The 72,089-nt window shown below is 35.6% G+C and overlaps 1 protein-coding gene across 1 annotated transcript; it reads left to right on the plus strand.

Annotated features, from left to right (window-relative positions):
• The first annotated feature begins 5,052 nt into the window (after positions 1-5,052).
• On the plus strand, positions 5,053-51,917 carry LOC137401585 (neurogenic locus notch homolog protein 1-like). Its single transcript, XM_068088014.1, has 33 exons — positions 5,053-5,069; positions 5,309-5,454; positions 6,269-6,513; positions 7,538-7,660; positions 9,480-9,563; positions 10,434-10,600; positions 12,524-12,632; positions 13,779-13,960; positions 15,465-15,600; positions 17,360-17,478; positions 18,167-18,284; positions 20,583-20,816; positions 23,300-23,410; positions 24,410-24,631; positions 27,742-27,920; positions 28,122-28,257; positions 29,433-29,645; positions 30,688-30,841; positions 32,320-32,492; positions 33,101-33,226; positions 35,296-35,508; positions 35,729-35,862; positions 36,581-36,713; positions 39,193-39,417; positions 40,996-41,153; positions 41,743-41,950; positions 43,584-43,727; positions 44,243-44,415; positions 45,272-45,467; positions 46,888-46,974; positions 47,227-47,295; positions 49,160-49,393; positions 51,566-51,917. Exons 2-33 carry the CDS (start codon positions 5,333-5,335, stop codon positions 51,763-51,765), a joined length of 5,127 nt encoding a protein of 1,708 aa, XP_067944115.1. The 5' UTR covers positions 5,053-5,069; positions 5,309-5,332; the 3' UTR covers positions 51,766-51,917.
• Positions 51,918-72,089: the final 20,172 nt, after the last annotated feature.

Here is a 72,089-nt window from a genome sequence, read left to right on the forward strand (position 1 = left end):
GTATATTACAGTAGCTAGTTGTATATTACAGTAGCTAGTTGTATATTACAGTAGCTAGTTGTATATTACAGTAGCTAGTTGTATATTACAGTTGCCAGTTGTATATTACAGCAGCTAGTTGTATATTACAGTTGCTAGTTGTATATTACAGTTGCCAGTTGTATATTACAGTTGCTAGTTGTATATTACAGTAGCTAGTTGTATATTACAGGTACCAGTTGTATATTACAGTTGCCAGTTGTATATTACAGTAGCTAGTTGTATATTACAGTAGCTAGTTGTATATTACAGTTGCCAGTTGTATATTACAGCTACCAGTTGTATATTACAGTTGCCAGTTGTATATTACAGTAGCTAGTTGTATATTACAGTAGCTAGTTGTATATTACAGTAGCTAGTTGTATATTACAGTAGCTAGTTGTATATTACAGTAGCTAGTTGTATATTACAGTTGCTAGTTGTATATTACAGTTGCCAGTTGTATATTACAGTTGCTAGTTGTATATTACAGTTGCTAGTTGTATATTACAGTAGCTAGTTGTATATTACAGTAGCTAGTTGTATATTACAGTAGCTAGTTGTATATTACAGTTGCTAGTTGTATATTACAGTTGCTAGTTGTATATTACAGTAGCTAGTTGTATATTACAGTTGCTAGTTGTATATTACAGTTGCCAGTTGTATATTACAGTTGCTAGTTGTATATTACAGTTGCTAGTTGTATATTACAGTAGCTAGTTGTATATTACAGTAGCTAGTTGTATATTACAGTAGCTAGTTGTATATTACAGTAGCTAGTTGTATATTACAGTAGCTAGTTGTATATTACAGTAGCTAGTTGTATATTACAGTAGCTAGTTGTATATTACAGTAGCCAGTTGTATATTACAGTAGCCAGTTGTATATTACAGTAGCTAGTTGTATATTACAGTTGCTAGTTGTATATTACAGTAGCTAGTTGTATATTACAGTAGCTAGTTGTATATTACAGTAGCTAGTTGTATATTACAGTAGCCAGTTGTATATTACAGTAGCCAGTTGTATATTACAGTAGCCAGTTGTATATTACAGTAGCTAGTTGTATATTACAGTTGCTAGTTGTATATTACAGTAGCTAGTTGTATATTACAGTAGCTGGTTGTATATTACAGTAGCTAGTTGTATATTACAGTAGCTAGTTGTATATTACAGTAGCTAGTTGTATATTACAGTAGCCAGTTGTATATTACAGTAGCCAGTTGTATATTACAGTAGCTAGTTGTATATTACAGTTGCTAGTTGTATATTACAGTAGCTAGTTGTATATTACAGTAGCTAGTTGTATATTACAGTAGCTAGTTGTATATTACAGTAGCCAGTTGTATATTACAGTAGCCAGTTGTATATTACAGTAGCCAGTTGTATATTACAGTTGCCAGTTGTATATTACAGTAGCTAGTTGTATATTACAGTAGCTAGTTGTATATTACAGTAGCTAGTTGTATATTACAGTAGCTAGTTGTATATTACAGTAGCCAGTTGTATATTACAGTAGCCAGTTGTATATTACAGTAGCCAGTTGTATATTACAGTAGCTAGTTGTATATTACAGTTGCTAGTTGTATATTACAGTAGCTAGTTGTATATTACAGTAGCTAGTTGTATATTACAGTAGCCAGTTGTATATTACAGCTACCAGTTGTATATTACAGTTGCCAGTTGTATATTACAGTAGCTAGTTGTATATTACAGTAGCTAGTTGTATATTACAGTAGCTAGTTGTATATTACAGTAGCTAGTTGTATATTACAGTAGCTAGTTGTATATTACAGTAGCTAGTTGTATATTACAGTTGCCAGTTGTATATTACAGTAGCTAGTTGTATATTACAGTTGCTAGTTGTATATTACAGTTGCCAGTTGTATATTACAGTTGCTAGTTGTATATTACAGTAGCTAGTTGTATATTACAGGTACCAGTTGTATATTACAGTTGCCAGTTGTATATTACAGTAGCTAGTTGTATATTACAGTAGCTAGTTGTATATTACAGTTGCCAGTTGTATATTACAGCTACCAGTTGTATATTACAGTTGCCAGTTGTATATTACAGTAGCTAGTTGTATATTACAGTAGCTAGTTGTATATTACAGTAGCTAGTTGTATATTACAGTAGCTAGTTGTATATTACAGTAGCTAGTTGTATATTACAGTTGCTAGTTGTATATTACAGTTGCCAGTTGTATATTACAGTTGCTAGTTGTATATTACAGTTGCTAGTTGTATATTACAGTAGCTAGTTGTATATTACAGTAGCTAGTTGTATATTACAGTAGCTAGTTGTATATTACAGTTGCTAGTTGTATATTACAGTTGCTAGTTGTATATTACAGTAGCTAGTTGTATATTACAGTTGCCAGTTGTATATTACAGCTACCAGTTGTATATTACAGTTGCCAGTTGTATATTACAGTAGCTAGTTGTATATTACAGTAGCTAGTTGTATATTACAGTAGCTAGTTGTATATTACAGTAGCTAGTTGTATATTACAGTAGCTAGTTGTATATTACAGTTGCTAGTTGTATATTACAGTTGCCAGTTGTATATTACAGTTGCTAGTTGTATATTACAGTTGCTAGTTGTATATTACAGTAGCTAGTTGTATATTACAGTAGCTAGTTGTATATTACAGTAGCTAGTTGTATATTACAGTAGCTAGTTGTATATTACAGTAGCTAGTTGTATATTACAGTAGCTAGTTGTATATTACAGTAGCTAGTTGTATATTACAGTAGCCAGTTGTATATTACAGTAGCCAGTTGTATATTACAGTAGCTAGTTGTATATTACAGTTGCTAGTTGTATATTACAGTAGCTAGTTGTATATTACAGTAGCTAGTTGTATATTACAGTAGCTAGTTGTATATTACAGTAGCCAGTTGTATATTACAGTAGCCAGTTGTATATTACAGTAGCCAGTTGTATATTACAGTAGCTAGTTGTATATTACAGTTGCTAGTTGTATATTACAGTAGCTAGTTGTATATTACAGTAGCTGGTTGTATATTACAGTAGCTAGTTGTATATTACAGTAGCCAGTTGTATATTACAGTAGCCAGTTGTATATTACAGTAGCCAGTTGTATATTACAGTAGCTAGTTGTATATTACAGTAGCTAGTTGTATATTACAGTAGCCAGTTGTATATTACAGTAGCCAGTTGTATATTACAGTAGCCAGTTGTATATTACAGTAGCTAGTTGTATATTACAGTTGCTAGTTGTATATTACAGTAGCTAGTTGTATATTACAGTAGCTGGTTGTATATTACAGTAGCTAGTTGTATATTACAGTAGCCAATTGCAGTATGAAACCAAACTGTGCTCCTGCATAAAAGAAAACTTTGCAGTTCAAATAACCAGTCCCTCTCAAGTGTCTCTCAAGTCCCTCTCAAGTGTCTCTCAAGTTCGTGAAATAACATTGTAAGAGAGACTTATGTTTGAAACAATCTCAATTAGTTTATCATACTAGTATGGGAAAAATTTTGTAATACATAGTTCTTTCTAGAAAGCCTGCGACTACATGATGGTCTTCTTAAATGCTGACCTCATCGCTCACTTTTGTCTCTGCTGCCTTTTTAGTAAAGTATCTGATAGATATGCTCCCCACACGTTGAATGGAGCTGTTTATGTTCAGTTTTACATACAACCTGTTGCAGGTGTTAAAATAGGATTCAAGCCTCACTTACCTGAAAAAAAAATTTTGTAGTTTGTTACGGAAAGATAAAGTGTCCATCTCACATGGTGTGTGTCTCTAGTAGATGTCTCCTCAGATGTTCCTCAGGCTGTGGAAAGGGTGCCATATGCAAACAGGGTGTGTGTGAGAGACTCTGTTTTGTAAGTACCAAAGTACTTGCTGAGATAGGCACTTGGTAACTTTTTTTGACTATGAAACAAAGTATTAGCCTTTTTAGTATTATTATTATTAAATGTGTTTCATAAACCTTAATTTTAGAAAATATGAAAAGTGTAAGTGTTGAAAGCTGTGTTGTTTTCTGACTTATCATGGATTACAGTTGTTATAATAGTAGCTTATCATGGATAACAGTTGGCGTAATAATGATAGTCTTTGTCTCTTTTCTTTAGGCTGAAGAAGAATGTCCTCAGGGGATGAGATGTTGGGACGGATCCTGTACAGCAGCCTGCAAACAAGACAGGACCAGATGTGGGACTGGAAGGAAGTGCATCGGTGACCTATGCTACGAGTTTCCTTTTCCCAGCAGTAAACAATGTGATCTTACTTACATAGCCCAAGAACAACTCTGTCTTCCTACCTGCGTGGCAGGTCTGTTACCTGTGTGTTTTTGCCTGCTTATGCATGATGTAGCAACTGTTTAAAATGCCCAAGTGTAGCAATTTTTGACATGTGAGATTGACTTGGGTGAAATCTGGGAAGATTCAGTAAGTTAAATATTGTTGAGTGGAAACATCTATCCTTGTGCTAGCACCTTACATAGCTGTCAATCTTGAGAGCCTTACCTTTGATGGGATAAGTGAAAGATAAACATCGGAGTTGAGCAAACATTGTCGAAACATTTATACTACATATAATATATGTATATATAATAAATATAATACTATGATAATTAATATGTGGTGAGTAAAAGAGAGTCATCGGAGTTAAACAACCATATTACATGTAATCTTTATATATAGTTCAGCTAGTACTGTACATGTATACATAATACATATATTACTGCATCTGCATGTTCCATAGATATTCTTGCTATTTTACTGTGTAACCCTAAAATGATCATTAAAAATTAAAGGTTTGTCTTTATTGGAAGTGAATTGCATGCCAGAGTAACTCTTCATGTGACACCACAGTAGCATTAACATGGTACCTACAGATGAGGAGTGTGACGAGATGTGTCTCGCTGGATTCTGTTCTCACCGCTGTTCAGCTAATTACCCGTGCACCACTGGAAGGGCCTGTGTTGGTGGTAGATGCATCATGCTTTGCGACAGAGCGAGGAAGTGTGCAGGTGCTAGCCAATCCTGTGTTGGAGGTTTTTGTCTGCCAATTTGTCAGGTAACCTAAGCAATTAGTACTTCATGTTTGAGGATATATGGAAATGCCTTGAAACTTAGGAGGCTAGATTATCAATACATTGTTAAGACTCTGTCAAGATTCTGTTGACTCACTGTTGAGACTATGTCAAGACTTTGTTTGTACTCTGTTACAGACTCTGTCGACACTTAGCTAACACTCTGTTGAGACTCTGCTAACACTTCATTGACCCTCTGTTGAAACTCTGTATTTTGTTTCAGTCGGACTACAACTGCCCAGAGCTGATGGTCTGTGCTAAAGGAGTCTGTACAGTTCAGTGTGAGACTGACTGGGAGTGTGGAGATGAACTCAAGTGTATCGGAAGCTTGTGCACCGCTGATTGTGTCAACAGAAACTGTACAAATGGGTAGGATTGTAGTGTAAATTATGTACATTGTGAATCAATGCGCAATGTTGGCTATGTACAGTGCCCAATATATACATTGCTTGCTATGCACAGCTTACAATATGTACAGTGTAGACTATTTACATTGTACAATATATCTAGTGCTTGTTACATACTGACTGGGAGTGTGGCGATGAACTCAAGTGTATCGGAAGCTTGTGTACTGCTGATTGTGTCAACAGAAACTGTACAACTGGGTAGGATTGTATTGTACATTATGTACAATGTGAATCAATGTGTAATACAGTGTGCAATATATACATTGCTTGCTGTGCGCAGTTTACAATATGTACAGTGTAGACTATCTACATTGTACAATATATACAGTGCTTGTTACATATAGTTTACAATAGACAAAACGTGCAACACATATCTACACAGCCTACTTTTAACAAAACTAAAGTATAAAACACATTGTACACCATGTAATTACCATATGAAAAATGTACAACACATAGTCTGTGCAATGTACAAAAAATACATTATGCACCATGCATAGTAAGTACGATATGCAAGTTTACAATAGATAAAGTGCAGACTATACAAAAATTAAATGTACTCTTCGTGCAGTAAGTGTGGTATACAAGTTGTGCAACCCTGCCGAAAGATAAGTTGGTATCTACTCATTTGGTCTTGTATATATACATTTATATATTGATGCACTGCAGCTGTATTCTCAAATTCATTATAATTACTTCATCATAATATTTTGCCAGCCATAAAACTATTTATCATCACTAGTCGTAGGTAAACAAATGTAACGCCGTACTTGTAGCTACACCTGCAAGCGTGATACATTGGCCTGCCACTTGGAATGTACAGACAACTCCGAATGTGCTTCACATCAGTCTTGTGACTCTAGCCTTGGAACCTGTGTTAGTGTGCAAGGGGAGTCGTGTGATGTACACGGAGACTGTGACTCTTCATTCAGATGCCATCCTGAATTCTATTGCTCTCCAGTTACATCTACCTGTAGTCTCTTTGATAAGTCGAGTCTTCCATGCAACGCCCGGACATGTGGTGAGTTGCTGTGCTATGTCTGAAGTACTAGAAGTGGTTTCCGAAAAACTATTGTAGATGTAGCGGAGTTTTTTTTATTCTGCTTAGTATGTCATGTGCGAGTTGTTTTAATCTCTGTATATAAAATGTATGTATATGTATGTATATGTAAATCTTTATTGCCCGTTTAATGCTCACTGTTCATGAAGCATTCGAGCACTTCATAGTCAGGAAGCAATCAAAATTATTGTACAATGATATTTACATCTGTATACAAACAGCTCCGAGACCAGAACACTTTCTTGTTTAGGAGCTAGGCCGTTTACAGGTATTTCTCAACAAGTCAACTTTGATTGGTCAACGAACACTCTTTGCTTTGTTTGTAGATAAGAAATCCTATGTTTGTAAGTGAGAAATAATTTGTTTGTAGATATGAATTTTTTTTTTAGAATCTGCGAAGCAAAATATAATTTTAAGAACCCTAAAAATTGAAGTAAAATTAGATTTCAAATCAAACCAGTTGGCAGGCCTTGGTTAGTGGCTGATGGGGACTGCTGTCATTTCTGACAGCATTTCTGACAGCAGTCCATCTTAATCACTTTCCGTGTGCCAATTTCCAGTTGTCAAAAGATTTCATTTTTTTTACAAATATACCATAACCCGGATAAAAAGAACCTGGGTTTGAACTTTCAAGTATCTTAGTCTCTTTAATGTGATACAGGATTCTTAACTCAGGTCACCTGTTTACTAGCAAGAAACATAAGCTCATTGGTCAAACCTTGCTTTCTTCCCGTCAGATATGTAATATGTTGTGGCAGGCCAAGCTACACGTAAGTTTCAGAAAAAGACGAACGGATTTTGTATTTTTCCATTCTGCAAACATGTATAGTTAGTAGTTTTTGTGAAGTCGTCTTATCTGCTAATTTCTTTGTGTGACATTTGTCTTCTTTTGATTTTTAGCCTTGCGCCTTTTTGCTGTTTCATAGAAATGTAACTATTTAGTCACCGCCCTTTCTTATAAAATCTAATCTTTTTTATACTAAAGGTGTTAGTGAAGTGTGCAATGGAGAAGGCTTCTGTCAGAACAGAATTATTTCTGGCCAAAACAATGGAGATGTACCGTGTCTTAATGGAAACAGTTTTAATGTTGACAATCCTTCTAATGAAAGTAAGTGTTTTAGTAGCAGAAGTAACTTGAAACAAAAGGGTGACCGTATTCACCTTTTTCTGGGCATAAAATTAAATTTAAGTTTACTTCTGTTGGCTCAGATCGTAGGAACTGATATTTCTGCTTTTTAGCTGCCATCTCAAGAACAATTTGTAGCTTGAGTTTTTTTCATTTTAAGTAAACTGATGTTATGAACCTTTTGAACTATTTTATGTTCAAATGTAAACTAGAGCTTATTTTATGGCAACCAAATGAAACATTGGCTGAAATGACTCAGCTAAAGACCCAACAACTAGTGGAACACCAATGTTTTAGTCAGCAGCCACAGCTTGAAGGTAGTACATAGCTGTTCATATATAACCTCTAGCTATCTATTCATAGCATCTAGCTGTCCATACATAGTGTGTGACCCTCATTTTGTAGTCATTCAAAATCGGCTTGTGCCACAATTATTGGTTCAAAAAATATGCTGGCTTTGATCTTTTGCCTAATCCATGATAACAAGGATAAAACATATTTATAAAGCTGTCAGCAGATATTTCAGCTTTGTTTAGTACAAATTATTTCAAGTTTTACATCATGGCATTTCATGGAAGAGTTTAATCACATTTTTCAGCGAGTGGTAAATAAATGAAGTTTCAGCGAAAGTTAGGTAATGGTATTTCAAGTAAAAGTTAAGTCAGCGAGAGTTAAATCATGGTATTTCCAGTGAGAGTTAAATCATGGTATTTTCAGTGAGAGTTAAGTCATGGTATTTCCAGCGAGAGTTAAATCATGGTATTTCCAGTGAGAGTTAAATCATGGTATTTTCAGTGAGAGTTAAGTCATGGTATTTCCAGTGAGAGTTAAATCATGGTATTTCTAGTGAGAGTTAAGCCATGGTATTTTCAGTGAGAGTTAAGTCATGGTATTTTTAGTAAGATGCACCAATAAAGTTGTCAATAGGTGAAAGCATGCATGGAGTCATTTCCCCCTTTTTAATCCTACTACAAATGCATACATTAAGAATGCAGGCCATAGCTCTTTGTGATTGAGGATAGTATTAATAGACAAGAGATGTTTGATAGCGAGACATCCATAGTTGTATTGGTAGTATGACTTGTGTTAGCTCATGGAATGTACGCCCTACAAAAGCATTAGATAAAAGATAGAAAGCTGAGTAATTATACATACCCATAGATGATACATTACCCATAACATATACCTTTCCTATTAGTCAGCTGAATATTTGGCTAATGACTGCATACCTGCGTAACATACCTGCGCAAATTGTTCCTGATTACGGAAAAGTTGTCATTTTGTAATCAGTTTTACAAACTTGTCTGAACTTATTTGCTCCCAGACCTTAGTTCCTTTTGTGGCGACCAAGGTAGTCATCATATTGGTCATCCTTTAGTGACTAATATGGAGACACCATAATCATCTTTGTGGTGTTACAAAATTTTATTTCAGGATACAACAGTTTTTGATTGAGCTTATTTTTAGACATTTCGCTTTGAATTTTCTGAATTTTTCAATACTGTAAATCCTTTAATTAAACGCTATTTTAACCCTTCCTCTATAGTGGCGGTCAAATAGAGGTGGCGTTTAAATAGAGGTTTTACGGTACTTTTTTTATTTTGTCAAGTAGTGTCAAAATCCAGCACGTTTCCACGACTACTTATTCTATTGTTCATTTCCTGACAGATATCAGCTGATACAAACATTAAAACTATGGCATAGTTTGAAGTTAGCGTGTATTTACAACAGATTCTAACAGTCTATACGACAACTACTGATCACGGTGTACATGAGAATTAATTGTTTGTACTGTATCTAGGTTGCTGGAGTGATGAAGAGTGTTCAGATGCTGGTGAGTTCTGTATAGCAAACACCTGCTATTTAGTGACAAACATCACTGAAGGTAAGATTAGCTGACATCATCTTTTCATGTACTTGTGTTAGCATGCCTCTGTATATCATTAATTCATTAACTTGCCAAAAGTAAAAACTAACAGTTTTGGCACTTGAAACCAATATGAGTATGCCAGGTCACATGGACCGATTTACACTATTATTTATTAAAAAGAACAAGTAAGGGTTTCTGTGGTTATTTCATTTCTGTCTTGCTTAAGTAAAAAAATTAAATTACCTGCTTTAACACTAAAAAAGAAAGAACCCAATTTATTGGTCAATTTTATAAAAACGCTGATCACACCTTTAATCACTTCTTGACACCTGTCATCATTTTCGTACTCCAGTTTATATAATCTATGACTATTCCACTGGCTCTCCTCGAAAATATCCTACACTGTGTACACATATATTTACCTAGTTTATGTAAGACTGGTACTGTTTGTTTCTCTCTCTCACTTTAACAATGCATATCTTATTTAATATAATATATGATAGTGCAATAGAAGACCATATAATATGATAAAGCATAATATATTATAAAGCAATACATTATGAAGCATAATATTAATTAAAAAAACGCAATTATGAAAAACTGATGCTGCGATAAACATTTAAGCTCTGAACAGACAACTTCTAATTCCCAAATATCATAGTCCTGGTCAAGCATAAACCAACATACAAATGGAGGTCTGTAGGCCATTTAAGACTGTCATAGATTTATTTCAGTTCATTCTATGAGTTGATTCTTCAATATTTAGGACTATTAATGCAATTTCTTGTCTGTCTTAACTCATTTGATCATAATAACTCGTGTTATTCATCGTAAGCCTTTCATGTTTTATCTTACTAAAAGGATTGGCTAATTGCTACCTTGTAGTATATGGAGGATGTTCAGTCAGTCCACACCCTCAGCGTGCAGTCGCATCAGATGGTGTGATTACAATAACATGTGAGTCAGACTCGTGGTGTGCGGAAGAACAAATCTGCGTGCACTGTACTTGTTCTACCACATGTAATATTAACCTGCACTGCTCTAGTAACCAGGTAAGACTCGCTTCTCTCCAGACATGTAAACACCATGGAAACAGAAATCAGACTTACTAGATATGTCAATATTTGGGTTAGGTAATCGACATTCTAACGATCAAGAAGCTTTTTGTTTTAGACAAAAGCTTTTCTAAATTTTGCTGAGAGTATCGATACCAGGTTTATCACAGGATTTTCCATTTTGCCTAAAGAGTTTGATAGTTAAGTTTTAGGTATACTATTAAATCTTTGTGTGAATTCGTTCTGGAATCCGCTTCATATGTAGAAAAAAGTTGCAATATATATATTATAGTAATTTATATTATCCCACGACCAAACGAGCTGATGCGAAGTTTGGGAATTTTTATGATAAATGCATGTGCACATAACTTACGAAAATTATTCATCAACAATGAGACGAACCCTTGTAATAAAATTTCATCAACAAATTTAACCATCGTTTTGTAGATTAGTTAAAGCATAATAACGATACAAAACAAATATAGGCCTATTTAAATATGTTACCAAGTATTTGTATATTCTCGAAAATCCCTTAAAACTTACTCATCTGATCGGATTATACACAAATAGACAGATTTATTAGGACGAAAATCGTCACAAAACGCTTGAAAAGCTTGGTTTAATAAAAGTTAAGACCGGAAATTGAAACGGCGGGCGACAGAGAATAGAACGATTAAGTCGTGTGCATTTCGCGAAAAAATAACGTGCACATTTCACCAGTCTATGGCATTGTTTACTTGTAATCGGATTTATTCGAAGGTTTCTGTAATAAACGTAGACCGTTTGAGGCGTTGACCGATTTATAGGTACGAAATTGTGGTACACAGTTTATCAGCCTATGTTTTTTTGTCCAATCACCGAAGGTTTCATTTTTTAAAACGTTAGCCAAAATTCTTTACAACTTATGTACAAGCTAAGGCCGAACTACAACGCCCCTTTATGACGAGAACATTTTTTATTTTGCTGCAGTTTGCATGAAACTTTCAGACATGTGAATGCTCATACTCACTTTCTTTTAGATCGCTATCAAAACCATTCTACATTCAACGCAACCAACTTTCAAACTGTATAGTACACAGTAGCTTGCCATTTTACTTCTAATTTTGCATTTCCGAGTCATAATAAACATATTTCTTTATTGTTGTTGAATTACATACATTACAGTAGATTAGGCCTACAGCTTTATAACACTTTTATAACAGCTTTTATTTTGCTGCAGTTTGCAGAAATCTTCCAGACGCGTGAACGCTCATAGGTTTTCTATTATTGCTGTATTACTATATTACCAATATCGGTTATTCTAATAATATCAGTGCATTTTACTTCTAATATTGGCCAGTAGTGCATTTCTCCTATTGCAGGGGAGAGATTATAATAGACATAATATTTTCCTTTCATTATTGCTGTTTGTCATGACCAAACACTTTTTAAATAAATTTTCTAAAAATCTATATAAATACCACAACTTCTCGATATTGTTAGCTATGATGTTTTAAATGTAAACAAAATTGTGCATTGGTTTTCTATTATTACTATATTAATAATATTGATTATTCTAAAAATATCAGTGCATTTTACTTCTGTTTGCCAATATTGCATTTCTCCTATTGCAGGGGAAAAATATAAACATTTTTTCCTTTCATTATTGCTGTTTGTTGTATATAATAACACCCACACCCAGTACATTACAGCTACCATTGCAGTTATCCTATTGCGCTGCAGTGCCATTTGACTGCTAATATTGCATTTCTCAACCATCAGTACCCTTTCTTTTTTTCTAATATCACTTTGATCGTGGGCTGTATGACAGTGTAATTTCTAGTTTATAATTAAAATACTTCTGAGTTATGTGAATGTCCGATGGCTTCTCAATCTCGCGTGGAGTGTGAGATGGATTATCTCAGATCATACTGTTTTTAGACTTGCTTTGGTGGAGTCTGCATGGAGAAATGTAGTGCTACAAGTTCCTGTACCTCATCTGTTGATGATTGCATTGATGGAATCTGTAGAGATACTTGCGCTGATGATGGTAGGTTATATACAGTAGCTGTAGAGGTACTTGTACTTATGATGGTAGGTTATATACATTACCTGTAGAAATACTTGTACTTATGATGGTAGGTTATATGCAGTAGCTGTAAAGATACTTGTACTTATGATGGTATGTTATATACAGTAGCTGTAGAGATACTTGTACTTATGATGGTATGTTATATACAGTAGCTGTAGAGGTACTTGTACTTATGATGGTAGGTTATATACAGTAGCTGTAGAGATACTTGTAATTATGATGGTAGGTTAGATACAGTAGCTGTAGAGATACTTGTACTTATGATGGTATGTTATATTTATTAGCTGTAGAGATCCTTTTACTTATGATGGTAGGTTATATACAGTAGCTGTAGAGGCACTTGTACTTATGATAGTAGGTTATATACAGTAGCTGTAGAGATACTTTTACTTATGATGGTAGGTTATATACAGTAGCTGTAGAGATACTTTTACTTATGATAGTAGGTTATATACAGTAGCTGTAGAGGCACTTGTACTTATGGTAGTAGGTTATATACAGTAGCTGTAGAGATACTTTTACTTATGATGGTAGGTTATATACAGTAGCTGTAGAGATACTTTTACTTATGATAGTAGGTTATATACAGTAGCTGTAGAGGTACTTGTACTTATGATAGTAGGTTATATACAGTAGCTGTAGAGATACTTTTACTTATGATAGTAGGTTATATACAGTAGCTGTAGAGGTACTTGTACTTATGATAGTAGGTTATATACAGTAGCTGTAGAGATACTTTTACTTATGATGGTAGGTTATATACAGTAGCTGTAGAGATACTTTTACTTATGATAGTAGGTTATATACAGTAGCTGTAGAGGTACTTGTACTTATGATAGTAGGTTATATACAGTAGCTGTAGAGATACTTGTTCTTATGATAGTAGGTTATATACAGTAGCTGTAGAGATGCTTGTACTTATGATGGTATGTTATATACAGTAGCTGTAGAGATACTTTTACTTATGATAGTAGGTTATATACAGTAGCTGTAGAGATGCTTGTACTTATGATGGTATGTTATATACAGTAGCTGTAGAGATGCTTGTACTTATGATGGTATGTTATATACAGCAATTGTAGAGATTTCTTATTACTTTTTCAGACGCTGTCATCGGTTATGGAGCTTGTGCAGGTGGCATCGTTAGCCTCATTTGTGACTCACAGAACTGGTGCCCCTTTGGATATGTTTGTGAAAACTTCCTTTGTGAAAAGCTGTGTGAGGAAGACAGCGACTGTGGCAGCAGCCAGATGTGTACCCTCTCGTTGTGTCGAGGCGCTTGTGATGTGAGTTGTTAAGATTTTGTCTAACATATATTGGGAGACATGTATGATGAGTTCAATTCATTCAAATGTCAAATGATATTGTTCAAGTTCTACCATTCAGCAAGTAGGAATCAGGTAAGTGATATTGATTTGGTGGTGCAAATTCTACTGGTCATCAACCCTTTTCGTCCCATTTTCACATTTCTGCGTATTTGCAATAGCAATAGCTCAGAATTGATGAGACTTTACTGGAGATGAGCATAATGTTTACAAACCTGGTGTGTTTACAGTAGAAATATATTTAGATTGTCTATGACACAGTTTTTTGGCAGTTGGGACATGTAATATTGTACAATATTATGGCAATATTTGCCGTAATGTTGACAATAATGTTGGCAATAATGTTGGCCAATAATGTTGGCTAATAATGTTGGCCAATAATGTTGGCCAATAGTGGCAAAATAACACACGCGTGTTATTTTGCCATTATCCATTTCTTTTATCACTAATAATTACATATTCGTTAATGAGTATTTAATTATTAGTGGTAAAAGAAACGAATTATGGCAAAATAACACACATTTACTTGCAATCTTGTGGTTGCTTTTTAAATATATATCAAGACTTTCAAAACATCGTGACAGTTCCCTTAGCCCATGTTCCAACACACTATAAACTTTTGTACATCTATAAAATACTAAAAGGAAACACTAGATTGCTTGGTAATTGCTTTTTCACCAATCGATAAAACGATGTCTTGCAAAAGTCAATTGTGTGAAACCAGTTGTTTCTACAAACAAGACCTAGGTATTTCTATGGGGTTTATGTGCAACGCTTTTACCATGTCTGTTTGTTTAAATTTGAAACATTTCTTTGTCGAAGCACTCATTGGTTTAATTTAGAAGTTTCTATTATCGATTATCATATTTTGATGAAACAAATTTATTTGTTTTATATTTACATTACGTTGTCTATATTATATAACACTGCAGTAATTTATTTTATTTTTTCCAAAACTGCTTTAAACGTTATTTTAACACTTGCAAAATAAAACAGCTTTAATGCAATATAAACTGGAGCACAAAAAATAGTATTATTATTTCAAAAAACAAGCTTTTTGGTATTTGGCGTTATCTGGTTTGCTATGAGATCACCCGAGACAGATAATAGATAGATCATATAATAACAGAGTAAGACCTAAAACAAAATGCCGTGTTTTTGAGTAATAAAAATGCAGCACCATAGCACTTGGTGCTACGAAAATGCGGCAGTCAAACAGTTAAAATGCTTGCATAGTCAGGCTTTCAGGTCTTTGCTTCCTTCCAGAGTCTAGTCAGCTGGTTATGAGCTCCTTAATTATGCGAATAGCCGTGAAATACACATTCTTATGTTAGAGTGATCTTGCCTGATGTTGTCTCATATTAGTACAAGTTCACACATCTTTTGCTCACACGTATACAGAGGCGTTGGATTGACTATCTGAAACATTTGAACTAGTATCTCCGTCAGCGTGTACATGTTGCAGAATGAAGAGAGCATCAGGTGTGCAAACGGTACGGAAGTTGGCAGGTGCTACACAACAGCTGATTGTGGAGAGAACTTTGTATGCAGTTATGGAGTTTGTAGCCCTCCGTGTACCTGTACTAGGTCTAGCTGTAGAGGTTAGTAACTCGGCGAGTAGGCTATTAGTTTACAGAAGAGCTCCAGGATATGTTAATAAGAGTTGTCTAATCTAGGTACTGACAACTTCAAATTACACTGCCATTGCATCTGCGCTTCATTTTGGTTTTGCATCGTTTATCACTGGAAGTGAGATTTCTTTTTTGATTCCTTGAAGACAGTGTTTATCAGTCAGGTCACATTGATATAACAGCTATGTTTGTATCTAAAAGTCCTTCAGTAGATGAACGTGTTATTTTCCTTGACCATGTGGTTGACCACATGGTTGACCACATGGTTGACCACGCTGTCCAGCAGATTATTAAACGTTCTAGCTAATAAATGATGGACAATTATACTAGCAACAAACAAAAGTTGACCAATTAAGCAGTTTTACTGTAAACTTAGCCTAGCGCAGTGGGCTCCCTGGTTACGGCATCCCTGCCTTCAAGGTTGACTTGCAACAAAATTTAGCTATTTAGTATCAAAAGATTCTCCATGTCTTACTCTGCTGTGTTGTAGGCGCAAAATATGTGGAAATGTGATTGCAAGCTCTTAAAAGCTCAAAAACGAAAAACCGCCATAGATTGGAATCAGTTTATTTCTTTGACGTTGCCATTACATTTGGTTGTTTAGTCACGTGATGTTCTCATGCGAAGTGAAAGGCCAACAAAAGACTCAATATAAAACTTCCCATAGCACTAGTTTATGACAAACACTTCAGGTTTTACCGAAGACCCTGTATCAAATATTGATGCTCGCTACTTTACAGTTTTGTTTCGACTTGGTCTAATTGTCTAGTCATAATCTGATCATGTGACCCAATACTTCGCAAATAATTTCTGCAGCAATTTTCAATTATCACAGGTGACCAACAGTCTCGTCTTGATTATCAGACAATGATATGTACTCCTTCGAGCTAAGGTTAAAAAATTAAATGAATTTATACAGTAAGTTGTAAGATATCAGTGCTGAAAGTGACAGCATTACAATTACTATGAAATAAACGCGTAAGAGCAATAGACATGTTTTGTTGAATGCGTGAAATATATTTGTAAAAATATTTCGATGAATGAGGTTGCGTAAAAGTGTAAACAGAAGCCATCGTGTTCAACTTCTTCCCATTTGAGCCGATTTGAAAAAAGATTCTAATTTACGGGCGTTCTCTGATGGCTGCGATTAACTGTTCGTTTTTGAGCATTTAGGAGCTTGTAATCACATTTCCACATATTTTGCACCTACAACACAGCAGAGTAAGACATAGTGAATCTTTTGATTCCAAATGACTGTAATGTGAATTTTGTTGCAAGTGAACCTTTAAGGTTTCTTTACCGTTCAATGTGAAACACACAAGGTGAAGTTTTTTGGTCTCACACCACCGCATTTTTCTCATCATATTGCATTAGCAATTGTCCATTATATGGCTAAATATGCAAGAATCTGATTTCAAGAACAGCATCGCTCCATTTTTCTTGTCGAATTGGTTTGAAAATTTTTTTAATAAGGTCTGCTAAAAGTATTAGTGAAAGTGAAGCCAAAAACTTTCAAGCTGGAAACGAATTAGCAATAAAGAATGAGATGATTGAATAATATATAAAAGTTTGTATATAAAATTTTGATGTTCTTACTGATGAGCATTTGTATTAGATAATTGCTATAGGTTCCTATTCCCCTCCATATAACATTTTCACCTTATGATTCCAGCACCAGAACGTATTAATGTCATAAGAGGAGTTCACTGTATTTAGACTGTATTTATAGGTCCACCATGTGATGAAGAGACGGGGTGGTACTGTGACCCAGACTCTCTCGGATGCATCCATGACTCTGTAGTTAATATCACCGATGATGGCTCGCACATCTTAAATACAAACTGCTCAGTGAGTTAACTCCAGTGCTGTTATAATTCTTCTTATAGGAGTCCAAATATATGTGTACAAACTGTAGGTAATAAAATAAAGGGACATTTGCATTAATCTAGTCCAAGTGTTTTTGTTCGACACAGAGCTATGAATAGTGTGACTGAAGCTGTTTGCTTTATAGCTTTTTGGGTTTAGCTACGCTTTTTATTTCCCATTTGCCTATTGCATTATTTGTACGCAGTTATCCCTTTAGATCATTTATACGAAGTAAAGATTTTATGGGGCATATATAAACTGGGTAAGTAATGTGTGTAAGTAATGGGTGTAAGTAATGTGTGTAGGTATTGTGTGCAAGTAAATATGCTATAGATTGTATATATGTTTTATGTATATATAAATTATGTATGTATTATATATATATATATATATATAATACATACATAATATATAATAATTATATATATATATAATAAATAATTTATATTTATTTATATTTAATTTAAATATATAATATATATATATATAATATATATATATATATATATACGTAGTGAGGTTGACAACTCACAATCAAAATTTGACAAATAACCAATAGTGTTTCAAGCCAACCTTGATTGACCAATGGTCGTTGGTGTTGGTATACTGACCCCTTTTATTGGAGTTGAACTCTCTTCTGTAAAAATGTCTGCTAATATGCATATTTTAGTTGGATGAGGACTGTAACCACTACAACCTCTACTGTAACCAAAAGACTGGCACATGTCACTTTCTCAGTAAACCTGAAGGAGAGGTCAGGTGTACTGTTACGGATATCTCCAAGTGTGGTAAGTTTTTGCATAATTGTGTTTGTCATCAATGTTGTTATCAGCAGCAGAAATTGAAAATCCCCAGTCAAGTAAATTTAAAGAAAAACATTAAGTTGGATTTCAATTTTATGAAGTTTATATTTATTTATTTATTATTTATACTATATTTATGAAGTTCTGAACATCATCTGTCAGCTAATAAGTTTACAATTTTTATGTTTTAATTTTTATGTTCATCATGTGACAATCAGTATTGATATCCAATCAGTATTGATATCCAATCAGTATTGATATCCAATCAGTATTGATATCCAATCAGTATTGATATCCAATCAGTATTGATATCCAATCAGTATTGATATCCAATCAGTATTGATATCCAATCAGTATTGATATCGAATTTGCCTTTCCACTTTCAACTAATAATACATGAATATTCAAGTGTTGGACCAATCGGAGGTGTCTCATTTGTTCTCAATATTTAGTAGATGCTCCAACAATATAAGCCATTCCCAATACATTTACATTATAGGGATTTTATGTTATACAAATTGTAAAATGCGTGTCAATAGCCTCAATAGCCATTATAAGTTTTTCCAAATTCACTCCTTTTGCCATTTAGAATGCAAAAAATGAAAATTAATATTTTAAATCAATGATAGTAAAGTAACTGCGTTATTATTGGTTTGTATCGACAACTTTATCACTTTCTTTGATTTAGGCTCCATTATCACAGTAGTTTTAGGCTCCATTATCACAGTAGTTTTAGGCTCCATTATCCAGTAGTTTTAGGCTCCATTATCACAGTAGTTTTAGGCTCCATTATCACAGTAGTTTTAGGCTCCATTATCACAGTAGTTTTAGGCTCCATTATCACAGTAGTTTTAGGCTCCATTATCACAGTAGTTTTAGGCTCCATTATCACAGTAGTTTTAGGCTCCATTATCACAGTAGTTTTAGGCTCCATTATCACAGTAGTTTTAGGCTCCATTATCACAGTAGTTTTAGGCTCCATTATCACAGTAGTTTTAGGCTCCATTATCACAGTAGTTTTAGGCTCCATTATCACAGTAGTTTTAGGCTCCACTATCACAGTAGTTTTAGGCTCCATTATCACAGTAGTTTTAGGCTCCATTATCCAGTAGTTTTAGGCTCCATTATCACAGTAGTTTTAGGCTCCACTATCACAGTAGTTTTAGGCTCCATTATCACAGTAGTTTTAGGCTCCATTATCACAGTAGTTTTAGGCTCCATTATCACAGTAGTTTTAGGCTCCATTATCACAGTAGTTTTAGGCTCCATTATCCAGTAGTTTTAGGCTCCATTATCACAGTAGTTTTAGGCTCCATTATCACAGTAGTTTTAGGCTCCATTATCCAGTAGTTTTAGGCTCCATTATCACAGTAGTTTTAGGCTCCATTATCACAGTAGTTTTAGGCTCCACTATCACAGTAGTTTTAGGCTCCATTATCACAGTAGTTTTAGGCTCCATTATCCAGTAGTTTTAGATTAAATTAAGGAGACACGCATTCAGTTTAAATTGATACTTTTCACTTTCTCCACAGCAAAATTTCTGCTACAAAAAGAAAACAATGCTGTACGTGTCAAAATGACATAAAAACAATATAAGAGATATCACCAAACATAAATTTTTTTCTAAGTATGACAAGAGAGACGGCAGCTGTTAAGGCTGACAATTATAGGGCTCTCTTTGTTTATATTGAGTCTGAGAACTCGCGCTGACTTGACACTTTACGTTGTATAGAATTTTTTACGTAATACGAACCAAAAACTTTACATAAATCTTTTACTTTCAGTGAAATTTATGTTATAAGAGGTTTACATTCTAGAAGAGTAATATTGATCGTTTGCTAGGAATATATGGTATAATTTGCTCAAGCTTACACTAGATGAAGTTTAAACTAACTTAATATGTATTTTTACTAATTATACTTCTTATTTTCAATTATTATTACTGTTTTTTGCTTTCTCGTACAAAACTGGAGTGTTTCATGATAGTTTGAAAGTTGGAAATTTTATACATTACTGTGTATGTCAAATATTTGCTAGAATCTTACGATGTCGACAAATTTGTCTGTGAAAGTGATTGTAAGGAACAGTTATTAAAACAACCTTGTTTCGTGAATACTCCTGAAGACCAATGTACACAACTTATATTTTTACATACTGCAGGAATGCGAGCCTTAGGTAGCTTCTCTCATATTTGTCATAGAAAAAATCATTCAGAATTTATTCTAAACTGTTGATTTTAGTAATGTTTTAATGTTTGCTGTCATATAATTATTTTCTCTGCAGGTTTTAATGGAGAATGCTTGAATGGCAGATGTGACTGCGTAAGAAATGGAGCAGATGAGTGTGTGGCCTCTGAACCACCTGTCAGTTGTCAGTCAGACAGATACCTGTCTTGTCCTGCCAACTTGAAGTGTCATGAAATGCATGATCTCTGTGCGTGTCCTCTTGGCACAATACTGTTGGGTAGTGAGTGCATAGAAATGACTGGAAAAGATGGAAGTGGGCCTCATTTTACACGTAGGTATTGATTTCATCTGGTGCCAATTAGTAAATTTAAACAATTCAGATTGGACCATTGTCTCGTGTGATTATTACACTGGTCCTTAAACTGGAATGTTATATGTTGTTATAGCGCTTTTCAATTATTTTCTGTCACACCCCTCCCCCTCTTTTTCAAGGAAAAAAAGAACATCTTGCTCCCTACCCTGCAGCTATAAACACTCATTTGTATATTAAATTTTAATAAGTATGCATCTTTATAACGCTGTAACCTTATTAATGTTAAAGAGAAAAAAGAAATATGTATCAGCCTACAACAAAGAATAACTTTAATGACTGTAACAGGATACATTTACAGCGTATCTGAAGTTGAAAAAAATAAGATACTGAGATAATAAAATGAAACCCTTAATTACCGTACTCTTCGGACTATAAAACGCACCCCTATATAAGCCACATCTGCTTTATTTTCCAAAAAACGATAATAAAACAATACATGGGCCGCACCTTTGTATAGGCCGCAGAACTCAGGACAGTGCTTTTTAATACGGCAGCAACCTTGCTGTTTAAAACGAAACAGTGCCTAACGGCACGATTTTGTATTAACCGATGCTTTTTAACCTAGTGTCTAACGGAACAGTACCGTTAAGCATTGTTTTGTATTTGTTTTCACCGCTAGAGGCGCACTAACCGGAGATTCTGGTTGATGCACCCTAGCAGTGAAAGAAAAAGCGACAGAATAGCCGCACCCTTATATAAGCCGCATGGCTCAAATCGTCAGAAAAAAGTAGCGGCTAATAGTCCGAAAAGTGCGGTAAGCTCTAAATGTTTTTGTCAAACTACATGGCGCTAAAAAATAAGCTACGCTTCACATTCTACCTGTGCCCTTGGCGCACATGCTCAGAGCAAACAAAACCTCTACACCAGATCAAATGCTCCCCTGTGCACACTCTGACAATGAGAGAGCGACTTCCTCTTAGTGTAGTGAAGGTGCAATCGCACTTTATGATATGACAGTCAAAATATCAAACTAAAAAGACAAAAACGCTATGTTCGCTGAAGTCAAACCAGCGCCCCATGACAGAGCCTCACCCCACAAGAGAGTTCACCTAAAGAGTGCTGCCTTAAAGCACTCAGGGTAGAGTTCTGCTGTAAAGCCCTCAGTCTAAAGTTCTGGCCCAAAGCCCTTAGGCCAGAGTGCTGTCCTAAAGCCCTCAGGCTAGAGTACTGTCCTAAAGCCCTCAGGATAGAGCTCTGTTCTGAAGCCCTCAGGCTAGAGTGTTGTCCTAAAGCCTTCAGAATAGAGTTCTGTCCTAAAGGCCTCAAGCTAGAGTGCTGTCCTGAAGCCTTCAGGCTAGAGTGCTGTCCTAAAGCCCTCAGGATAGAGTTCTGTTCTAAAGGCCTCAAGCTAGAGTGCTGTCCTAAAGCCCTCAGGATAGAGTTCTGTTCTGAAGCCCTCAGGCTAGAGTGTTGTCCTAAAGCCTTCAGGATAGAGTTCTGTCCTAAAGGCCTCAAGCTAGAGTGCTGTCCTGAAGCCTTCAGGCTAGAGTGCTGTCCTAAAGCCCTCAGGATAGAGTTCTGTTCTAAAGGCCTCAAGCTAGAGTGCTGTCCTAAAGCCCTCAGGATAGAGTTCTGTTCTGAAGCCCTCAGGCTACAGTGTTGTCCTAAAGCCTTCAGGATAGAGTTCTGTCCTAAAGGCCTCAAGCTAGAGTGCTGTCCTCAAGCTATAAGGCTAGATCACTGTTTCAAAACTCAATCGAAAAGCTTTCTCATGGCATAACATGGTAACAGCCTATGTGTAGTTGTCTTGCTACTCCTTGTCAACTCCCAATAGATTAGGAATTGTTAAAGTAATTACCTATAATCCTATCAGAGGTTATGAAAAGGTTAAGGCTCCTGTTAAAACTAAAAACCTAGAGTAGATTCATTAGATTAAGAGTTGATCTCGTCTTAATCTTTATAAACGTTAATCTTGTCAAAAGTTAAATTTTGATCTTTTGTCATAGTTAAATTTTGATCTTTTGTCAAAAGCGTTCACAGAAAAGTTACCAACTCTGCTAGGTAGTGGTGTATGTCTCTGTCCTTCCTAACCACAGTTCACTCAGATAACAGTCTGGTCATTTGTAGCCCCAGAACCAGAACAGTAATATACACGTTCCGTTGTAGGGTGCGGCATGCATTCCCAATGTTCTGCCAACTCTTGCTTGTCTATTCTTCCAATGGATTAGGGATTGCTAAAGAAAAGGTTAAGGCTCTTGTGAAATTAAAAACTTAGAGTAGATTCACTAGATTAAGAGTCAATCTCGTCTTAAAATTTATAAACTTTAATCTCTTGTCAAAGTTAAATTTTGATCTCTTCTCAAAAGCTTCTACAGAAAAGTTACCAACTCTGCTAGGTAGTGGTGTATGTCTCTGTCCTTCCTAACCACAGCTCACTCAGATAACAGTCTGGTCATTTGTAGCCCCAGAACCAGAACAGTAATATACACGTTCCGTTGTAGGGTGCGGCATGCATTCCCAATGTTCTGCCAACTCATCGTGTGTGTCAGGAAACTGCTACCCTCACTGTACTGATGTCTGTACGGAATATCCGAGTTTCTCGTGTATTGAAGGTATAAAATGATAGCAGTGAAATTGAAGTTTGTTATTTGCCATTTTGCGTTAAGCCGTTAAGTTCGATACATCTCATGATTTCGCCTTTTGCCATCATTCTATGTAGAATGGTTATTTCTGATTTTTAGGGATTTTTTTTATTGTATTGGCTAAAACTGGCTAAAACAGACCTAATCTGCTAAAATTATGAATTGTCCGTTCATTCTACAAAAAAGTTATTATTGTTGCATGCTAGACTGGTGAAGGGGTCTGGAGTCAAACATTCCCTGCTTGTAGCCACTAATCAGTTCAATGGTGACCATAATGGGACCATTTTATAAGTACCAACCTTTACACAGCAGACGTATTTAGGCAGCAGACGTATTTAGACAGCAGACGTATTTAGACAGCAGACGTATTTAAACAGCAGACGTATTTAGACAGCAGACGTATTTAGACAGCAGACGTATTTAGACAGCAGACGTATTTAGACAGCAGACGTATTTAGACAGCAGACATATTTAGGCAGCAGACATATTTAGACAGCAGACCTATTTAAACAGCAGACGTATTTAGACAGCAGACAGACAAAAAGCAGGTGGTGGTTCGCATAAAATCTAGTTTATTTTCTTTTTTGCGCGCAGAAATACCTGCATTTCCCGTTACTGTTCCCACTGCAAGTATTAAAAGTTCGTTTTCGCAGCCTTCATGCAAGTCATTATGCAGTATATGTCAATCGTCCAGCATTTTGGGAACAAAAAACTATTTGAATATAATAGTTAACAGTGAAACCTTACACTTTTTTCTGCGCTGCTGTCATTTTTTCCGGTCCATTCCAGCATTGGATGTTTAAAGAAAGCACAAAATAATAGGAAGCATTATTTTATTTTCTCAATTTCCTTCCTTGGAAGTAGAAACCAGAATGATTGTTTCTTTTGATCACCACAGACTTTTGTGAAAGTTACAAACCTTTACAGTGTTTCAAATTTTTGTATTTGTTTCTTTCGACTATAATTTAGGTCTCTGCGCCCTTGGTTGCTCCATGGATTCAGATTGTGATGTCCACCAGTTTTGTGAAGCCAATAGCAAGGCTTGTTCTATCAGATGCACCAATCACAGCGAGTGTGCCAGAGGGCAGTACTGCGAAGGCGGGCAATGCCTTCTGTCTTGTATCGAAGGATATGAATGTGCGGAGGGCAGTGTATGCAGAAGACACATCTGTGTGCGAACCTGCACTCTAGGTATGCTCACTCTATACCACTGTGTCATGACTCTAGGTATGCTCACTCTATACCACTGTGTCATGACTCTAGGTATGCTCACTCTATACCACTGTGTCATGACTCTAGATATGCTCACTCTATACCACTGTGTCATGACTCTAGGTATTCTCACTCTATACCACTGTGTCATGACTCTAGCTATGCTCAATCTATACCACTGTGTCATGACTCTAGGTATGCCTACTCTATACCAATGTGTCATGACTCTAGGTATGCTCACTCTATACCACTGTGTCATGACTCTAGGTATGCTCACTCTATACCACTGTGTCATGACTCTAGGTATGCTCACTTTATACCACTGTGTCATGACTCTAGGTATGCTCACTCTATACCACTGTATCATGACTCTAGGTATGCTCACTCTATACCACTGTGTCATGACTCTAGGTATGCTCACTTTATACCACTGTGTCATGACTCTAGGTATGCTCACTCTATACCACTGTATCATGACTCTAGGTATGCTCACTCTATACCACTGTGTCATGACTCTAGCTATGCTCAATCTATACCACTGTGTCATGACTCTAGGTATGCCTACTCTATACCACTGTGTCATGACTCTAGGTATGCTCACTCTATACCACTGTGTCATGACTCTAGGTATGCTCACTCTATACCACTGTGTCATGACTCTAGGTATGCTCACTTTATACCACTGTGTCATGGCTCTAGGTATGCTCACTCTATACCACTGTGTCATGACTCTAGGTATGCTCACTTTATACCACTGTATCATGACTCTAGGTATGCTCACTCTATACCACTGGGTCATGACTCTAGGTATGCTCACTCTATACCACTGTGTCATGACTGTACGAGCATTTCTTCTCTTAAAGTCGGTGTGCGAATATTTACTATATATGCATAATATATACTATATCAATATAATATAATATATATAGTATATAATATATATAGTATATGCATTTATATATATACTATATATATAGTATAAATTTATATATAGTATATATACTTATATATATATATACTATATATATAGTATAAATTTATATATAGTATATATACTTATATATATACTATACATGTATATATAAATCTCAAAGTTTGACTTTGAGATCTATATATTTATATACAAGTATCTATATATAATTTATATATATTTATATATATACTATATATCTATATATATATTTCTCAAAGTATGTCTGTGTGTATGTCGTATGCTTGTCTGCATTCCGGCTATAGCTATTGTTAGAATAACTGCAGCTGGACAACTATGCTGATGCAATGTCATGGAGTACCATCATTAGAAGCCTAGCAGCCTACTGCAATTTTCCATTGGAATGTGCCAGGCTAATTGCTTGAACGTTACAGTTGTTTGACAAAGTTTTAAAACCTTTACAGTTGTTTACATTTTTCTCTTATTTAATTTAAACTACACAAAACACTTCTCTCATGATATGTAGTTTGAAAAATAAGAATGAGAAATGTTGTTATATGTTAAATACAAATCAATTTTCTGTCCAGACATTTTTTATTACCCGGGCAACGCTGGGTAGCACAGCTAGTAAATATATAAATCTCAAAGTCTGTCTGTCATTTATCTGTCTAGTTATCTCTTTTGCTACAGTAAGTACTGACAGTAAGCCGATGTATTGGCTCATCACTAGGGTTTCACTTGTTCTTTTTATTATGACACACAATAGCTAGACCAGATTAATTCTCTCTCCAATGAAACAATCATGTTGCCAATCATGTGCAACCAATAGAAAATTCTTTGGTTGAACAATTCTATTTCTAATTATTTTTCAAAACGGAAAAATGAGATCATTATCGTCGTGGCAATAAGAAACACACCGCGTTTGTTTAACGCAAAGTAAGCGTCAAAGATTTTGTGAGTTTGCGCAAGAAACCGTCAGAAAGATTGTGAGTGTGAGATTCACTAAACAATTTTATACTTGCCTTGTAGAACATTTTGTTCTGAATAAGGTGCATTTTACAGTGAAACGATATATGTTTTAATTCTCAAGATAATGCTTAAATATTAGCAGTATATCGGTTTTTCGAAAATCGTTTTGAATTCGGGCAGAAAAATCATTCGCTCAGAATTTAATGCGGTAGAGTTACAGCAATAAAGTTTTAGCGATGAAAAATCGCCGTCATATGAACTCCCGACATTCAAACTGCTACATTCTACTACTAGCGCGTGTTACCACTAGGCAAAGCCTTTCTTAACATTTGTGCTTTTTATCTATACTTATTGCGATTGCACGCGCTAAATATGCTTGTTTTATTATTAATTAATATTCCCTTTTGACTTTGTTTTTGTAGAAAGCTTTTAAATGATTTTTTGCCATCGCTCATTACCTACATATGTTTTTACTTTGCAATTTTAAAATGCGCCGATTCAATTTCAAATGTGCTGTTATAACCCTATTTCTGGTTGTTCTTAAGGCCTGATCGGTAAAATTGAAAAGGCTAAATATTTGTTACATGGACAATTATATTATCTTGAGTAGTAATAGCCTCTACATTCTCTCTTCATTCAGTCAGACATAGTATTAGACAAAGACCGTTCGATATTTCATATTTTATGGTTGTATAAGTATCGAGAGATACCAGTGTCGTTGTATTCAAAGCTTTGATAGATAGCTTCTGCTGCAACAGCAACTTTTTATACACACAGTTCTATATACTAATTGTCAGTAATTCAACATATTCATGATTTTGATTTTGTTTTCTCAGTTCGTATCAATTGTATTATTGCCAATTAATTTTTCATTGTAATTGTAGCAAAACAGACTTTATTTAGCCATTACTTAATAATCATTTCACATTTGCATTTAAACACCTTTACAGTTGTTTTATTTTTCTCTTAATTTATTTGAACTGCACAAAACACTTTTATCATGATATGAAGTTTGAAAGTTAGAATGTTAACAGTTGTATATGTAAAATAAAAATATATTTTCTGTGCAAAGACTTTTATTACTCAGGCAACACATAGCATTCATCTAGTTTGGTGGAATTAAAGTCTTTGCACAAAAAATATATCGTACTATTGCCATTGTCAGTAAAAATTCTTTACTATTCTGCAGACCATGAGTGTCCTCAAGCCTGTGTTCAGGGAATCTGTGGGCTCTCTTGCAAGTCGTCCGTAGACTGTGCTCCTGGAGAGAGTTGTCAAATGGGTCTGTGTTTAGATTCTTGCACTCAAGATGATTCTTGTGCTCCAACCCAAGTCTGTATCCAAGGCTACTGTTCAAAGAAATGCAAGGTGAGTAGATGATAGTAATAGACATCAGTATTTACTCTCCCTAAGTGCATTACTATGTTAGTACCATAGGTGAATAGACATCAATATTGACTCTCTCCAAGTGCATTACTATGCTAGTGCCATAGACGAATAGACATCAATATCCCATAATGGCTTAAACAATAAAATTCATTAGTATGTTTTATAACTATATCTCCATAGGCTTATGCTGATGGCTGCCGAGAAGAATGTGCAGACAACTCTCAGTGCGCAGAGAACCTGCAGTGCCATGAAGGAGTCTGTGCTGGTCAGTGCTCTGTAGACACCGACTGTGGAAATGGTTTCTCTTGCATAAATGGTGAGATCTAGTCATATGAGCATTTTTATGAGCATCTTACTTTCTTGCCTTCTGTGCAATAGTAAAACCCCAAAATTTGAGTCGTTTGAAATTGCATTATATGTGACCTTTCACATGAGAGGTCACATATGTTAAGGCAAATACTTGCTAATAATTCTCATTGTGTGTTAAAAAATTCAAATTTAGAGGCAATCATAAATTGAGATTTAACTGTATAACAAGGGTTGAGATTTAACTGTATAACTAGGGTTGAGATTTAACTGTACAAATAAGGTTCCCCTATAATTATTGCCGATCAAGTCTCATTTCCACGTAATTGCTAGTTCTGTTGTTTAGGTTTTTATAGCTTATGTACATTGCTTTATATAAATGTTAGTATATTATTCTTTTTGCTTGTTGCTTCCTCTCACATGAACACTATGTTCGAACAGAAATAAAATATGTTTATGCATTTTACTTGGTTCATCATACTTAATGTTGAGTTTCAGTTGTTTAAATAGAGTCTCTGAATGATCATAACAATAATTTATTTCTGTTTTTTAATATGAAAGTTTGGAAGTCTCTGCTAAAACTTTTCTATTGAGTCAAGTTCTAGCATATAGCTTATACATGTATTCTCCCATTTACCTCTCATATGGTTATACAACAAACGACCGCCCGAGGGTATTGCACAGACAACTTGAAGAGTTTGAAAAGCATTAGCTAATCTGTACTAATACTTTCTCACGTACACTAAAGACTAACTAATGTACTAATACTTTTTCAAGTAAGCTTGAAAACTGTATATTATTTTATAAATGTATATAGGTGCTACTTAACTCTAGAAACGCCTGTTGTATTTGATTAGCAGCGATGCATCGCCTAGTATCAGTTATTGCAGCATAATCAAACACTATAATATATAACAACAATACACAGTCTAGAGTGTTTTAAAACTAGGTTATTTGTTGGTTTCAAACCTGAACCAGTTGCAAATGATGTGATGCTTTTTTCTGATATACAGAGTGGTAGTAAACAGCCTCGCTGTTGTTGATTTGCTTGCATCATTGGTCCGGTAGAAGGTGTCCTTGTAGAAATATTTTTCCTTCTTATGTTATATAATATAAATGTATTATATTGTTTTGCTCAAATAAATATGAATAAATATGCTTCAGTTCTAATAATGTCTTTCGCAGGTCTCTGTAGAATCTCATGCTCTGGGAGTGATCTCTCCATCACCTACTGTCCTTCTCATCTCTTCTGCGACTTTTCTACTGAACTGTGTCAGACATCTAATGGCACAATCTGCCTTTCTCCTAGCGACTGCACCAACACACAGTACTGTCATGGCCAACTCTGCATAAACGGTGTCAAGATTGGCACTAGCTGCTTATCTGACAGCGACTGCGGTAGGTCTGCCTGTCTAACAACGCGTTTTGAACAGTCTATACTAAGATAGAGTACTCGGCGCATCTCATAATCCCTTCTCCTAGTAACTGAAGCAGGGATCATCAGACATTGTCTGTGTTTTTAGTTCTAAAATAGACACCCTGAGGTGGTACCCAGTCTTAGACAAGTGGAAAATCTGTACCTCAAAGCAAAAAGGAGAAAATTTATCATTTAATTTATTATTGAGTGCAAAAATAATTTCAATTAAAACTAGCGTATACACATAGGTTTAGGTGGGTCTATGAGAGAATGCACTTGGCATTAGCTAATCAAATTGTATTATGTGTACTGTACAGACAACTAGTTAGTTATATAATTTGCCAGCTAGCTATAATACGTCGGAACACATCAGCAATGGTTGTTTACATGAACAGAGATAAACACATTTTGCTGTCAAGGAGATAGCGATTTCACAGCAACATGCCAGAATTCGCAACATGCTAGTTTTTATGACACCAAATTTGTCTTCTGTTCTATCCTGTCACCTTGCAGGTACTTATAGGAGTTGTCTCATCAATATAAAAAGTTCAATTTTTATAGGCTTTCTTTGTACTTTTGCTTCACTCATTACTTCATTATTCTTATAAACACCAGAACTTTATGGATATAATATTGGGTTGCTGCACATAGGAGGGAGTTGTCATATCATGAGCACATTTCTTAGCAAGCCAGAACATAGTATTATGGGCTGAGCACAAAATTCTTGTAACTTCCCTTGTTTTATATGAAGTTATAACAATTTTGCGCTCAGCCTACAGTATATTAGTTTTACATTTGTTATTGTGACATTTTTAACAATATATAATTTAATTTTGTATTTAATTTTTAACATCAGCTCAATGTAACATATTTAAAAATATTGAATATGTATCTCTAATGAGCTACGTGGTATTGCAATTTAGCTTTTACTGCTTCATTGCTTGGCATAATATCAAAATGTTTAACAAATACAGCTGTTGTCTCACTGCTATTACTATTAAAGCACAAACTGTTATTACGCAGGAGTGGAAGAGTATTGCGTTGACAGCAAATGTGACTGTCTCCATGGATTCGATGGTGAATGTGTGGACTACCCTGTGTCCTGTACCTCTGATGTAGGCGCATCTGCCTGCGCTGACAAGCTGCCAGGTTCAGTGTGTGACCCAGTCAGAAACTGGTAAGAGTGTAGTTCTAAAATGTTACTAGTCAGTATTTGAGCTTATAGCCTGTCAAGGTCAAGACGCTTGGAATAAATCTCGATAGCTTGAAAATGCAACAAACTAGTCGACATTGAGTAACGGTAATATTCAAAAGATAGGTTTTCAGTTTTAGCAGATTGTTTTAAATACCGTCAAAGTCTTAATGTTCATTCAAACCTCTGCTTGGGATCAGCTCGACACAAGACATGTGTCATTCAGTGTCAGCAGGTGTTTGATGTTTTATGGTTCTTAAAATGTCACAGCATTGTAAGTGAAGGTTGGTGAAGATGAAAAGTAACTTAGTTTATATATATTATTATTTTATGTTTTACCACTTTCGTTTAAACTGAACTAGTCTAAACCCGAGTAAGCTATGCCTCAAAATCTATCACTACCTCTGTCTCTCTTAGGTAAAGTAGAAGCCTTTTCTGTGTGCCTCTACTCACATATATCTATCACTACCTCTGTCTCTCCTAGGTAAAGTAAAAGCCTTTTTTTCTGTGTGCTTCTACTCCCATAAATCTATCACTACCTCTGCCTCTCTTAGGTAAAGTAGAAGCCTTTTCTGTGTACTTCTACTTTATTTATTAATGGTTTGTTAACAATTGATTCTATTAGATGTAGTGTTGTAATTATCCATGTAAGTGAAGTTACTTGAAGGACCTCATGTAGGCTGTGGAACGAATTATATTGATTTCAATGTATTATTAGACAATTCTTTGTTCCAGCATACACGTATGAGTAAATCGTTGAACAAATAACTCGGTATGTAGAGGTTTGATTGTAGTGTGTGGAGGTTTAACTGTAGTATATAGAGATTAAACTGTAATATGTAGAGGTTCGACTGTAGTGCGTGGAGGTTTAACTGTAGTATATAGAGGTTTAACTGTAATATGTAGAGGTTCCACTGAAGTATGTAGAGGTCTAACTGTAGGTGCTATATTTATTTTAATGTCAGAATTAGAAGAAAAAGTGAAATGTGGTAGCATTATCATATTAACACCCTGCTAACATATTATCATATTAACACCCTGCTAACAAGGTTAACATATTATCATATTAACACCCTGCTAACATATTAACATATTATCATATTAACACCCTGCTAACATATTAACATATTATCATATTAACACCCTGCTAACATATTATCATATTAACACCCTGCTAACAAGGTTAACATATTATCATATTAACACCCTGCTAACAAGGTTAACATATTATCATATTAACACCCTGCTAACAAGGTTAACATATTATCATATTAACACCCTGCTAACAAGGTTAACTACTAACTTTAAACCACTCTACTTGCTCATTCTCTCCAGATGCATTATAAACCACTCTAGTCATTTTTTTGCCAATACTACTAAAACATTCTCATAAAATCTTTGTTCTAAGCATGCCTTTTTGATCATTTCCTTGTTCTATTCATGGAGGTCTCACCATTTTTCAGGTGTCTTTGTGAGCTCCCTGATTATCAGAGGCTTGGGGACAGGTGCGCTTCCCCCGTACTAGAAACTTGTGTAGTCAGCTGTGAACCCGGCTATGAGTGCCGAGGGAAGAGATGTTACCAGTTATGCGCTGCAGAGAGCTCAGGCTGCCCAGCAGGACTGACATGTGTTAATGGTGCTTGTTCTTCTTATGTTTTTCCTTTTTCAACTGGCTGTAATATTTACTTGGGTCAAACATGTCTTTTGACGATGTAAAGGTCTCGCATTGAAGTACAGGTCACATTATATCGCCGTATCTTGGCATCGATGCCAAGATACTTTGGTGATCGTCGATGATAACGAATGTTCACAGTATTTCAAACCTCTCTGTATTTGCATCAGTGAATACTCCGTGATGTAGTGTTCTCATTTTTCTTGAAAAACCTTTGTTTTCGCTCGAATCAAATACTAGATCTCTAGCGACTACCATAAACGGAAATAAATAAATCGAATCTGTTCACTGTCGTTGATACTCAATGAAATGTTGGGAAAGTTTCACAGCTGCAAACTTTAGTGCGGTCCAGCCTTTAGTCGCTTTTCCTAGACTAATAATCAACTGGCTGTTCGGTATGTTGGTCAGGCTGTCTCAAGGCTCATAGTAGTTTTATTGGTTTCAAAAATATTGAACACGGAATAAGTACTGTTTATCTTACGACTTTGGTTTAACCTTTGATATGATTAACCTTTGACCTGTTTAACCTTTAACCTGTTTAACCTTTAACATACTTCCTTTCTGTGTTACAGGATACTGCGATTACGGATGTTCTAAAGACAGCAACTGTAATCTGCAGCAGAAGTGTGAGTGTGGAATGTGTGTGCATATCTGCAGCTCAAATTCTGATTGTCTGACTGGCCAGCGCTGTCATGGCGGTAAAACAATTTCATTATTATTCTCTTGCATCGAGTGACTAGTCTATATTGGATGGGTTTAAGGATGATAGCTAAGGTTGTAATAAAATATTTTGTGTACAGATTTAGCTCAACTGAAGATCTCATGCTATTCAATAGGAAGATTGTACATTGTAAGATGTAGATAATAAATGTAGAAGAAAGAAAAGATATTGTAAAGTCATAATGTTCCTTTAAATGTGTCATACAGAGTGCTAGTCTGAGGTATATCTACTTTAACATCATAGACATAGACAGATGATGAAGCGGAGTCATTAATTACCTACATGTATATAGTCTTTTATGACAAGCAATGGTCTTTGGCCACTTGTTGCCATTATCATTAATGGCCTTAGTTCCTTATGCATTTCTAATTGCCGCAGTTTTATCACGTGTGGCGGTGGAGGAACGGAACAAAGTCAACAAAAATTTCACAACAAAGTGAGTTGTCATCATAGGGGTTTAAACTGTAAAAACGATTTTATCGTTTATACAATTGGTGATATCTCTTTAAATGGGGTTGATTTTAGAATCGCTTACCTTAAAATTGAGCCACTTGAGCAATTAAATTGCCACTATACGATTATATCGCCATACCGTTCAGCTCCAATTCCAGGCTACACTTGCACTCAGCCTGAGTTTTAGCTCTTGAACTCTGGCTGATCTACAAGACTAGCCGAATGTAGTAAGCTAGTACTCTCAATCATTACTCAAACAATAGCAGTATTTTAAGCCAGCTTAATAATCGTTACGCCATGCGTACTGATCAACTGTGCTAGTTAATAATCAACCAATGTAATCGATGTAATCCCAATCATTCATTGCTATGGTAAATTGACCGATCAAAGTGTAGTGGTTTAGATTGACGGTCTTCAGACCTGGAGGTATGGAGATCAAATCCTTTGCAAAATAGGTTTTTCATTTCTAGATTTCAATCGCTATAACTGAACACAGGGATGACCAACAAAATAAAAACACTGAAATTTATACATATAAATGAAGGCTGGTGCTGCGTTGCAGTTTTTCACCTTTCGCTTTGCACATTAACCATGATAAGTGAGATATTAGTGCAACCCTATGATATTTAGGTCATATTCATTGGTGATATTCATTGGTGATAAGTGAGATATTAGTGTAGCTCTATGATATTTAGGTCATATTCATTGGTGATAAGTGAGATATTAGTGAGATGTGAGATGTACTCCCCAAAACAGGAATTGTTAAACTAGACTGTGACCCAAAGACTCCCTTTTGGGTCACAGTCGATATTCAACTCACGTTTCGTACACTTGCACTAACTCAGTCACAATTCCTGATGAGTATTTTCTTTTTGTTTCCGTAATCGCTACCTTTTATGTTACAAAACAGCCACATAATTTACTCCTTGCTATACTTTCAATAAATAGAAAGGTAATTATCTCATCATTGTCGTATAAAACGCTTATCGTTGGCAATAGTGTAGTTAGAATATACCCGCGTGGTAGTGTGGTGGAATGTCCTGAATTTTTACATTTACTGAGGAGAGCTTAACTAAATATTTTCGATTTGAATCCTTTTAGTAGTAGAATAGTAGTCTTTTAGAATGCTAGTCTCACTGCGAATATTCTCGCACAATTTTTGCAAAGCAAAATTGCATTGAATTCGTTTGGATTTCACCATTCCTATGATTCCGAGCAGCAGAAATGACGAATCCATTCAAAGCATGGAAACCCAGTAATAATTTCTATCATCAATGTTTTTAACTATGATTGTCGCCCTGTGAGTCACAAAGTTTCTAAATTCTTTTTTGAGTCGATGTAGACATTGTAAGTATAAGCCTAAAATCCTGTCCTAGAAGCCAGGGGCCTCTGTTGACATACAGTATCAATGCATTATCAGCATAGGTCATGTGCTTTGCGGTCTTCAATGAGGAGTTTCATAGGCCCCCGATTGTCAAATTGGATAAATCTGTTGTGATTGTTAATAAATTTTGGCTAAATAGCTGGCTTGAATTTTTGTCACAGGCATTTTCAGTTTGCGATGTAATTATAAAATGCTGGAATTTGTTGCAGGTGTCTGTAGAGAGGCGTGTACATCAACTGGTCTTGGCAGTCCCTGTAGACCCAACTACCTAGCTCTGTGTACGAGTGATGCCGATTGCCCTCCCACAGGTTTCTGTTTCAACTCATACTGTCAAGATGGCTGCACTCGGGGTGATGTGCAGTGCTCCACCTCTGGTTTCTCATGTCAGGATGATGTCTGTCTTAAGATCTGTGACAGTGAAGGTAAGGCATGCCTTGTGATCATCTGCACATAGAAATTAATAAAAATTTAGTGCCATGTCTTCCACAATTACATTGACCAACAACATTGTCACACTGATCTGCATACCATTGAAATATTTCCAATTTTTACAGTTACTCACAATCCAACACAAGTAGTCGTTAGTATCTCCCATCTTAGTTTACTTCACTCATTGGGTGTCACCAATCTGATTTTTTGTAGTTTCCTGTCTCCTATTGGATAGTCAAGTTGAGACTGGCTGTGGCTGTCCTACTGCTGGAATATCATATGATGATTGTCTTCTCTACAGCCCTTTCTGTCCTCCAACCAGATTCCTTCCTGATGGATTCACACTGGTTAGTTATTACAAGGCTTCAGATAGCTTGCAAACAACAAATATTTTTTGAGATGACTCCATCTAGTGTAATTGTTTTACTTTCATATATTTTGACATTGTCTGAATGGCATCAAGTGACACATGACACCATCAAGCGACACATACCACCATCAAGTGATACATAACACCATTAAGTGACACACAATACCGTCAAGGGACATATGACACTTGATAGTGAGTGGCATGTATCACTTGACCAGAGCAGAGAATGTAACTCCAACAAGCGACGAAATTGGCAAAGATGACTTGAAATATATACATTTTCATTATCTTCTATGTAGTTGTTTTACACTCGATTTAGACACATGGCACCCTCAAGTGACACATAACACCATTAGGTGATACATGACACCATCAAGTTACACATGCCACCATTAAGTCACATGCCACCATCAAGTGATACATAACACCATTAAGTGACACATGACATCCTCAAATGACACATGACACTTGACAGTGAGTGTCATGTGTTACTTGACGGTATTGTGTGTCAGAGCAGAAAATGTAAATCTAAGTAGCAACTAAATCGGCTAAAGTGACTTGAAAGATATACATTTTTATTATTTTTTATGTAATTTTTATACTCAATTTTATGTCCCAGAATGTACAGTGAGTTCAATTTGCATAAAGTTTTAACTAAACTTAGAGATTTAGAAGTGTTACATCTAAATCTACAGACACCTGTAGAAGCTGCCAGAGAATGCGACGAACTGATAAGTAACTCAGTGTGTGATGATGAAACTGGTCAGTGTGTCTGTCCGAGGGGCATGGTGCAGTATGGAGGTGCTGTCTGCCAGCTCGCTCTTAATGGTCAGTCACTTCCTATTCCTATTTTCATATAATGTACATTCATATACTGTAACTACCTATGAACTTTTCTCCATACCTAAAACTTTAACTTTTGGAGTTTTTCTCTCTTACAAGAATGTGCAATATCATCACTCTTATGCAATTACTGCACCATAATGCACTCTTTAGTTTCACAGTATGCATCCAATTTTGCTCATGTTTCTTAATGTAGGTTACAAGACTATAGTTTCTAAAATTTATTAGTATTTTTTTAAATTTCATTTCGGTTGAACAAAATACAAAACTTTTTATGCCTAACTTGTATTCAATGTGAAAACATCAAATATAAATTGGAATTTTAAAATAATTTTGTATTCAAAATGTAAGTTCTTTTGCAAATTTGTTGTATTATCTTGTTATTAATTTGTCATTGCTATTGCTTATTGCCCATTTTTCATGTTCCTCGTGAAACTCGTTAATAATGCATGTATAATACCCTAGGACACTTATGTATTCGCGGCATCTAACTTTCGCGTTTTCGCGGTGTCATCCTTTCGCAAAAATTTCATGAGCGAAACTAAACTATCATAACAAACGAGCGAAAACGCGAAGTTAAATAGCTTTGTTCATTGATATCCACAATAAAATCGTAATATTAGAAATGCAGGCAATTTTCGTCTGTGGTTGGGATAAATGGGAAATTTCTGGTAAACTCATTATAGCTAATACACCGACTGAGCAGCATGGCAAAGCAAATTAAGATTATATCAGTTTAGTCACCGAATTTGTAACTGATGAGGATGAAAGTCTGGTAGGTGAAGTCATAAAATTGAAGAATAATTATTGTAGTGATGAATTTTATTACCAACCAAAAACAATATCAACCCTCATCAGGTCCAACCACATTATCTCTTTCACTGCCAATCATGTACAAATTCGTTACCGGCCTAGTGCCAGCCATTTTACCGAAATTGCCGATATTGCTTCATGATATGTATACAGTATTTTTTCAAGTTCTACTTTAATTATCTGTATAATCACAAAAATCTAAATTGGCTATTATGTCATCAACAACTAATTACTTGTTTTATGACTCGCGCGGGGTAGTTAATGAACTCACAGAAAAATGTTCGTTTTTAGATTAGAAATTCTCAAACAAAAGTTTAAAATTGCTTCGTTGTTTTAGGCTGATTTTATAGAGAAATCTTCGGACAACACAGTCAATTTCATAAAACTTTTAAAGACCGTGGGTTATGTGGTCAACAAATAATAAAATCAGGTTACCACACTATTGCTGAGAAAGTCCAAAAATGCGTTTATGGCAGTGGCCTCTAGAAAACGCATAAATGCGTTTATGGCAGCGTAAGGGTTATACAGTTTTGGTTGTGAAGTTGGTTGTTACCTATCTATTTTCTTCTTCTTGGGATTCGAGTGTGAAAGTCACGGCGGGAGGGACCTAGACGTCATTGATAGTCTAAGAAACAAATGGCAGCAAGTGATCAAATTGAATTGTCGATCTCACCCACACATTTCAACCTGTGGTTTACAAATACGAACTAGTCCCAAATTGAATTTTTTTCTTATTAGCAAACTGGACCTGAGGAATGTAATCTGTTTTTTCCACTGCATTTATTTTCACATCACTATATTTTCGCACTCATCAGAGCCGCGAAATTAAGTTGCAGCGAAATTTTACTCTGTGTGCTACTCACGAAACTAAATACTAGCGAAATATAAGTGTCCTAGGGTAAATTGCCTCTTTAAGGTCTAATTTAGAATTTTATTGTCACCTTTGCAGCTTTGAAATACTGAAAGGTAATGATTATAACATGATAAATCATGAGTTGTGTTTAATATAAAGTTAGCTCAAAATAAAATGGCCGTCACACTCTGATCAACTCTATGGACAAGAAAATAAAGGCACCATGCATATCATAGCCCGCTTACCTACCTGTCATCATCTTCATCAGTCAATACAAGCCCATCAACAAGCCAATCTGGATCATTCTTATGATAAAGATTTCCTTTTGTGTCACTATTTCCTTGTGTGAAATATAAGTGTCCTAGGGTACTTCAACTTGATTTTAATCAATCGCCTTTTCTAATACGACAGTTGGTGTTATCTTCTATTTATGTTCTTAGGTTTATATATATAAATCATAGATTTTATATTTTACCAATATTAGTATTACTCGCTCTGTGATTTGTGCAACGACCGTTTTTTAGTAATCTTTATTTATGTGAATATATTTATACGTCTACTATAATAAATCAAGTACATGTGTCATATGGATACATTCTTCATATGAGATGGCATTATTGATAGGCAATAGTTTTAAGGCAAATGAGTGATGTTATGCGTTTCACCTGGTAATATCAACTTGTCAGTCTTATAAGGGGACCAGTTGATACATCTGCCATAAAAACAGGCAGTCTAAAGACAGTGTAGTTATATAAACAGACTCCGTCATCTTCAGGATATACAATTTTGGTGCTTCAGGTTGTGACGAAGTGGTGCTGTGTGAGTTAGCGGACATCTGTCTGGAAGGTTACTGCTTCAAGAGATGCTCTAGAAGTTCTGACTGTCCTTCCAAAACTTACTGTTCTCAGACAGAGGGTGTGTGTCTTCTTCAATGTCTTACTGATGACCAGTGTCTGGGTTACCAGACCTGCCAAGAGGATGGATACTGTCTCAGCAATCCTGGATATGTACCGGTAGACAAAGGTAAGTAACAGCGTGAGATCCTCTCAGATAGCTGGAACTATCTTGACAGGTCTGACTATATTGTGATTAGACCTGCCAAGAAAATGGATACTGTCTCAGCAATCCTGGATATGTACCGGTAGACAAAGGTAATTAACAGCTTGAGACCCTCTCAGATAACCGAAACAATTTTGACAGGTCTGATAATACAGTGAAACATGGATAACTCGCCCTCGGATATAGCGAAGACATGGTTAACTCGACTGGATTTGCTTGGTCCGTTCCCACGCAATGATAAATGGCTCTATATAACTCGAATTCAACACTGTTATAACAAACTGTTTTTTGCCCAACGGCTACCGAAACGGTTGCTATCGCTTTAGAAAATCACTTTATTCCAAGCCATAAAGGCAAACCTCAACTTTTCGTAATTCATAAGCGTCATTATTACCTCCATCGGCAAAATATTTTTGTCAACGACTGTTCTAAAGGTTTGGTGAACTTTGATTTATACTGCTATACGATGAACAGCACGGGCTAGCCGGGTCACGGGCGCAAGGATTTTCGCCACGCACATACAAAACAAAAACAGCATGTTGTTTTTGTTTTGTATTTGCGTGGCGAAAATCCTTGAGACCCGGCTAGCCCGTGATGAATAGTTTTCCGACGTTGATTCCGTGTTGAATTAACGTCGGAATGTTGAATGTTTAAAACGTCTTAAGAATTGTTGTAGTCAAACGTATACGTTGTCTTAGCTAAAAAAACTATTCATCGTTTGACCTAAACACAAAATACGTGTGTACATTCAATAAGTATCCATTCAAAAGCGTGAGTGATATACAATGTACCGTAAAACCTCGTAAAACTTTTAATTGAACTGCCTCGGAGTGTAGTTGCTCTTAACGAATCCCAGGTAAAGTAAGGTAATCTTTGCATAAACTTCAAGAAAGATCGGCAAAATTGATCGTGGGTAAAACGCTCAAAAGAAAAAGATGTCTTTTCTTTGAGCATTTCAGCAACGATCAAGTTTTGCCAATGTCAATCTAAAAAACGTCCTGGCAATAACATCACCTCAAACAACAAACCAATCTCAAGTGATAGAAAAATCTCTATACTTTTTGATAAAAACGTTTTAAACTTTACATTAGAAACATTTAATTTGAAACAAGCCATTTGTGCTTTTGATTTATATTATAGTTTGTATATGTTCATGTATCTACTAATAAATAAGTAAATACATGGACTTGTGACAGTGCTCTGATAACTTGAACGCTCTGATAATTCGAACACTTTTGCTCAGTCCCTTGAAGTTTGAGTTATCCGAGTTTTACTGTATATAGTGATCAGAACCGCCAAAAGGTTAGGTACTGTCTCAGTACTTCTGAGTCTGTACCAGTAGACAAATATATATAACAACATCAAACTTTGTAAAAAAAGATTTGAGTAAAGTAGTTTTCAGCCAACCAGACCTTAATAACCAGACCTGCCAACATGCTAGGCGCTGGTCCACATCTCATGGTGATATAAGAACCGCCGGATGTGATGAAATTTGTATTTTAGATTAGTTGTTAATTTTACTCTCTTTCTAATCTTTTGTAGCCCAAGACCCTCAGTGTCTTAAAGAAGGGGACAGGTACAAATGCCCTAAAGACCTCTTTGAGAATTGTGTAGATGGTGAGTGTGAATGTCTGGATGGAATGCAGCGGTCCACGGTGAATCTCGAGTGTGAGCTAAAAATAGACACCGTCTGTCTCAAGGTGAGTTGTCTTTTCTTCCTTCAAGTTATCCTGAATATAATACTAAAAATAGACACAGTCTGTCTCAAGGTGACAATGCTAGAATAGAGCACAAGATTACAACTGTCTTTAGTAGCAAAACAATTGGTGACAATAAAAAAGTATTAATGTTCATTTTTTACTCAGCTTTCTGCTAGTGCTTTTCATAGTTACGTTTTTGTACAGGCTAAGTCAAGTGCTTAGGTTGGTGAATGGATAACTCTGTGAATTTTTTGCATTGCGTCTCTCTGCATAAAGGCTAGATGCACAGGCTATAGAATAAACACATTTTATATGTTAATTCTTTGCAGTAATTCGACAACAATATTTTGTGTACATTGATCATCATTATGGGTGAAATATCATTTTAAGCGTGAGCTAATTTCTGTTATACTCAACCCATTATATACAGTACATCATGAAACGTGCAATTACCTCAGTTCAGGATAACTATCTTATTCCAGAATTATTAATTAAAATCTTTGGACGTTCTACCATCTTATTCCAGAATAATTAATTAAAATCTCTGGACGTTTGCTAATGTAAGTATATCAGTAAATGCCTTTTACAGTGTGATCCGTGCCTAGATGGAAGTGTACCCTGTGCTGATGCCAACATGTACTGTAACATCGTAAGACTGTGCATATGTAAAGCTGGCTTCAAACTTGATGAGTCTGGAGAGGTCTGTGTAAAAGATGATGAACCAATTTCTGAGATCGACTGCCGCACAGATGCTGACTGTGTTCGACTGCCAAACAGCTACTGCAACTCTGACCGAGGTCTGTACTGTATAATTTAGTGGTAGATACTGCAATGCTGACCGAGGTCTGTACGGTATAATTTAGTGGTAGATACTGCAACTCTGACCGAGGTACTATCACCAGCGGCACTAGCTAGATGGTCTGTTTGACAACTGGCTTGGTTTGTGATACAGTTGGGTTGTGATAATCAGCATACAATAGGGTCCTCATCTCTTTATTTTGGCTAAGTATTATTGAACGCCTTATTCACCTACTAGTCGAATGTCCGGCGTTGCACAGGTATTAAAATCAGCTTATAAACAGTCGCAAGTAGTGTAGTTGCCTGCCACTCGCCATTAGCCTGGCATATTGCCAATGACTAATTTAAGTAAGTTACTATCCATATTGCTAAACCTACTAATAAGAGCCGTGAGAGCAAACTTTAGTGACATTGCATAACGCAGATTGCTATACATATTGAAACCGAGATAATGACTCGTATCCCCTGATGAATTCATCGAATCTCGCGTAGCTTAATTGGTTAGATTATCACCTGGTGAATGTGAGGTTCTAGGATCAAATCCAGCACAAAGCACATCTTTCATTCCTAGATTTGGATAGCTACAGCTGGAAAGATCAAATGACGGAGTTTGAGATTTATATATATATATATATAAATAAATCATATATATATATATATATATATATATATATATATATAAATAAATCAGCTGTGACGACTACTTACACTGCTAATCATACCATTTATTAGTAGTTACAGATTCTAAGTAATTAAATACTTCCTTAGCCACAATATTTTCATGTTGTCCCAGTTAGGAATTAGTGTTTTTTCTGCGCATGAGATGAGTCAGTAACATTCATATGACTGTTTTAGTACTACTTTACTATTCGTTATTTGGGTATAGTTGCTACAGAATTTTACCGTATCTTCTATCTAGAGTGGTTAGTTAGAAGAAGAATGTGTAGTACAGTGTCATTTCAAAGGTTTCTATGTACCCGTAGACCGAGGTGCAACAAGCAACTAATAAACTATTTCTAAATGCGCTTAACTTCTGTCAATGTTTGCTGCTGTGTTATTTTTAACAGGTAATATTTTATATCATTGTAGTCATCATTACATCGTAGTCCATGATGACTATGGTTCTTAGATGTTTATGCTTATTAAAATTATAATACTTAAATTGACTTTCCGTGTCTATACAATTCATGCCGAACATTAACAAAATGTTTTGGCTTCTAGACCTTTTAAATTGCCTAATATCTGTTTTACTAAAGCATCTTTCAGTTTCTTCTTGAATAGTTTTAGGGAGAAAATTCAATCATCATAAGCATGTAATTGTCTGCTCTTGAAATAGTTAGGTTATATGGCTGTTATTTTGACTGAATTTTGTTAGAATGTTTCGCTGACTGCTTGCTTTAGGTTTTTTGTCATTAAAAGGAATTTGCAGGAGTCATACGATCTGATCATCTAATTATGATGTTAAAAGACTTCAGTTAGTCTCCCAGCACTGCTTGGGACCACTAGCACTAAAGACATATTAGAGGGGCTGATTGCTCCCTTTCACACTAATTTGGTTAAAATACTATTCTAATGTTTTCGTTTAGCCTTAGAACCAATTACAATGTTAGGAACGTCTTTTTTGACATGTAGGTAAATGTCAGTGCTTGGAAAATCACTGCTATGATGAAAAGTACTGCAGACTAGATGTGAATGAATGCACTAACACGACTTGCGTCGGAGGCAGCACATGCGTAGAGATGGATTGCGTTGGTCCTTCTCCAGGCACTTGTGTCCGTAAGTCGTAAAACAAGAGAGTTTAAACATATAAAAGTGTTTAAATTGGGCCAAATAAATTTTGCTTTATACTATCCTTGTGAAATATAACTGTCTTTCAGTGTAGAACTGATAAAACTTAGCCAGCCAATCAATTTATCTGTTCACCACTTGTTAGCCAATCAATTTATTTGCGCACCCGACATTAGCCAATCATGCCATATATTCACCACACTAGCTAATCATGCGAGCTGTTAAATACACACTGACCAATCATGCGAGTTGTTAGATACACACTTATAAATTACGTTATCTGTTTACCACACACTAGCCAAGCATATTATTTGTTTACTACATTAACCAATCATGCTGTTTGTTGATCACACCCTGGCCAATCATGTTATTTGTTTACCGCAACCTAGCCAATCATGTACTTCACTTACTGTACAGACCTTTCCTGAAGGAGACATAAAACGTCTATTCCTCCACTCATAAACGTTGCAGTTTTGGAGTGATGATTGTGATGTATGTTGCAGCTGAGAAGTATTTGACAGCTATACCCACCACTAAGTTCATATGCGCTGTCGATGACGACTGCTACGAGTACCTTGGCCCATACAGCTATTGTTTTGCTGAGCGGTGCACGTGTGTTGTAACAACGTCTCTGCTCATAGACGGTGCCTGTCAACCTATTGGCACGTGTTCAAGGGTGAGTACATAGCTCCTGAGTTGTTCTTGAGAGTACCTTGACCTAGTAATTGTTCTTGACTTAGTAATGGCGCATATTGAGCCATAATTATATATCTATATAAAATTGTTTCCTCCTTTCTTTGGTTAACCCAAATGGATGGTAATGTCTATTCAAACTAGGGTTCCTATCATAAACCTGGGAGTTTGAGGGCTCATCTCAAAATCCTTGTTGTTTTTAGTTTAGTTTACTAAAAACATACTTGGAGGAGGTTTTAAAATGTATTTTAGTAAACTTCAAACTTATAACTAAAATTTTATCATTTATCCGTTTGCGAATTCATTTTTACCATAATGGATATCACTGAACTCGCCATGGCGAGCAAAGTATATCTCGTAATAACGTATAGAATCAGTACACAAGTCACCAAATTTTAATTTCGATAGAAATTATTGTCGATATATTTTGGTAGAAAAAATTTGCTTTAACGAAAAAGCATCGTGTCCCCTAGAGTTGAACAAAAAATAATTTATAACAGCGGTATCATAACGCATGGGCGCAATGTCCAAATAATACGTCATTTACCGTGTGCATACCGTGTGCATGTGTGTATCGTATATGATAATGCCTTTGAACGCTACATCTTGTATAGTTCAGTGGTAGAGCGTGTGGATTTAAAACTTGCGGTTGCAGTCTCTGTTTGTTCAAAGTCATCGCAATGCAAAGTTTTTAATTCCAAGATTTTAATATCTATAGCTGGATATGCACATACACATATAGACACAAACGTTGAGTAACATATATACACATATATACAATTATTAACTATCATTCCTTTTGTTTTGTTACTGTGATTTTACCTTTTTCTCTGGTACAGGATGTTGACTGCCCACCCTCATTCAGGTGCAACTTTGGACTATGTCTTGCCGTGCCTGATCTTCCGAGGTTTGAAAGAGCGATCGAGCGTAAACCTGTGTTGAAAAAAACTGACTATGTTGGCATTCTCGTAGCCTGTGTGCTCGCTGTTGGAATTGTAGCTACCACTGTTGTTACCATTTATCTCAGGAATGAGTGTGAGTTCCAGATTGAACAGTACATTGGTTAGTGATAGACACAGTAGATGTGTACATAGCATACTTGTGCAATCGTACACATAGCGTAGAAAACTACAAATATCAGAGTGAATTTATGCTTTAAGAGATTTCATCTGTTATCTTGTTTTAAACACTTTATTTTTATCAGACAGCAAGTATAACTTCTTGTTGTGTTGATAAACTGCTAACATCAATGAATCACAAAAAAATGGTATAGAAGCATTTTTACCATGATTATTTATTTCAGCCAGCATTGAAACTTTTCCGCATATTACCTAGCATGTCTTGACAAACTGTTGTTTTTGCGGAGTTATCCCCCGTCGAGCGGGCGAGCAACACAACAGCTTGTCACAAGACGTACTGCACCTGATGCATCAGCTGCACTTATAGGGAGTTGTTCTCTTCCGTCTATGCGGCTTAGTTGCGGTGATATATCGGTCGTTCCATCGGTAATCATAAATAATTTTGCGCAAAAATTTATGTAGAAAAAAAAATATTACCAACGTTTAACCAAAGACTGTTGGTTGTTTATAACTCTGTTGTAAACTTTAGTAAAACATAAGAATAAAATAAATTGAAAATAAAATCCATAAGAACAAATAAAACTGACTGATACAAAAATAGAAATTAAGCTTACTGAGCGCACAAATAACGACATGTTTAGTCGCTGTTGTTGTCGAAGTTCTCAAGTTCTACCAAAGTTTACCGCAGAGACTGGTCGCTGATTAAACGTTATAATCTTATTTTTTCTACATAAAATTTTGCGCTAAATCCGTTATGATTACCAATGGAGCGACCGACATAACATTGCAACTGAGCCGCACAGACGGAAGAGAACAACTCCCTATAAGTGCAGCTGATGCATCAGGTGCAGTACGTCTTGTGACAAGCTGTTGTGTTGCTCACTCGCTCAACGGGGAACAACTTCGCAAAAACAACAGTTTGTCAAGACAGGCTACATATTACCCGATATTGTAACTAAATTTCATAGTTACATATAGATATGTATATAAATAACATAGATAGCTTATAATCTAAATAGCTTATTGCAGAGCAATGTAGGACGACTCTATTTGATTCTGGTAATCTTATAAAATCTTGATAGTTTTAAATAATGTAGATAGCTCTATGTAATATCATTAGTTCTATGTAACATAAGTAGCTCTATATGACAAAGGTGTCCATGTCTGTGTCTATGTAATAGAGACGACTCCAACTAATATTTATAACTCTACAGAATTTAGATAACCCTATATACTATTGATAATTTGATGGGAAACAAGCTATTTTATGGGATGTAGGTAACTCTATTGTTAACTCTACTAAAGATAACTCTGTTAAAATTGCTGAATATATGTCTGATCTGATGCCAGAATTGTAGTATGTTTATCTATTGTAGACCTCAAGAAGAATTCTGCAGCATTGGATGAAAAGGAAGGCAAGGAGCTTGAACTAAACCTGGAGGCAAGAAAATCACAAATTGCAGGTAAATTATCTACCATGTGAATCTATCTGCAGGTAAATTTATGTATCTTTAAACTGTCTTTATACGTTATGCAATCGATAGCGTTACCACCGTTAATCATTTCACAAAGACAATCAACTTGCATAAATAATTTAGATTAAGATTGTTAAATTAATTAAATGGCAATATCAATTCTAGCATCTAACTGGCGAATAAAGTGAACTATATATATATTCATACTACTAACCTTTGACCTTTGGTTATTGTTCATAGTGAAGAGAGATGCTCTGGAGACTAAACGAATCGCATCACAAGCAAATGTAGCTGCTGGTGTACCACAGGGTAATCTATTTTTGTCTAACTCTATGAATCTGAGTATTTATTTAAATAGGCATAGTCTACGAATCTCAGTATTCAGGCAGTTGTGCATAACTCTATGAATATGAATACTAGTTTAGCTGTGCATAACTCTGTGAATATGAATACTAGTTTAACTGTGCATAACTCTATGAATATGAATACTAGTTTAACTGTGCATAACTCTATGAATACTAGTTTAACTGTGCATAACTCTATGAATATGAATACTAGGTTAGCTGTGCATAACTCTGTGAGTATGAATACTAGTTTAGATGTGCATAACTCTATGAATATGTATACTAGTTTAACTATGCATAACTCTATGAATATTAGTTTAACTGTGCATAACTCTATAAATATGAATACTAGTTTAACTGTGCATAACTCTATGAATATGAGTATTTCTTTAAATAGGCATAGTCTACGAATCTCAGTATTCAGGCAGTTGTGCATAACTCTATCAATATGAATACTAGTTTAGCTGTGCATAATTTTATGAATACTAGTTTAACTGTGCATAACTCTATGAATATGAGTACTAGTTTAACTGTGCATAACTCTATGAATACTAGTTTAACTGTGCATAACTCTATGAATATGAATACTAGTTTAACTGTGCATAACTCTATGAATATGAATACTAGGTTAGCTGTGCATAACTCTATGAGTATGAATACTAGTTTAGCTGTGCATAACTCTATGAATATGAATACTAGTTTAACTGTGCATAACTCTATGAATACTAGTTTAACTGTGCATAACTCTATGAATATGAATACTAGGTTAGCTGTGCATAACTCTGTGAGTATGAATACTAGTTTAACTGTGCATAACTCTATGAATATGAAAACTAGTTTAACTGTGCATAACTCTATGAATATGAATACTAGTTTAACTGTGCATAACTCTATGAATATGAATACTAGTTTAGCTGTGCATAACTTTATGAATACTAGTTTAACTGTGCATAACTCTATGAATATGAGTACTAGTTTAACTGTGCATAACTCTATGAATACTAGTTTAACTGTGCATAACTCTATGAATACTAGTTTAACTGTGCATAACTCTATGAATACTAGTTTAGCTGTTCATAACTCTATGAATACTAGTTTAACTGTGCATAACTCTATGAATATGAATACTAGTTTAACTGTGCATAACTCTATGAATATGAATACTAGTTTAACTATGCATAACTCTATGAATATGAATGCTAGTTTAACTGTGCATAACTCTATGAATATGAATACTAGCTTAGCTGTGCATAACTCTATGAATATGAATACTAGTTTAACTGTGCATAACTCTGTGAATATGAGTACTAGTTTAACTGTGCATGACTCTATGAATTTGAAACGGATAGTAGTTTTACATAATGCTATAGATTTAAGTATTAATGTAGTTGTACATCACTCTATGAACTTAAGTAAAAATCTGGCTATACATAGCTATATGAATTTAGGTGCTAATCTAGTTGTAGATAATTCTATCAGTAATAAAGTTCTTGGATTGAGATATGTTAGCCTAGCGAACATCTACTCAGCTCAAGAGATTTTAATTCAAAATAATATTTCACTGTAATAGAGTTCTCAAATAAAGCTTATCTATAGTCTCTTGAAAAGTATTATAAAAGATATTATTTTAATTATTTGATGCGATATCAAAACATGAGCTCATCAGTTATCAGCCGACTCTTTCTCATATTTGTTTAAAAAATTATCGAATAGTTTTATCCATAACTCTAATATCTTTAGTTTGAAATGGAAACAAAAAATGACGAGTTAATAAAATAATTTGTGACTTCGTATTTGTCTAAATTTTAAAGTTTTTGAAGTGGTTTCAGGTGCAGATCCAGCTGATATCGACCCTAACACCATTATGGATGTAGTTCCTATTCCGAGAGTTCAGGAACCATTAGAGAGCAAGTCAAGCACCCACTCAACTCGCGCATCTAAAAAGACTAAATCCGCAATGAGCATGTCCAGCAAGAAAAAGGATAAAAGTTCTGAGAAGCTACCAGAGATGACCTCATCACAGCTGAACACCGCAGCCCCAAACCGATCTCATATCAGCATAGGTATAAGTTGTGCACTTGAGAATGTCTGAATTATCAGATTGTTTGTTTGCTCACTACAGGGAATATGTAGTTTAATAGATTATGCATTATATAGCGTGTGTAGTTGGTCGGTTTCTTATGTTAGATTTGTTGTTTGCTGTAGAAATATCAACGTATTGTTTTGTTGTAAAGGTTCTGTCTAGTTAGCATCGTTATACTAATCACTAACATATTGTCTTCAAGTCATTCGCAACCAACTAAGTTCCATATGATTCATGTGACTCACACACCAAAAAGTGCATTTTATTAGAACAACAATTGAAATCAGCAGTGAAAGGTAAATAATAATTTTATAAGATATCAAATTATTGTTTTTGATTTGGATATATGCAGTCCTTTGCTATCTCACTTCTTTTGACTCTGTGTATTCACTTCCATAGTTCCAAAATCACGATCAAACGAGTTTGAAGTTGCCATGTTGTCTCTAGTTTTAGATTTATGTCAGCGTAGGTTCATTATTTTGATTATAACTATTGCAGAAGACATCATTGAGCAAGCTTTTTTAATCGTTTTGTCGGCCAGATTTTATTTCACATGATCAGTCAAAAGTATATTTATAACTTATAAATCACTATGTTTCCATGATGCGCAGTGCTTCGGAGTTGCGCTATCTCCGAATCATGGAAATGGCATCTTCGCACTGAAATCACTGCGCACTGATCAGTGCGAAGCCAGTGCAAATTCGCAGCAAGGAAACAGCGACTGCGCAGTGGCTGCGCATAGCTCTCATGCCGTGGAGACAGATTTTTCGATGGCCATAAACTAGTACAAAGGTTGTTCTGCTAATCTTGTTTTTTCACTATTCTTCCGATCTTCTTTCACATAAATTTAATTATAGTCTGCATTCACGAGGATGATAAGGTGATTACTTTCCTGGACTTTGTTATCGATGCCAACACTTTGAAAAATAGGTGGCAAGTCCTAAATTAACGTTTAAATAATATATTACTTACAAATACTTATTAAAAATATATAACTATGTAAAAAGTGTGTTAAGGTTTGTAAAACCTTGTGAATGTGTATTGTAAATAAAAGTATAATGACGACAGAATAATAAAAAAGACTGTTTATGACGTTCGGTATCCGTGATCGATTCTATTTCTCCATCAGGCGATTCGATTTATACAATTTCTCTTCTCTGGCTAATTTGCGGTATTTGCTGAAAACCACTGCACAGCATGCAAACGTACAATCCCCTCGACTTCGGAGGGGGCTGCTTCGCAGTACTGCGCACCATGGAAACATAGTGTATGACAATACTTGAACAAGTAACGTTCCAATGCAAGATAACTTTTATAGGTAGCCTAGCAACATTGAAAATACGCTAGTACACTTGCAATGGTTGCGAAGGACTAACATGTTAACGAAAACTAACATAGTAACAACATAGTTAAACCGCTCTGGTCTTTCTTCAAGCTTTCATATTGGCCAGCAGAAGTGAGAAGTGAATTTGGAGCCCTAAACCTTTCACTATTAGCATGTTTTCATTACCAGAAGATACTCCAGTATTTATTCATTGAAATAGTCTCCAAGCCCTTATGTCCAGACTGTTTCTTTTCTATTTCTATTCCGATTTTATTGACTATTTGATTTTAAACAAAGAAACTTAGGCTATTCTGTAGCAATTCAATTGATCAACTTTTTCAACCTATTCTGAAGGCTCGCAGTGTTAACAATAATTAAAAGATGCTAGATTTTCCGGAGTCAAAGTTGAAAATTTTAAAAATGTTATCGGTTTAGAATTATCACCGATCATTACCGACCAATCCTAGACTAGTGTATAACTGGTAAAGCACTGTTTTAGAGGTTGGATGAATCTTGTACACTCGACTTCAGTTATCTGCCTTTTCTGACTGTGAATCGAATTAAATAAAACTGCAGAGTGTACTAAATAGGGCCTTTCGAGTTGAAAAACTACCAGATAGATGGCTATATCTATGATGTCTACTTGGAAGAGCTTGTATAAACAGTGCTACTGGGCTGCCTTGTCTCTAGTTTCACACTATCTGGCAGTGCTTTTTGCTCATATTATATCTCTTTTATACCTTGATGTATTATTTCATCATAACGCAATAAACTTAAACACAATGTTATAGCATCTTTCACTAATATCTTGTAATTTGTCAATTTCAGGTAACCCTGAAGGGGCTGATGAGAAAAAGAGCAAGAGTGTCCACTCCTATAAAACAACAAAGTCGAAAAACTCCAAGTCCTCAATGAAGTCTACGAAGTCAAAAGGAAAAGAGAGCACGAAAGGAATCGACGCCGAACCAGGTTCCTCTCATGAGGCAGCTAAAAGCCTCGACGCTGAAGCCACTCAGAGTGGAGACTAACAATTTTACTTCTTTTTGAGTGTATTTTATTCAAACTTTTTATTTTGTGTTCTTCACCATGTTTGTTCTTGTTTATTTCTTCAATTTTATGATAAACTTTCAACAGCCTTCAATAAACTCTGAGGTTCTATAAATAGCTTGGAGCTGAAGGAGGTTTTATATTCTATATATATATATCTATTATAGTATCATATGGTAAAATATAATATCATACGGTAAAATATAATATCATACTGTAAAATATAATATCATACTGTAAAATATAATATCATATGGTAAAATGTAATATCGTATGGTAAAATTTATTATCACACGATAAAATATCATATGGTAAAATATAATACCATACGGTAAAATATATCATACGGTAAAATATAACATCATACGGTAAAATATAATATACTTATGGTAAAATATAATATCATACTTATGGGGAAATATAATATCATATGGTAAAGTTTAGTTCTTCGTATTTATAACCGATGCGGTAGGAAGCGAATTCATTTTATGTAAAACATTGAAAGGAATAACTGGGAGATGAAGAAAGCAACAAGACAGAAAATAATGATTTGAAGCTGATGTAAGCACATAATTATGACAAGTGAATAGATAACAGAGTGAAATAGATAACGGAGTCAAGTAGATAACAGAGCCAAGTAGATAACGGAGTCAAGTAGATAACAGAGCCAAGTAGATAACGGAGTCAAGTAGATAACGGAGTCAAGTAGATAAATGAGTCAAGTAGATAACAGAGTCAAGTAGATAACGGAGTCAAGTAAATAACAGAGCCAAGTAGATAACGGAGTAAAGTAGATAAATGAGTCAAGTAGATAACGGAGTCGAGCAGATAAATGAGTCAAGTAGATAAAGGAGTCAAGTAGATAACAGAGCCAAGTAGATAACGGAGTCAAGTAAATAACAGAGCCAAGTAGATAAATGAGTCAAGTAGATAGCGGAGTCAAGTGAATAGCAGAGTCAAGTAAATAACGGAGTCAAGTAGATAAATGAGTCAAGTAGATAAAGGAGTCAAGTAGATAATGGAGCCAAGTAGATAACGAAGTCAAGTAGATAGGGGAGTCAAGTAAATAACAGAGCCAAGTAGATAACGGAGTCAAGTAGATAACAGAGCCAAGTAGATAACGGAGTCGAGTAGATAGCGGAGTCAAGTAAATAACAGAGCCAAGTAGATAATGGAGTCAAGCAGATAAATGAGTCAAGTAAATAATGGAGTCGAGTAGATAATGGAGTCAAGTGGATAGCAGAGTCAAGTAGATAACAGAGCCAAGTAGATAGCGGAGTCAAGTAGATAACGCAGTCAAGTAAATAAATGAGTCAAGTAGATAAATGAGTCAAGTAGATAAAGGAGTCAAGTAGATAATGGAGCCAAGTAGATAACGGAGTCAAGTAGATAGGGGAGTCAAGTAAATAACAGAGCCAAGTAGATAACGGAGTCAAGTAGATAACAGAGCCAAGTAGATAACGGAGTCGAGTAGATAGCGGAGTCAAGTAAATAACAGAGCCAAGTAGATAATGGAGTCAAGCAGATAAATGAGTCAAGTAAATAATGGAGTCGAGTAGATAATGGAGTCAAGTGGATAGCAGAGTCAAGTAGATAACAGAGCCAAGTAGATAGCGGAGTCAAGTAGATAACGCAGTCAAGTAAATAAATGAGTCAAGTAGATAAATGAGTCAAGTAGATAAATGAGTCAAGTAGATAAAGGAGTCAAGTAGATAATGGAGCCAAGAAGATAACGGAGTCAAGTAGATAGGGGAGTCAAGTAGATAACGGAGCCAAGTAGATAACGGAGTCAAGCAGATAAATGAGTCAAGTAGATAACGGAGTCAAGTAGATAACGGAGTCAAGTGGATAGCAGAGTCAAGTAGATATCAGAGTCAAGTAGATAACGGAGTCAAGCAGATAAATGAGTCAAGTAGATAAAGGAGTCAAGTAGATAACAGAGCCAAGTAGATAACGGAGTCAAGTAAATAACAGAGCCAAGTAGATAAATGAGTCAAGTAGATAGCGGAGTCAAGTGAATAGCAGAGTCAAGTAAATAACGGAGTCAAGTAGATAAATGAGTCAAGTAGATAAAGGAGTCAAGTAGATAATGGAGCCAAGTAGATAACGGAGTCAAGTAGATAGGGGAGTCAAGTAAATAACAGAGCCAAGTAGATAACGGAGTCAAGTAGATAACAGAGCCAAGTAGATAACGGAGTCGAGTAGATAGCGGAGTCAAGTAAATAACAGAGCCAAGTAGATAACGGAGTCAAGCAGATAAATGAGTCAAGTAAATAATGGAGTCGAGTAGATAATGGAGTCAAGTGGATAGCAGAGTCAAGTAGATAACAGAGCCAAGTAGATAGCGGAGTCAAGTAGATAACGCAGTCAAGTAAATAAATGAGTCAAGTAGATAAATGAGTCAAGTAGATAAATGAGTCAAGTAGATAAAGGAGTCAAGTAGATAATGGAGCCAAGAAGATAACGGAGTCAAGTAGATAGGGGAGTCAAGTAGATAACGGAGCCAAGTAGATAACGGAGTCAAGCAGATAAATGAGTCAAGTAGATAACGGAGTCAAGTAGATAACGGAGTCAAGTGGATAGCAGAGTCAAGTAGATATCAGAGTCAAGTAGATAACGGAGTCAAGCAGATAAATGAGTCAAGTAGATAACAGAGTCAAGTAGATAACGGAGTAAAGTAAATAACAGAGCCAAGTAGATAACGGAGTCAAGTAGATAAATGAGTCAAGTAGATAACGGAGTCGAGCAGATAAATGAGTCAAGTAGATAAAGGAGTCAAGTAGATAACAGAGCCAAGTAGATAACGGAGTCAAGTAGATAACAGAGCCAAGTAGATAGCGGAGTCAAGTAGATAGCGGAGTCAAGTGAATAGCAGAGTCAAGTAAATAACGGAGTCAAGTAGATAAATGAGTCAAGTAGATAAAGGAGTCAAGTAGATAATGGAGCCAAGTAGATAACGGAGTCAAGTAGATAGGGGAGTCAAGTAAATAACAGAGCCAAGTAGATAACGGAGTCAAGTAGATAACAGAGCCAAGTAGATAACGGAGTCGAGTAGATAGCGGAGTCAAGTAGATAAATGAGTCAAGTAGATAATGGAGTCAAGCAGATAACGGAGTCAAGTAAATAACAGAGCCAAGTAGATAATGGAGTCAAGCAGATAAATGAGTCAAGTAAATAATGGAGTCGAGTAGATAATGGAGTCAAGTGGATAGCAGAGTCAAGTAGATAACAGAGCCAAGTAGATAGCGGAGTCAAGTAGATAACGGAGTCAAGTAGATAAATGAGTCAAGTAGATAAATGAGTCAAGTAGATAAAGGAGTCAAGTAGATAATGGAGCCAAGTAGATAACGGAGTCAAGTAGATAGGGGAGTCAAGTAGATAACGGAGCCAAGTAGATAACGGAGTCAAGTAAATAACAGAGCCAAGTAGATAACGGAGTCAAGTAGATAGGGGAGTCAAGTAGATAACGGAGCCAAGTAGATAACGGAGTCAAGCAGATAAATGAGTCAAGTAGATAACGGAGTCAAGTAGATAACGGAGTCAAGTGGATAGCAGAGTCAAGTAGATATCAGAGTCAAGTAGATAACGGAGTCAAGCAGATAAATGAGTCAAGTAGATAACAGAGTCAAGTAGATAACGGAGTCAAGTAAATAACAGAGCCAAGTAGATAACGGAGTCAAGTAGATAAATGAGTCAAGTAGATAACGGAGTCGAGCAGATAAATGAGTCAAGTAGATAAAGGAGTCAAGTAGATAACAGAGCCAAGTAGATAACGGAGTCAAGTAGATAACAGAGCCAAGTAGATAGCGGAGTCAAGTAGATAGCGGAGTCAAGTGAATAGCAGAGTCAAGTAAATAACGGAGTCAAGTAGATAAATGAGTCAAGTAGATAAAGGAGTCAAGTAGATAATGGAGCCAAGTAGATAACGGAGTCGAGTAGATAGCGGAGTCAAGTAGATAAATGAGTCAAGTAGATAATGGAGTCAAGCAGATAACGGAGTCAAGTAAATAACAGAGCCAAGTAGATAATGGAGTCAAGCAGATAAATGAGTCAAGTAAATAATGGAGTCGAGTAGATAATGGAGTCAAGTGGATAGCAGAGTCAAGTAGATAACAGAGCCAAGTAGATAGCGGAGTCAAGTAGATAACGGAGTCAAGTAGATAAAGGAGTCAAGTAGATAATGGAGCCAAGTAGATAACGGAGTCAAGTAGATAGGGGAGTCAAGTAGATAACGGAGCCAAGTAGATAACGGAGTCAAGTAAATAACAGAGCCAAGTAGATAACGGAGTCAAGTAGATAACGGAGCCAAGTAGATAACGGAGTCAAGCAAATAAATGAGTCAAGTAGATAACGGAGTCAAGTAGATAACGGAGTCAAGTGGATAGCAGAGTCAAGTAGATATCAGAGTCAAGTAGATAACGGAGTCAAGTAGATATCAGAGTAAGTGTCATGAGTTATTATAGCCCCGATTCTTCAACGTGACTTTCTAGACAGAGCCGAGAGTTCAAATTACATAGCTCTATAGTCATGTCAAAATATTTTGATAGATTTTTGCATGATGGCGTAGGTCCGTTGTAAGAGCAGCCGATTGAAATTCAGCTAGCAACTTATCTGAGATGGCTATCGAGGCTGCATATGCTTTGATGATTTGCTCCTCCTCTTTCACTGTCTGCTGTACACTTTTGAGTCCCCTACCGCCATCTTTCCTATCAAGATACAATCTAGTAGTATCAGATTTTGGGTGGAGTGCTCCATGCATGGTCAGCAGTTTACGAGTTGCTATATCCGTTTCCTTGATGGCTTCCTCAGTCCACTTTATTATGCCTGCTGGATATCTGATTACTGGCAGTGCGTAGGTATTTATTGCCATGACTTGGTTCTTGGCATTGAGCTGGCTCCGTAAGACCTGCCGAAGGCGTTTCTTGTATTCGGTAATGGCTTTGTGACGTACCTCGGCTTCATGGTTGATGTTGCTTTGCATAATCCCCAAGTACTTGTACCCTTCTTCTATATCTTTGATGGTACCATTTGGCATTCTTAGGCCATCTGTGAGCATAGAATGGCTTTTCTTAAGAATTAGCCTTCCACATTTCTCAATACCGAAGGTCATTCCGATGTCCTTGCTGTATACCTGAGTGAGGTGTATTAGCGAATCAATGTCCTTTTCTTTGTTAGCGTACAGCTTGATGTCATCCATGTAGAAGAGGTGGTTTATCTTGGTGCCACTCTTAAACTGGTACCCATATTGAGTCTCCTCCAGCATATTGCTTAGAGGGTTTAGGCATATGCAGAAGAGCAGCGGTGATAAGGAGTCACCTTGATAGGTGCCTCGCTTAATTTGTACACTCGCCAGCTTTTTTGCCATTAGCCTCCAGTTCTGTCTTCCATTTGGTCATTGACATCTTGATGAATGCCACAAGAGCAGGGTGAACATTGTACATACTGAGGCACTCAAGTATCCAACTATGGGGAATTGAGTCATAGGCCTTTTTGTAGTCAATCCAAGCCATGGCAAGATTGGTTTGCCTTCTCCTGCTGTCTTGACAGACCGTCCGATCCACCAGTAACTGATGTTTAGCTCCTCAGGTGTTGCGCCCAATTCCTTTCTGAGCACTGGTCATATAGTGACTCATGTGCTCTTCCAGTTTGTCTGCAACTATTCCTGAGAGCAGTTTCCAGGTGGTGGGCAAGCACGTTATTGGTCGATAGTTTTTAGGAATCGGCCCCTGCTTTGGATCTTTTATCAGAAGTACAGTTCGTCCTTTGGTCAGCCATTCTGGATGGTCACTTTGTTCTATTAGGCATTCCATCTGCTTAGCCATTCTAGTGTGAAGTGATGTCAATTTCTTTAACCAGAAGGCTTGAATCATGTCATGGCCAAGTGCTGCCCAGTTCTTCATACGCTGCACTCTGCACTTGATGTCCTCTTTGCTGATGGTGAGTCCTTGCTGGGCCACAGTGTGTTGATGGTTCTCTTTAAGCCTCTTCAGCCAATTTGCAGTGGTGTTATGAGTAGTCTCTTTCTCCCAGATTTCCTTCCAGAACTTTGAAGTGCTAGATCGGGGAGCTCAGACATTGGCCTCTGCAGTTCACCTTTAAACTGGGAATACACTCTAGATAGATTATTGATGAACAGTTTGTTCATTTTCTTGTTATCCAACTCTTTGGTGTACCGCTTCAGTCATGCCGAGAGTGCTACTAGCTGCTGTGTGGTAGATTCTAGAGCTTCTATTGTGGCTTCCCTTTCTGGACGCTCCAAACTGTGGTTAGATCTCTCACTGAGCCTACTAACTTTCTTGCGCAAGTCCTTGATCTTATTTTGTAGCCTCAGCTGCCAGGATGGAATGGCTTGAAGCCTTGTTGGCATTGGCTTAATATACATCTCCTCCAAGATGACGGTTGCTGTACTGTAGATTAAGGCATTAGTCTCACTGATTGATCCAGTTGAGATTGACTCCAGCGCCATGTTAATGTCTTCTAACAGCTTCTTAGGTATGGGCTTGCTAACTTTTCGTAGTGATACCCTGCTTCCATAATCATTAGCAGCTGACATCTTGTTGATGATATTTTCCACAAGCTCTCTCACCCTTGGTCAAGGTCCAAGTGCATGTCTTCTTCAACCCGTGAGTCAACACATGATCGTGTATGTGTGACAGTGTGTGATGATATGCACTCCTCGTTGGTTGAGGTTACTTGGGTGAACTGTTCCCTAATTTTGTCTACCCCAAGTTCCGATATGAGCTGCCACTTGATTATGTTACTCCTCTGAGCTACAAGTTGCTTAGCGGTTAGTGGCAATTCAGGGCGCATGTTTATCCACAGATCCACAGTTGACGCATCCTTCCCATATAGCCCCACTTTTGAGGTTCACTCATAAAGCTCATAAGCTCACTCATGAGGTCCGTGTTATCAGTCCGAGTCCATTTCATCCGTTTTATATATATATTTATATATATATATATATATATATATATATATATATATATATATATATATATATATATATATATATATATATATATTGCCCAACATTTCCCTTTCAATATCTCATTGCTCATAATTGTACAACAACCAGTATAAAAAATTATTGCTGCAAATGAAACGGATTATTGAAATTTCTCAAAATTGCTTGTCAGGAAGCTTTCACATAATTTCGTTTAAATTTATGAACATAACTTTTTTCTGTTTTATGCCGTTCTTTAGGTGGTGGGATTAGAGAGCTTCATGACTGGTGTGATCATTTAGATAGTAGAGCTGAATTACTCCTGCCGCAGGCTTGCATGGCTTTTAAAACTTGTGTTACTATGGTTACTATGGTTACTATGGTTACTATGGTTACTATGGTTACTATGGTTACTATGGTTACTATGGCGGTGCAAACTTTTAATACCAACATCCTTTACTAGCTGAAAATCAGATTGTCTTTTAGGTATTCGCTAAGAGACTTTTTCTTTGAACTTTTGCTCTGGCTGCCAGACAAATGAGGCCTTGTTGGCAGCCCTGTGTGTGTCTAGTGACTACTTGTTGGTAGCATCTGTTGGGGGTGGTTTGAACATGGGGTTGTAGTAGGAGTGGGTGTAAGTCGGTAGGTGTGAGTGTGTGTGTCTGTCTAGTTGTTATGTTGGCAAGATTACAAGAAATTTATACAACAGTATAATAATAATAATTTACGGGTTGTCATTATATGTTGACTACGTATAATTTCATTAGTTCTACTATTATTATATTATTGTCAAATCCAGCAGCTGTACATTGCTAAATAAACAAAAAGTTGTAACATATCAGAATATAGAATTTTTTAAATGAATCGTCGTTTTCGTGCTGTTACTGTCAGCCATTTTGTGACCAATTTCTGTTCGCAAAGCATCTTCGGATTGGAAATACCATATATGGACTATGGTAACATTATGTCCGTCGTTATATCACCAGCATCGTATTACCCAAACTGCTTTTCATGGTAATATCACAATGGTCAAGGTGTTGAGGATTTCCGTTGTGTATCTGATAAATGATTCTTCAAAAAGGTCGCTTAAAAATATTAATCAACAATTTAATTTTTTTATTTAATTCAAATTAATTGATGTTTTTAAATTAAATCCCAAATTAGTTTTGCATCTGTCCAAGTTGTCAAATTGAATAAAAACTAACTTGATGACTATAAAAGGTATATTTCTTTCAAAGATTTTAATTGTTTAATATTAAAATATTCTAATTACCATTGTAACTCAGCTATGGTTCTAAATAATTCATGGATTTAAAGTTTAACTGTAACTCCGCGGTTTTAACGCCAAAACTAAATGGAAAAAAACTCCTCAGTTTTAACAGTCACCACTAGATGGAAAGCAACCAAACCATTTTTCATCAAAATACAAGACTAATGACGTAGGCAAGAGAAAAAGAATACCATTTATTTACAAGTGTGTATCAGTCGTTACAAAAAATCATATAAAAAACTTGAATATACTATAATATTTATACAATAAATGAAGGAGCGGCGAGAGGTGAGAGGCAAGATGGTTTTTGAGTTTTTTTTTCCCAGTAAGAGATAAAATTTTCCCTTTTGTTTGGCTTTTCCAATAGTCTTCTGATTTGGAGCGGTTGTAGTCTTGGAGGGAAATTAGGGATTTCTGATGCTTTTGAGAATTTTTCTGCGTCGAAGGTTTGTACACCGACATCCCGAAAAACTGCTGGTGCAGCATCTTTTTTAATTCTGAAAGCATATCAATAAAGGTTCTACTTTGTACACGAGTATTAGATTTTTGTAGCACCTGTATGATGTTGTCAATCATAACATGTCACCTTTGCTTATAATATTGCTTATATACAATGACAAGAATAAAATGTTCCTGTGAAATGGCACTTAGAGATGCATGATTATTTGTAGATGTGTACACTCATTCTATCTTTACATGCTAATAGAACTCTTGGCAGTTTGAAAACTTTCAACTAATAGAAAACTAATACTAGTCTACTAAAATCTGCAAAAATAAAATTTACTGAAATATTGAGAGTTTTTATATTCATGAGAATAGTTTCATACACCAACCTGCCACTTCCATAATTGAGTCTACGCAGAGTGCTAATAGAGGACAACTCCGCGGAAAATGTCTTCTTTCCATAAAAGTACCATAGACCTGCTCCAATGCAAGCGATAAGAGATCCTCCAATCATCCATTTGTACTCCATGATACTGAAATAGCCAGAGTTCTCTATAAATTAGTCATAGAGTACTGAATGCCGGTCTACCAGGGGCTCTGCACGCTTATAGCCTGTGAGTTCATCCAGCTAAACTCCTTTCTACTGCTGACCTCATCCAGAGAGAAAAATTAAAAAAATATCCCTGTTCCTAAAATCTCACTCAGTGCTCAGACAGGTTAAGTTGGCTCAAAACCAATTAGTATCAGCTTCTTTGGTAAAGAGAGAGGATAACTTCCATACCACTACTGCAGACACTACCTCGTTTATGTGTACTAGCAATTTGTTTAAGTTTGATTGATACACAACCAACATTAAACCATTAGAACAAAAGCATAAACTGACTCAAACATCTCTATCAACTTGCCGTAGTGTAGGAAGCAGTTGAGCTAGTAAAGATGGCAAAGAATGTTAAGATAATGATTTACACACCGAAGGGATTCAGTTCTAACTAAAAAAAACAATCTATAAACAAGCTCTAAGGTCAAAAACTAAAGATAAAATTTACCAATAAAGATTAGAAGATGTTAGTGGTCTGTGGTAATCAGTATTTGGCTGGAGAAACAAGAGAAAAACATGAACTTTGACCTACTGCCAGCAAATATCATCTATACCCACAATGGCTTCTTATGTCATCAATAATAGGATAATACTTGAAATATTTTAAATGTTTTAGCTAGTGAGTATTGCATACCAATCACAAGATCACCATACATGTACATGTTTATAGATGCAAGGAAAGACTATGTTTAAGGCAGAAGACAGCAAGGACCACTTGATAAATATTGATCAAATAATGCATGGATAGACAATGGAAATGCACCTTCACAGTTTCAACAACCAAAATCAGATGGAAGACAACTCCTCAATTTTAAAAATCACCAATAGATAGAAGACAACCAAACATTTCTCTCTCAAAATACAAGACTAATGACGTATCCAAAAGAAAAAGAATACAATTCATTTAGAAGCGGGTCTGTCAGCCGTTATAAAAAATAAGTCATATAAAATACTTAAATCTGTTGTAATATTTACACAAGAAATGAAGGTATGGCAAAAGGTGAGAGGCAAGTTCTTTTGTTAGTTTTTTCCCAGTATGAAATGAAATTTTCTCTATTGCTTGGCTTTTCAATCCGTCCGCTAAGTTGGGAAGATTGTCGTCTCGTAGAGCAATCAGCTTTCTCTGTTGTTTCTTGGGATTTTTCTGTTTCGCAGGTTTGCACATCCACTTCAAAAACTTCTCTATCAATACGCACGACTAATAATGTAAGGAAAAAATATACTATATTTACAAATGTGCTTAAGAGTCGTTATAAAATAGCTCGTATGAAAAGACGACTCTGAAACTCAAATCGTCCGCTACATTATTTTCCTTAAAGTTGACAGAGCTGCCTGAGAGGAGTGAAATATTTTACATGTTTCCTTTTCCCAGTAAGAAATGAAGTGCTTTTTTTGATTTGGCATCTTTAATAACTTTAATTTGAGGCAGTTCTCATCATGAAGAAAACTTTGGTGGAGTTATCATCACTTGTATGTTTTTACACTGATTCTCCCATGAAGCAAGAACAAGATGTATTGGGTAGATCTCTTTTAAACCCACTTGACTCTGGCTCTTTTTTACGACACATTCAACTTTCTCTGGGTTTTTTAAAACTCTCTATTGTGAAGGTTTGCATGGAGGCACGATAATGGGTCGTCACTGATACTTCCTGTATTATGAAAGTATATTGAAAAAGGTCGAAACTTGTACACGATTATAAACTTTTTATAGCGCCTGCTAGCACCTGTATGTTCCTGTAAATTATAATATGTACTGTTTATATTGTATTTTAATATAAACAATGATAGAAATAAAATGTTTTCTAAAATGGTACTCAGCGGTACCTGCATCTGTTGATAGTAAGCTGATATTATATACTGAACTATATATATATATATATATATATTATATATATATATAGTGTACTGAACTATATATATATAGCGTACTGAACTATATATATAGCGTACTGAACTATATATATATGTATATATATATGTATATGTATATATATGTATATATATATATATATATATATATATATATATATAGTGTACTGAACTATAAATATGTGCAGCTGAAATAAATTAAGAGAGCAAAGAAATGTAGATGTGTAATAAACAGCAAGTATGTAATCTATGAAACAGATGATTTTGTTATGATACAATTAATACAAACTGAAAAACCCAATAAAAATGGTTATTTCATTGTAATCAGTAATTTCGAAAGAATCTATTGTTGTTACCATTTTGCTTAAAACAAATTAGCCCTAGTACGGTGAGGAAGACAAAGCATCTCGTTTCATAGAGCTAAAAGAGTTGATAGAGTTTCAATTAATACGTCATTTTGGGTGTGGAAATGAAATAGGATGTAAACGTTATGTAGTAGGAGCGTTTAATTCTAAAAGCTTCTGTGGTCTCGTGGTAAACCACTGGAAACTGTGTTTGCAATTCTTGTAAGTTCAATTTAAGCAAGATGGGAAATTTTAATTCTAAAATTTGAATTGCTATTGCTGGACATACTGAAGGACAGATGACAGAGGACAAACTTTGAGAAATATATAAATAGACTAGCTTTGAGCCAAGCACTGCTCGGGATTTCTGTCACTTTTAAAACGAATTGTTTCATGACGACTTGTTTGTAATTTTATACTTACAAACAAGATTTTTATGATTATTCACTCACAAACAACATTAAACACAACCCAAAATACCCTTTGCTGCCAAAACTTATCACCACAACAGATCTATATAATGAATTAGGTGACAACAACTCCAAACACATTATATAAAATCAAGTGTTTAGTCACAAACAATTGCTATAGACTACTAGCTCTGGTAATAAAATACTAAAATATATTAGGTTTAACTTTGTCTGTTGACAGTGGAGGAAGCAGCAAGAGAGACAAGCCATGGCCGCTTATCACCACAACAGATCTATATAATGAATTGGGTGACAACAACTCCAAACACATTATATAAAGTCAAGTGTTAAGTCACAAACAATTGCTATAGACTACTAGCTCTGTTAATAAAATACTAAAATGTGCTAGGTTTACCTTTGTCCGTTGACAGTGGAGGGAGCAGCAGGAGAGACAAGCCATGGCAAGTGCTCGCGCTAGACAAGGTCTCCATATGCCTATGAAGCTTGGCATGGAGAGGTTTGCTGTCAAACAGGTGTGCTGCATCAATAGGTTCTCATGCTAGGTAGCAGACATTGCAATAAATCACACGAAATAATGTTTGAAATACTGATGTCTCGTATATGGAGATTTAAGATCCTTTTTTGTCTTTACTATGTCTATAACCTCTGTTGTCCCTGCCTGATGTTTGATGGCGAGAGTAGACAACTACCTCGATGGCTCACATTACATCTAACCTGCTTTTGCACACGCAGTGGTTCTTAGTCATAGGTTGGGGTAATATACTCCTTTACGAGTTGTTTCTCAATGCTCCTTTGATTAAGGGAAGCTCAGTGTGGTTTCGAGATAAATTAGTACAGTTAACATCAACTTATCATCACCTCAACATGGTGATTTTCTGACATTGGATGTAGTTTTCTAGCAAATATTTTTTGGCATGCGAAGAAATCTCCAACATGTGGTGTTGAAAGTAAATTGAAACGTTGCAGTTTATAAATGCGAGCCTGTGCAGACAGTTCTCCTTGCTATAGTCAAGTTCTACACTCTTGATTAACAATAAATAGTTCCTCATGCATTCCATTGTTAGATTTGAAATTATACGTTCCAAGAAAACCGGTCTGAACGGTAGTAGAGGTACAAAAATAAGCATATAATAAAATGACAAATAATAAAAAATGTAAGACTACATTTCAGATCTTTTAAAAATCTATGAAGCCGTTTAGCAGGTTACTCTAAAGGAAAATGTGAAACTGATGCTAAAAATAAAAGGTACAAAATAATAAATCAAAAACACAAAAAATGCAACTTATACTAATCTAAAACTTAAAAGGTTTAGCTTAACATCATATCTTTCTGTTTACTAGCAAGGCTGCCAGTCAATCCACCCGTCTTTAACACCATGTCTCTGTCTTCTAGCAAAGCTGCCCTTCAGTCCATTCGCTTTCAATTTTAACATAAAATGAAAACGTTTTTTCATTGCTGATTTATTTAGTTTTTCATAAATAATTAAGTTTTTACCTACATGTAGTTTATTTTATAATGAATTTGTTTCATGTTATTTCTGATTACCTGAAGGATTTATCAGAATATTTACTTTAAAAAATATTGTTTTTGACACAATAAAACGAACATCAGAATGAACTGACTTTGTTTGTCAAGAGATTTTATTGTAATAGTAACAATAATAGTAACAGTAATAGTAACAGTAGTAACAAAGAGTAATAGTAACAGTAATAGTAACAGTAATAGTAACAATAGTAACAATAGTAACAAAGAGTAATAACAGTAGCAAGCTTTAGTGTAGAATATTTGTCACCAGTTTAACAATAAATCAGGTTGAAATGCTTTTGAGGAACTTGTGATCATTTACAGAGTTTAACATCAGACTGCAGCAGCGTCTAAGTTAGTCACATGAATTGAATGATGACTCACCCAACTGATAGAACTCTTCTAGTGTTCTTTTGCACTGTGGTTTTGTTCATGATTCATGTTAGGCCGAGGGCAAGAGGGCAGGAATGCAAGAGAACAAGAGGGCATGAGGACATGAGGGCAAGAGGGCAGGAATGCAAGAGAACAAGAGGGCATGAGGGCAAGAGGGCAGGAATGCAAGAGAACAAGAGGGCATGAGGATATGAGGGCAAGAGGGCAGGAATGCAAGAGAACAAGAGGGCATGAGGACATGAGGGCAAGAGCGAATGGCAGTATTTAAAGAGGTTCATGTAACGACGCATTGTTTTCACTAGAAACAATTCCGTCAATCATGCAGCCAGCCCATGAAAAGGTTAGCTGTCCAGTTTTGCTACAGAAAGAGAAGTTTTATCACTGAATATTATTGAACATCTATTGACAAGTTGTACAAGAGACAGACTGTTCTCTTTCTTGTACAAGACAGTCAGGGTTATAATATGTGCGAGTGATACTCTGCCTGCATTTTCATCTTCTTGTACCGAGCCAACTGGAAGAGTTTACATATGAACAATCACATGCTTTCAAAAGTTCAACCCTTGCTAGCAGACTGTTCCGGGGTTTTCTAACCTCTAAAAACTCTAATCACATCTATTAACAGATAAATCGACTGCTATGAATAGCCATAAGAAATTCCAACTTGATGGAGGACATACTAACAGGCAGGGATGAATGCATAGACATAGATGATGTCTTCAACAGTAAGTATTGTCAACTTTGTTATACTTTGGCAACTGCAATGTCTTTATACCAGTTATGGTCTCATAAATAAACTCCTTATATAAAAGTTTATTTTGCATGTTCAGGTTCAACGGAGTTTTTAGAGCAAGCCGGTGATCCACACGCTCTTGTGGAGCGTCGTCTTGGTGTCCTCTAACAAATGGATAGTCTGAGCTCCATCTTGAAGTTGTATTTTAATTGTATATTCTATGTAAAATATACCAAATCTACTATGGAAAATATATCCATCAGCAGACATTTGTACATTCTCAAAATCATTTGAAATGTCATTATTTCGTATGGCATGGCTTGTCAAATAAGCAGCAATCAATGATGTTTGGCTTCAGGCCTTTTACATGTCAGGACATTTCTCACATATCAGAAAATCTTTCACAGGTCAATATGCTTGATATATGATAGGAGACCTGTTATATGACAAGAAAAGTCTGTAAGAGAACATTTTTCATATGACAGGGCACTTGCTGTATGATCGGACACCTGTCATATGACAAGACGCCTGTTGTGTGACAGGTGTCTTGTTATATGACAGGCATGTTTATGGCAACAGAATATCTAGTCATGCAACATTTTTAAGCTCTACGGTACAACACGTATTTATTGGCTGCAAACATTAATAACAGAATGTGCAAAAGAGAGCTAACTAATATAGGTGTGTCTATGGTTTGATGTAACTGTTACAGAAGTGTCTCTTGATTGTAATCTTGCAAGTTGTCTTCCCTCATCCTCTAACTTTGATATGCTTTCGTGCTGTTGGAAATCAAGTGTTTAACACGACTGCATTATTAATCTAGAATATTTTACTAAGTTTATAGAATTACAGTGTAACTGTCCACGGCATAATGGCTTCTTTATGGTCACATGGCAGATGTGACAATAAGGGGTCGGTGGATATTAGTGTCTATTAATAAAATAGGGAAAGTTACTAAATGTATATACAAAATGCTCGCGCATAAAGATCCCATGTTAGCGTATGTTGAACAACATCATCTCTGGTCCACAGGCTACCACCAGGTTAGTTCCGCAGACAGCTAGATCAGTGATTTTTTGGTCTACAGATAGGTCTGGGTAGAATAAGAAGTTATGTCCCCTTCCTAAAACATTTTAACAAAACGATGTAAGTATCTAATTTAGTGCATTTTTATACATTAAATAAGTTGAGGTTTGGTAACCTTTCTAACAAAATACACATTTGGTATGTACAGTGTTACAATGATTTTAAAACTTTACAAAAATACAAACATTTAGTTTTTTAAGTGAAAAATGTGTAGAAATCAGCTTTCCCTGTCTGGAACAAATTACTTGTTTTAAAAAGCTAACTTTTATCGGTTATTTCTCAGTATATGTTAGGATTTGTCTTTTTTATAAAACTAGTTAATTTATCATAATTTTTGGAGTTTTTAGGTTGTTCTCGGTAAACTCAGTAAATGTTGAACATTGTTTAAACACAACGGATAATTTTAATGAAACTGTTTAGTTTTTTGTTCTGTGTTATTTGTCATTATATGGTAAAAATTGCCTTTTCTATAAAACCAGTTAATTCATCAGGATTTATTGAATTATTTTTAGTCAACTCAGTAAACACCAAACCTTGTATAAACATGATAGACAATTTTTGAATTGAAAAATTGAAAACCAAAGAATTGAAACCTCAAAAAATTACCTGGTCTACAAGGGAGTTAATGAGCATAATTAATGCACAACTTTTCAAAGATCCTCTACAATTTTCAATTCTCCAGAGTTCCAAAATCTAGCAATTTTCAAAAATTACTATTCGATATTGCAAGTTTGCAATATCGAATCGTGGTATATCATAATCGTCTATTTATAGATAATTAGCGAGATATAGTGATATTATTATGTAAAAACTTGGAAATTTTATTAACATTTATTTATATATTTTATTTTCCATGTTTTTCCATTTTGCGGGTTTCTAAAATCGAATTGTGGTATATCGCAAACTATTGATTAATAGACAATAAGCAAGATATCGTGATATTATTATGTCAAAACTTGTAAATTTTATTAACATCTACATGTATTTGCATATTTTAACATGAAGAAAAACTGTTTTGTGTTCGTGATAATTGGAAACATTTATTTAATGAATGTTCGTGTATGTAGAAGACCCTAGAATTAGCTTATTATAAGACTAGAAGGCCTTTGCTTTTTAGTTCTAGTATCACTCTGAAAATCATTAGTTGTGAGATATATCATCATAACACAATTATATCGGTTCTACGATTGCCAATATATTTTTAAACAGTGGTGATTTTTAAATCGTTTACCTTCAAAATCGCCACCAAGCAATCAAATCACCAGATTGCAAAGCTCTATGCACAACGTATAAACTTACCTTCAAGAGGAAATGATAGAATCCGGTTTCCTTTGCTTGCATAAAAGAATCCATCCGCATCTGAAGTTTTACAGAGTCTAACAGGTAGTGTAGGTTTTCTTGGCAATAAACTAGTTCCCCATGGCACATAGCTACACCCAAAATGCACGTTTAATTTGCTGTCGATTTTCCAAATAGTCGCAGAATCGGCAGCCCAGAAGCAGCTTTTATCAATGAGGCATATTGAGTCAGGTTTACTTTCTAAAATCTCCTCTTCAATTGTCCAATCATCTGTACGGACACGTGTTATCTTCTTAGCAAGCACTTCTAATACTACAAGTTCATCCTCAAATGCTGCCAGATCATGCGACTCAGACTCTGGGCTACTCCACTCAATGACCTTTCGACCCTCTAAAAGTTTATCCTCGTATAGATAAAGGGCTACCTTGTCACCATCATGCGTCAAGGCGACAGCTTTATTTTTGAGCGTGGACACTGCTTTAAGAGTACCTGCAGTCGTCTGTCGGTGTTGAACATTCAGTTGAGTGTCTCTAATTTCTAGAATGTTTTTCTCCGTGGCCACAAGAACGGAACTGTTTTTCATGTAGGTCAAAGAGAGAATTCGCTCATCTGTACTTTTCTTAGTGGTCAGCTGCAGATGCGTGGGAAAATATGGCTTCCAGTGCCATTTGATGAATTGACCTATCCAGTAACAAGGTAAGAATTTATGTTTACGATGAGGAACCCAGGCTATAACTGGAACTATAAAATAGGAACCCAGGCAATAACTGGAACTATAAAATAGGAACCCAGGCAATAACTGTAACTATAAAATAGGAACCCAGGCTATAACTGGAACTATAAAATAGGAACCCAGGCTATAACTGGAACTATAAAATAGGAACCCAGGCTATAACTGGAACTATAAAATAGGAACCCAGGCTATAACTGGAACTATAAAATAGGAACCCAGGCTATAACTGGAACTATAAAATAGGAACCCAGGCTATAACTGGAACTATAAATTAGGAACCCAGGCTATAACTGGATCTATAAAATAAGAACCCAGGCTATAACTGGAACCATAAAATAGGAACCCAGGCTATAACTGGTTAACATGTTGAAAGGCTGTCATGGAAATGTGACTTTTGCCCTACAAGATGTGTTATAATGTAGTTTAGAGGTAACATAATAACATGATCAATCTGTTGTTTCCATTTTTCATTTTGATTTTATATTTAATAATTTATATCCAATTAATATAATAAAGTTTAAACTGATATTTAATTACTAGAAAAAAACGTTATAGTAAAGGCTATTTTACTCAACATGTTTTGTCACAAGTGTATGTTATTACAAGTTATTATTAGCGAAAGGCAAGAAGAGCTCATTGCTGTTACTTTGAATATATGAAGCCCTCGTAATGGAACAGAGCACCTTCAATCTAGCCTTGTACTTTAAGATTTTTTTTCCTAATACTAATGAGCAAAACATAAAGAAATATTCTATTTAAAGGCAAAAGAAGCAAACTACTGAGTAATACTAGATTTATGTCATGTGATTATCAAAGGTGTTATGTGTAATATCTCCCCTTCTCACCTACCAGTAAAGTTAGCAATACTGCTATAGTTTTTTTGGATAATTCATGTCTTGTTCTGTTATAGTCTCATTTTAGTACAGATGACTTCAAACCTTTCGTATATCTCTTGTATGTCCGTCTACAGTTTCTAGGTCAATTTCTAACTACCTACTATAAACCTGTTTACCCGATGTTTGTTTACATCGTGTATATGAACCAATCATATTTAGAGTATTACAACTAATCACAATCCGATTGTTCATTTACTTACATACACAGTTTAGTTAAACTTTCAGAACTTATAACACTAGTACTAACACTGCTATCAGCTTCTACGGCTCAGAGTGTCCAACTTCAACTTAACATTTAATTCCATCTGGAAATAATCTGGAAAATTTTCTATCACAGTTTAGATTCCAAAACAATGTGTAACATGGGTTATCAGCAACTGATCATGCTAATAATAACACTATGAACTTTGACAAAACTAGAAGCCCTCCTACTACTGACATGTGACAGCTGAGTACAGGTTGTTTACAACCTGCTGCCGGTACAAAGTATTCAGGTAAGTCACTGAATATTAGGTAAATCACTGTATGCAAGGTATATCACTCTATGCTGAGTAAGTCACCGTATGCTGAGAAAGTCGCTGTATGTTGGGTAAATTACTGCATTCTGATACAATATTAAATTGTTATCTATGTATGTTTACATGATTTACAGTAATAAGTTACCGGTATATGATCTGTGAAGCTAACATTCTTACACTGTTTGTGATGGAATGTCTGAGAGCACATTAATAGTCCAGATTTTAGAAAAAGAGGAACGTGTGACAGCTTCGAGCTATAATTTAGTCTAATAAACATAACTTACCAGCAGTATAGGCTGCTATGATATTTGAATGGAATTAACTTACATTTTTCCAAACTAGCCATGCCTTGTAACTAAATTGAAAAAACAACCAATCGAAATGCACCTTGCATCCAATGAAATTTTAATTGAGCAAGTCTAGTGTTATCGCTCAGCATCCATTTGCTTAGCAGAATCCTGCGCATATTAGCGCCATGTAGCATGATACCGCCATAAATATCGCCTTCAGAAATGGTAGCTTAGTGGATACCAGGTTTTAACAAAACTCAAATACAAACCTTCTAGGTGTAAAGTTTCCTTCTCAATACTAAACTTTTTCAAAGGTTGGAGGCTGGTGTTGTTCAAGATCGATTTGTTTTCACGCATAAATTCAAGAAGGTTGGCTCCATCACCATCTATGTTTGAGACAATCTCTTTTTTCAATGTTTGCACGTGTTCACTTTCTGAGTTGAGTACATCTGTACGTAGAGCAGCTCTTGCAACTGCACTTTTGAACTTCCTTTCGAGCACTCCCATTATCTTTTTGCCATTCTCACACAAAACCTTGCACTGAAATTTATATTTTATTTTACCTCAACTCTTGTTACTTTTGTTTAATAATAATAAACAATAATTAATACTTTTGTTATGTTAATGCAGACATGAGAAACAGAGCTGAGAGTCAAACATAAGCGGGAGATGCTTTATTTTACATGAGCGGCCTTTAGTCTTCATCCACATGCAAACATGAAGAGTGTGGAAATGAGGGTCAATAAGTTAAACGCTCTATAGTTATATCAAACCTTGTATAGTTATATCAACCTCTGTATAATTATATTAAAACCTGTATAGTTATATCAAACCCTGTATGGTTATATCAAACCCCGTATAGTTATATCAAACCTTGTATGGTTATGTCAAACCCTGTATAGTTATATCAAACCCTGTATAGTTATATCAAAC

This window comes from Watersipora subatra, chromosome 8 (genome assembly GCF_963576615.1).
Source record: "Watersipora subatra chromosome 8, tzWatSuba1.1, whole genome shotgun sequence".
NCBI classification, from domain to species: Eukaryota; Metazoa; Bryozoa; class Gymnolaemata; order Cheilostomatida; family Watersiporidae; genus Watersipora; species Watersipora subatra.

Excerpts from the sequence above, each read along its gene's own strand:
- LOC137401585 (XM_068088014.1), top strand. The coding sequence starts at position 5,333 with ATGGTCTGTGCTAAAGGAGTCTGTACAGTTCAGTGTGAGACTGACTGG. Across the intron at positions 35,509-35,728 it reads TAAGATCTGTGACAGTGAAG|TTTCCTGTCTCCTATTGGAT; the intron begins GTAAGGCATGCC and ends GATTTTTTGTAG. Across the intron at positions 43,728-44,242 it reads TTCTCCAGGCACTTGTGTCC|CTGAGAAGTATTTGACAGCT; the intron begins GTAAGTCGTAAA and ends TGTATGTTGCAG.